We start from the raw sequence: 72089 nt of genomic DNA on the forward strand, positions 1-72089 counted from the left end.
CGAGTTCGAAAATCAGCTTGATTCGACGAACTTGTGAATACAATAACTTGAATAAATATGCACTCAGCTTCAAAAAACTTATTGTATATAGACTTAAATCGGAAAGATCTCGGAAAATTTGAAAAAACGACCCGATTAGATTGTAACTTCCTTAGTTATTGCCCATTGCAGTTATAATAATTGAATCTTGTGAACACGATAAATTAAATAAAATATGCAGTCAGCTTCATTGGAAATTGGAAAGATTATCTCGGACAAGTTCGAAAATCGACCTGATTAGATCATAACTTACGAAGTCAATGCCCTTTGCAATTATAAATTGAATTTTGTGTACATGGTAACTTGAGTTATTATGATCCGAGCTTAATGAAACTTTGCATATAGACTAATAATGGAAATATCGCGAACAAGTTTGGAAAAAAAAGTTTGATTCAACTCCAACTTATTCAATAATTATTGAACCTTGTGAACACGGTAATGTGAGTAAATATGCAGCAAGCTTAACGAAACTTTGTGTGTAGACCTATTTTAATTGCATATTTCTATTACGTAACAAAAGACATTAGTTGCCAAGTAAATTACAAAGCTACATGTAATTTGTAACAGATATCAGGTGACCGTTAAGGCGCATAGGTCTCTTGTTATATATATATATATATATCTGACATTCTTGTCTCTAGCCTAAAGGTCTTGAATTTTAATGTGTTGGGCAGCTGAAGAAATGAAGATAGAACCATTGATGAATCGTATCCGGTAATTTCGGCCTTTCTTCAAATCACCAAATCTAACCTGATTAATCAGGTCCAAAGATGCCTATTTTACAAATATGGACATTAAAAAACGTGCATTCTTGTTTAGTGTGATTGCAACACTCCCCATTTCGGTTAAATCCATTCTCAGCTTTACCTGCCTTCGATTTAAACTATGGTAAATCATAATCCAGTAATAGAGTAAAAATAAAGAAACCATATTTACAATTACATTGCAGTCGTTTAATTAGGGATACTCTGATGGTAAGGTTCTAACCAAACGTATTGGTTTTTTTTATTTGAACGCAAAGATGTATCCATAATTTGTTAGGAAGGTGGGTATCCCAGTGATTCCCTTTCAGGTCTTCAAATGAATGCATTTTCTTCAGTAACGGCGAAATACAAAGGAAGTGTCTAGACGGCACATCAAAGGAAATCCGCTTCTGCAGATCAGTAGAGGAAACATATCAGGATACAACAATACGTTCTTTCATTCACAGACGGAACACCCTACACAATGGATATAATATTAATACCTTTCTATACCACAGGGAAATATTCAGTTTAAACGTCATATCCAGGTTGTCATCCTATGGCAGATTTGTATGGTACTTACATGGTGAGGACGATCTAAGGGATTGGGGAACAAAACGTTATATAGATGATGATTTCTGTATTAGAGCCAAGCGTTGCAGACATGTTTGTTGTCAACATAATGCTGTATAGATGTAACTGATTCGTAACTTTTCTTTAATTTATATTAGGTTATTTAAATAGGTGATACATGCCTCTTAATTACAAATTTCACTGAAAATGTTATCATTAGATTTCAATGAAATATTTTGAAATTACTTATCTTTGTCTATCACCTAGATAGACAAAGATAATTCATTTCAGAATATTTTATTGTTGGATTTTAAAGACAATTGAAATTGGGCAACAGTCAACATGTCTATAGACGCCCTAATATGTTCTCATATATCATATATTTTTCTCAGTTACTTAATCGCATTTTAAGCGCAAACTGTTTAATAATACATATAGGTAGTAATATTACTTCATGCATTTTGAAGAGACACTAGTACTGTCGATATATATCTAGTGGGTCTAAATACATGTGAATATTGTAAAGCAACACAAATAACTACACGACTAAACAATGATTGAAACTCAAATGAAAGAATGACATGATGTGTTTCGGAATACTCAATATTAAATGCGAGCCGGTGGAGAAGATATATCGTCACATGAACAATCCGATATTACTTTACTTACTTGGTCATCCCACGAACATCAAAGGTGGAAGACACTTTCCTTAAGTAACTTCCGCCTTTTCATTGTCTGATTATTGCAATGTTTAATACTATTTATTACACGGAAGTAGTAGTAATTATGAGAATTCATTGATGTAGCATACCGACGCTTTATTTAACTGACAATTCGATGACACATTGTGACTGTCTGTATGGTTTTATGGAAAAAATAAGAATGCAAATGCATAATAGACGGAATCAGATAAACAAGTGTATTTCATTCTGCAATTGGCATTTATCAAATACATTGTACAGATTATAAGCAAAATTCACTCTTAAGATTTATGTTGTCACGCGTCTATAATATATATGTGTTTTATGTTCTTGTACGAGAAACATATATAAACGCAGTACACTTTATCTGCAAAACACGAATCTTGTGACGTCACTCAATCTTCATTAATTTTGCACTTACGTGAGCCTGTCATGCACGGTCAATGTCTTGTCTATGGTGACCCATTTGTTTGGACCAGCCATTCATTCGAAGTGAAATGAAGTGTTCGGTAAACGGAAAGCACTCTTACCGGAAACTGTGGTATTCACTGCGCCATCATTGCTAATGGATGACCCGGTAAATTTGTTAACCTTCTATCGTAGGGACATTCTAGAATGAGAGAGCGTATAGAATGAGAATGAGAATTGCATGTTTGTTCAAGTAAAATGTGAAGAGAAAACGTGACGCAAATTACAGTTATGCTTTAAGAGCCTAAATATTATTAAAAGTTTTCACTTCATAAGATTTAATAATTGATTCTTTTCGTTACAGTCAATAATTGATTTCATATGTTACAGTGAATATAAATCATTTTAACATGTAATTTCAAATGTTGATTATTAGTGTAAATTATATAGCAAGTCGTAATACGCATTTAAACGTGCCCGTTTACAAAAGTCCATGCATTACTGCAGATAACATGCAACTGTTAATTGAAATTGAGAAAAAAGAGTGTGATATAGTTTAGATAATTTCGATATTACTTAACATGATTTCTATTTTTAAGTATTTTTGCCACTTTAATCATTGAAAATATTTCCATATGTGTATGGTTAATGTATTTTCTTCCATTCCGTTCTAGATTTCCAAAAAATATATCTTAGCTGCTTTAAGAGCACCACTTATCTTGATGATATAATAGACACCATTCCAATGATGACTGTTATTTTGTTTTAAAACGCCATTATAATTGACTTTTCAAATCTACTAGGGAACATTCTATGAACGAAGCAATCATGAAACGTTAATGTAAATCACTGCTTACATCGAAAATATGTTCCGAAAAATATTGCTTCTTATACAAACTGGTATTTTCTTCTTTCCGGTTTAATTTACACTGTACATCATATTCTATAGCTGTTGATAGGACGTTAATTAATCAAACAAACAAACAAACATATTCTATATTGTTTCTGTTCCTGCTTAATATTCAGCAAAAATGGAATTGAACGATGAGATTATGGTAGCAATTTCAAATATAATGTGACCGGGTGGGTATGCTGTGTCTTTGGTAATATACATGAGTGAATTTCTCTGCCGCACTATTATATTTACAAATTGAATTTTATTGATTATAAGAAGACACAACAGCGATATACCGCAGTAGCCCAAAACATACCAGCTCCACCACCATCTATTAATTGTGTAAGGGAGGCCGTCTTTAGATGACGTTTTATTAATAGGACGTTACAAAAGCAACCATCCAAACATTTGCCTCATTTTCGTTGTTCTCATGTAGAATCTCTCGTCCGCATATATATCCTGCGGATCAAAAGGTGACACAATAACGTAGAACTGCTACCCCGCATTAAAATGCCTGGTTGTCGTCAGTACCAGTGCACTTATGTTCACGACCACTATGGAATCCTAAGAGGAATGAACCCCAAACTATAAACCAATTAATTGCCCTTGTGTGACTTCAATCATGGTTAGCTAAATGTGTCTTAAATAGAACAAAAGTTAGATATTGTCTTTTGTTCGTTTAATCTTGGAAACAAACAACCAAGACATGCAGCCATATATATTTCAGAAGTATAGGAGACAGTGCTGGAGTTAAGTCTATGTTAGCTTCAAATCGAGAATATAAAACACAGATACAAAAAAAAACGTATCATGTCTTTGTTTCGAACCAACATAAGTTTTTTACAAAATGAATTGCTTAATATACAATTTGTTAAAAAATTATTAGATCTGAAATTGAATGATAAACAAGTTAAAATTACATATCATTAAAAGGACACAACAAGTATTTAAAGCAAAACCACTCTTTCTTTGATTCAAAGACTTAAACTTCAATTATTAAGATTTGATAAAATTCTTAAAAGATGCTAATATATTTGATACACGTGATTTAGTCCATTTATGTTGTCAGTTGGCAAGAATTTATCAACAATGAATGTTTGTTTTCTTTTTGTAGAGGTAGCCATTACTAATCGCCATCCGCCTTAGGTTAACTTCTACTCTTTGCTGATAATCATTTTCGCATCTTTTCGATTACTGTAAGGAATGTTTTCAAAACTTCATACGTAATGTGGTTTTTTCTGAGACTAATTAATGCAGAGAGTCCACTTATTATAATACGGTACGGTTTAATCTGTTGCCTTAGAGTGATTATTAAATGACTATCAGAAGAATTCTGAGTGTCGTTAGAAGATTGAATTAAAAATGAAATTGTTGTCGTCAACAATAATTAGAAACTAAATTTGAAGATACCACTTAAGGTATAAAATGACTCAGCATCCTCTTAAATTAGATTTTGGTTTTTACACACGGCAATTATATCACATTAGATCAATACTAATTATTGCTTTGGATTCCAAATGTGCAAATGATTCACACGTATGCCTCCGATGTTGATAATAAAGCTGTCATTAGTATTCAATCTGATTAAAATACAGATCCTTATTATCACTACGTTTGATAAGAGGATCTGAGAAAATCCCATTAGGGGTCATGTCCAGGTGACCTTTGGAAATGGCCAATCAAATTGCTACATGCAAAATTTTGACAGTGAATTTCAGGGACGAAATAGTTTAAAAAAAACGGTCAGCATTATTTTGGTTTACGTAGTCATCTCGCCCAAAGGGAACAATAAAGCTAATTGTATAAGTATACTGGGACGAAATATCGTTTTCAATGGATGTGACAAGCTGTAGAAATGTATCTTATTTGAAGACCACGTGGTATAAAGGTTATTTGGGCGTGACCCCATATGTGATTTTGTCAGATCCTTTATAAAACGGCGTGGTTATAAGGATATGTATTTTAATCAGATTGATTAGTATTTGGTTTAGAATTTTATTCTTTAATATTAATGAAGTTATTGTTTAATGTAACGTTTACAACACGTTGTTTGATACAATACACAGATACCCAACCATAGTTGTAAATCAGATTTGATGTCAATTTACTTCTAACATTCATTGTCCCTAGCCAAGACACATCACAGTCTATAAAGATGTTCTTCTGCTAGCATAAAGGGAATGGGACGACTGGTTTGCCCGTTGTTAGTGTAATGTGACAGGATGGGGTGCGATTCACTAAGATAGGACTATATAAAGGGAAAGAGCTGCACTTCATAACAGTCTAGCAAAAAACATAGTAATTAATATAAACATTCACACAATGCATACAGGAGAGGTTGTCCTTAAATAACCTTTGCCGTTTATATAATGTCAACCAACCAAATGCGATAAATCGAAGTTTATATTCCCCATAGCATTTATACCTAATCATTTTAACATTTTGCATACACTCTTTAGCCGTTTTCCAACTCAATAAAGCTGTATAAAGAATAAGAAACACAAATTATGCGATATCGTATAGTGTGTATAGCTTGATTTGTGAATTAGCGAAAGCTTTATTTTACAAAAACACCAAAAGATTCATATTTCATAATCTTTTCTGATTTCTATTTTTGCGACACTAACTTCATCATATGTGTTGATCTTCTAAAGGAAAACGTAATGGTTAGTTTGAACTGGCATACCGGTATTGACGAAAGTGAAGTACAAATCCGCTTATTATGGTTTCTCTCCAGTAAATTTTATTCAAGCATGATACAACATCATGTACTGTTGTGTAATGAAGCCTCGGGTAACTCACCCTAATAACCTGGCCACTCGTTGGTTTCATTTAAAGAACACCGTACATGGCAAAATTGTATGTGATTTGTGATTCCAACGGAAAAAAAAGTATAAAGATGTTTGTTTGCAAACGATAATTTGCTATTGGACTTCCCCGGTAGAGTTGTAATCAAATCTGCAATTATCTTGCTTAAAATCAAATTAAATCCATCTGTTATTTTAAACTAGTTTTCTGTTCCCGCACCAAAATGACTCCTATTGTATTCTTACTTGTAGCAAAGTATTTTATCAGTACTGTGATTTTCTAGAAAACTAGTGTTTCGTGTAAAGTGCAATTAAAGCATTTCAAAAAAGAAATCATAGTTTGCATTCTACACTTTGATTATCTATCACATTTCTTTGCCAAAGGGCAAAGTCTCGACATGATAAATTTTTAAATGATTCGATCGATTGCCATACGTTGACCATACACACTCATAATGTCAATGAGGAAGTAAAAATGTCCCTTGTTACGGAAGGAGACATGAAAACGCCACAGGACAATTCTTAGACTTTTCGACACAACGGCAGATGGTACTGACACCGCACAGAATGCGTTATGGCAGCGTCCGTACATAAATGTGATGAATCGACTTCTAAGTAGCAGAAATAATAAATTAGTTCTGGATGTATCAATAAAACGGTAAGATTGAATATCATTGTATGAGGACTACGTAGTGTACGCATGCGTATATTATTTTGGTAGAATGTTGTGTTTGTTTGTTTGATTAATTAACGTCCTATTAACAGCTATGGTCATGTAAGGACGGCCTCCCATGTATGCGGTGTGTTGCGTGTATGTTGTGCGAGGTGAGTGTACTGGGAGACTGCGGTATGTTCGTGTTGTGTCTTCTTGTATAGTGGAACTGTTGCCCTTTTTATGACCCTGGCTGTCAATAGGACGTTAATTTTATCAAACAAACAAAGAAATAATTATACGACGTATTCAGTGAATGGTTTTGGTGAGTTTTCTCTATGACTGGTTTTGTGGAGTTTCTACAGTGATTAAGATTTGTTTGTTTGATTTATTAACGTCCTATTAACAGCTATGGTCATGTAAGGACGGCCTCCCATGTATGCGTAGTATTGCGTGTATGTTGTGCGAGGTGCGTGTTTTGGGAGACTGCGGTATATTCGTGTTGTGTCTTCTTGTATAGTGGAACTATTGCCCTTTTTATAGTGCTATAACACTGAAGCATGCCGCCGAAGACACCAAGCAACACACCCCACCCGGTCACATTATACTGACAACGGGCCAACCAGTCGTCCAACTCCCTGTATGCTGAGCGCTAAGCAGGAGCAGAAACTACCACTTTCATAGACTTTGGTGTGTCTCGGCCAGGGGACAGAACCCAGAGCCTTCCTCACAGGGGCGAACGCTCAACTCAAGGCCAAAAGTGAGGCGATGCCAAGGGAGGCATTAGGAAAGATAAAGTCAGTTAGGAAGAAGAGAAAAGATAAGATCCTAAATTTAGTCGCCTTTTACGATCATGCAATAGGGGCAGCAGGTACAATTCTAACGCCCTACCTGCAGGGCCAGAGTGATTAAGATAAGAGTAATTTAGTCAACAAAAAATACTTTTACATATCACTATGCAGGGGTTCGCCGATGCTCTACGGCATCCGATAACACCTGTCTCGCAACAGCCCTTAGCCGGACATAAGATATTATGACTTATTTGTTCTATTTGGGATAAATAAAATGGTTGTAAAGTTTATGAGATGGAGGCATATCATATTCTTACTGTTCTTAATTTGATAGTTTGATTTACTGCAGTCTCCCAAAACACGCACTGCACACTACTTGCACGCTACTCAACTCATACATGACCCTAGCTGTTGATAGGACGTCAATTAGTCAACCAAACAAAAACATTAAATTTCAAATCCACATCCTCCTTTGTAATGCCCTACGGTGTTATGACAAAGTTTTAATGAAAAAGCTTTGTAATATTTGAAAATGGAAACATGGTTCATTTCCGTGATTGCTCTTGAAATAAACAATAAACAGTATGCATAAGCTGTTTTTTTTACAACATGTCTTTCCTGTAGGGCAATCTTGTTTGGATTAAGTGTGTTCATAATCGAACTACAATATACAAACTAAAGCATTTCCTAGAATAGTTTTGAATAATTTCATCTTATGTACGTGACTGATACGATTTATATTACTGCTACACAAGACAGCTGCAAACCTTCACGCGTATTTTTTTACAATTCTTAATTATTTTCATGTATGTAGTTTTTTCAATTAGGATTTAAAATTTGTATCGTTTCATAGTTTGATGCGAATAGAATGCGTCACTGGCAATATCATCCCCAGAGGCTAATACTGATGGACGACACATTGTCAATAATGTTTTCCCGATGGACAAATATGAAACATGCAGATTTAGAAATGTTGGTGAAACTAGTAGTTTAAATACAGGCTTGCATGCATGCATTTTTATGGACAATGGAACATCAATGCCATTGGGAATCAACGGTCGTGCTGAGCAGGAAAAGGTCATGCTGTTTTATACGCTCGTTTGCTCTTTCTTTGATGTTACCGTTTATGGAACACACAAATGTTAACTGTCTTTCGTATTCATGTACCAACATGCATAAATCGCATGTATAAATGTCCAGATTTGTCGGAAGCCATACCATTGACTTTATTGACCTTTAATTATCACTTCTAAGAAAAACATATGTCATATAAATTAAATAAACGATTTATACGAAAATGTAATTTTTGTTCCTTTAAATTTGCAAGCAAAACATTGCGTATTTTTACTAAGTCTTAATCTACAATGAACGTTATCACAATGTAGTAGAGGAAGACGTTATGTTGGAGCGAAAATTCGTCATTTGAATACGGGTTAACATGACTAATTCAATGAATACACAACATTCGAGTATTTGAATGCCCTTTTCGATTCAGTTTATTTAACAGCTATAATGATAGCAATTTTTAATATATCACTAGAAAACGCATCAACAAATGCTCGGCTCAAATATAAGTGAACGGAAGATACATAACAATTCGTCATGTTAAGAATATGACAATCAAAACACTTGATGAACAACATCGGACATTACTTCGAGTCATATTCAAATCTAGTTCAATTAATGAAGTCAATGACATTGGTGACAAGTGAAATATTGCTTGTTCTTAATATAGAAACAATTTATTTGATGTATATTGAACGTTTGACGTATAAAATTTGATTAAAATAAAGTTTGATCTCATGTTAATCTAAGGCTTAAATGAGAAAATCTGCTTTCTTAAATTTTATGCCACAGATGTTTGAAAGAGAAGAGAAGGTACGGTTAGGTATATAAATACGACTGGTTCACCCGTTGTCAGTATAATGTGACCGGGTGAGGTGTGTTGCTTGGTGTCTTCGGCGGCATGCCTCAGTGATATATCACTATAAAAAGGGCAACAGTTCCACTATACAAGAAGACACAACACGAACGTACCGCAGTCTCCCAGTACACTCACCTCTCACAACATACACGCAACACACCGCATACATGGGAGGCCGTCCTTACATGACCATAGCTGTTAATAGGACGTTAATAAATCAAACAAACAAACAAACATCATTCATGTCTTTTTTTCCCCTATGATTATTTCAGCTACACATACTATTATAACATGTATTGGCGTGTCCTTCTTCAATCCGTCTGTTAATCTGTCTGTACACATGTCCTTACGGACAGAAAATGCATATGACGCGCATACTTTCAGATGGATTTCATGAAGTGAGAAAGAGAAACAAAACAAACACACGAAGAAAGGAATGGACAGGCAGACGCGTATGGTATAATGGCCACAATTTACACACAAGGATGAACGAACAGTGCTGAAAAAGGTGAAGTTTAGAATTACGATGAAATTAATACACTTTAATAATACATTTATAAAATACATAGCGTATTTTATTTTGTGTCCGGTGTAAAGGTATCATCTTATGGCTTCACCTCAGTGACTCTTTTTGTTCTTATGCAGCCTTGTAAAGGCAATCAATATATTTGGCTTAAGTAATTATATATAATTAGTCGGAAAAATTCGGAAGATGCAAAACGAAACATGGTTAAAGGGACGTTATATACAGGCAGTCGTTATGAACAGTCGTTCTTAGATATTGTTTTCCTTTAACTATTACTGCGTACACGAATCAGTTGATTTGACCTTTGTGTTTGTTTGTTTGATTAATTAACGTTCTATTAAAAGCTAGGGTCATGTAAGGACGCCCTCCCATGTATGCGGTGTGCTGCGTGTATGTTGTGCGAGGTACGTGTTTTGGAAGACTGGTATATTCATGTTGTGTCTTCTTGTATAGTGGAACTGTTGCCCTTTTTATAGTGACCTTGCCTTACTGTGACCTTAAATGAAGGTCAAGGCCAGTGAAAAGTTAACTTCTGTAGACATCTCAATTCATATTATGTCTGCAAAAATTGACCCTAACGACTTGTCATAAAATATTTATAAGAGCATGCTCTTTCATATCCAACTTTTACAATTACAACCTGAATAATTAAACGGAAACGATTTACAGCGTACGGTTATAACGTTATGAACGTTTAAAATTCGTACGAAAAAAAGTGTTTTTTTTTTACGTCTGTGACATTTGACGTTGAACGTTACCGTACAAAATCGAACGTACGTTTAAAGAACTTATGTACGTATATAACGTGTCCAAAGTCGAAAAAATATGCTAAGAAGGATTTGTAGAAATATGAATAATAATAATAATAATTGGAAATCCTTAATGATAAGAAAAAAAATATGAATTTCCTTCCGAAGTGGAACTCCCTAATAGATACATGACGCAACAATATGAATGATGAAATATCATTTTCCCTTAAATTGCATGTTTGGAACGGGGTGTTTAATTAATATCTGTCATGATACAATTATATTGCCCACGGTTCCAACTTATCTACACACGAGAAATCGAAATTAACTGTGCGCCATTTACGTATAGAATGTCAAAACTAGGAGAGTGGATTAAAGTTTAATTCGGATTATTTTACACAACTAATATCTGTGGATACAAATGACGCAGTAACTTAGTAGTATATTTGATTAAAGAGAATATCACATATGCATTAGTTTAGATATTTCATAACACTTCCTGATGAAGTCTTCGTATTTAGGAATCTAATATATTGTTTTTTAGGTTTAGTATGGCTGTTTAGTTCACACGACTCGTGCTTAAACGTGATGGTAACATGAAACTGCAATATGAAAATGAAGGTCTAATAATTTAAAAGGGAAAGCCCAAATCGATATTGAATTCAGATTTAATTGCGCTTTCGGATACTAAACTTGAGAAATGTTGTATCATATTACCAGATATTGACAGGTGATTGTTGTGATGAACACTAGAAATCTGTATCGTTAAACTATAAACGACAAACAAATCATTTGTCATTGTTTCTCGACCAGCTTAAATTGTGGACTTCTGTGGGCTTGCTGATTGATACGTTGACATTTCGCTGAGGCTAGCGGACGCGGTAAGCATCAGTGTTCGTCAGACTCAAAGCAGAAGCCAATGTACGAGGCAGCTTGCTTCACTCGCTGATCAGTCAGCCACACGAACAAGCTGACGCTCGGACAGCGCCGGTCATTTATACAACTGTCACATGCGTTTACGACAAGCCCATAGATAACGTCAAATGTTTGCCAATACTGTACTATCAGTATACAAAAGACGCTATATAAATTTGGCTTCGATATCAGTCAACAATGCATGTTGAAAAAGTTTATAGAAAGCTGTGCTAATTTTTTTTCAAAATTGCTTAACCTAAAACTGTGTGCGGTTCTGATATAAATATTAATGATAGAACAGAAAAAAATAATACTCGATACATGATTGCATTATCAATAATGACTGATCCGATAAACAAATTTCCGGAATTACATTTTTATTGCATCCGTGCTCCGCTTAACAATACCGATGTGATTGCGACCATCTGATTCTATTTTATGAATATTTGCAATGTTTGCTGATGACTGCGAACTTTAGTGGACGGAATATGTGTATATGACAGAACTGGTGCTAGTATAATTCCGATATTCCGGCCATAGAATTCTGGATTCCCAACGGATAATTAGAGTTTACGCCTGTTTGTTCAATAACTAATTTGAGGTGCTGAAATGGAAATTTGCATCCTATCCGTGACTCAGTACTGCAGAAGGAATTAAATTTTCTGCTCTCGAGTGGAATAAAAGGTTGACATTCTGGTTGCGACATTAACATACTGAAGCAGCAAAGCAGGGGTATTACTTTCGAATTCTACCTCAAATACTTTTTAAAATATGTTTGCTTATTTTTGCAATGATCTGTGGTTGTGAGAAGTGACATAGACGCTAGCCACTATGGAGTTGAAGAATGTTGGAGTTTCGGTCTCATATAACGTTGTTGATACAGTCGAACCATGTGTCAACGCATGTTTATCATTATCCGGATGTGTCTCTGAAGAAATTTGTCGGAAACATATCGAGGGTTACATTTTCCCGCGTCCATTGGAATGGGCTTTCATTGCTGTATATGGAATTTTGTTTCTTTTTGGTCTGATAGGGAATGCCCTAGTGTGTTATGTTATATGGCATAGCCATCACATGCAAACTGTCGTCAACATTTTCATCTTCAACCTCGCCGTTGCGGACTTCCTTGTAATTTTTTTCTGCCTGCCAACTACCATGCTAGCAGATGTTACGGAAACATGGTATTTTGGAGAAATAATGTGTAAAATTATACCTTTCCTTCAGGTAGGTAAAAGCGATTGTTTCATATCATTAATAAATAACCAATTAAGCTGTGTGGAGGGCAAACATAAAGTATTATGAGCAAAAATGGCCATATGTATGTTAATTATTTCAAAAGGTGTTTGACCATAATAAAAACACTAATAGCCTTATTATTCGGAATTTAACTCCAATAAAAAGAGAATCGTACACTCGTGTGATATGAAATTTATCAAACGAGTTAAATAATTAGATATGCCACGAGCATTAAGGCTCGTGGCATATCAAAATATTTAACGACTTTGACAAATTTTATATCGCATTGTCGCGACTGTAAGGTTCTATTTATCGCATAACTTTAATTAATAGCGATATGAGTAAAACTTTTAATTTTATCTCTATATAAACAGGTAGAACCCGGCTCGGTTGTGACGTTTTTTGTCTACAGAGACAATCCTGCGACGTCATATAAATTATGACGTCAAACGCCATATATATTATGACGTCAAAACTACCCGTGAGGCCAAATAGTGTCTTACGATATTTATGAAATGGCCGTATGATATGGCTGAATGAGTCAGTTATGTAATAAATAACTTTTAAAACTCACAATTATATATATTTCTAAGTGTGGCATGTCTACTGTATTCTCTTAACTATTTGTGTGGTTTTTTTTTAAAGTTTTAAGTGCATTATCATTGTTAAGATATACATGTATTTAAGAAATTCTTGTATTTGCTAGTTAAGTATGTTAAATACATATAGAAATAAAGCCATCAGGAAGAACGTCCTTAATTGACTTTAAGCTATTAATATGTTCAATATTTGTTTTTGTTTCAAATTCACTAATTTTCTTCTTATAACCAATATGGTTTTTTTCATCAAATTGAGCTTTTCTTAAAATGAAGCTATAGAAAAAGCGAAGTTGCTACCACAAGAAAATAGCAGTCTTTTTAGAGCATGATCAAGGTTCAAAGAAACAGCAAATCTGGTTTTTTTTTTTTTTTTTTTTTTTAATTTTCGAACACATGATTCAAAATGTCTTTCAACGAAGCATGTATTGACTTCGTCGACCAACATGATATTCAATGATAAAATACAATGATAAAATTTGCTAGTTAAGTATGTTAAATACATATAGAAATAAAGCCATCAGGAAGAACGTCCTTAATTGACTTTAAGCTATTAATATGTTCAATATTTGTTTTTGTTTCAAATTCACTAATTTTCTTCTTATAACCAATATGGTTTTTTTCATCAAATTGAGCTTTTCTTAAAATGAAGCTATAGAAAAAGCGAAGTTGCTACCACAAGAAAATAGCAGTCTTTTTAGAGCATGATCAAGGTTCAAAGAAACAGCAAATCTGGTGGTTTTTTTTTGTTTTTTGTTTTAAATTTTCAAACACATGATTCAAAATGTCTTTCAACGCAGCATGTATTGACTTCGTCGACCAACAGGATATTCAATGATAAAATACAGTGTAATAGAAAATTAAAGCATTACCAATATTTAGCAATACCATTTAGCGATTGAGTCAGGTTTGGATGTTTTTTAATATTGAAACTGGTGTATATCAATTTTACACAAGCCACGGATGTATCGATCTTACATTACTATGTAAATATTGCCAGTTAAATCTCCCTCGAGCTATTATAAAGTCAAAGTATCACTATTATTCAAGTACGTTTAATCACACCAAAACAGAACCTCAATTCGGGAGTGTTGAATTTACACCCGTAGCTTTGATCATTGTTGCTTAAATGCAACATATTTATTGACAAACGTATGTTAATCAAATCAATATGTAAATTTAGTAATTACATCTGCATAACAAATATTGAAAACCTACAGAAGCCTTAGTTGAAATCTCTGATATATATATGCTATTTTAGAAAGGCTAATTACTTGTACTCTGTAGTCATACCTTTATACTATTTATATCTAGAGTGGGATTTGTATATAACACAATTGTCTAACATGGTTATGTTCATATAGCCCCAAGTCAATTGTGCCAGCTGGACCGAATGTAAAAATGTAGTCAATTTAAGTAATATTATATACCATTCTTCAATTGAATATTTTTTTCTTTAAGTAACGTAAGATATTACGTTAATTTGGCCTTAAGTGAAATGTTTGACCAATGAGGTAATCTGTGTCCCTTGGTTTGTTACACCATATTCTGTAAAAGCGGTAGATTATTCTTAAGGGAATGGAGCGACTGATGTGCTTGTTATTATTTCAATATGACCGAGTTTGGTGTGTTTTATTAGTTTAACGTCCTATGAACAACCAGAGTCATTTAAGGACGTGCCAGCTTTATTGGTGGAGGAAAGGCACAGAACCCAGAGAAAAACCACCATCTAATGGTCAGTACCTGACAACTGCCGTACATAGGATTCGAACTCGCGACCCAGAGGTGGAGGGCTTGTGGTAATATGTTGGGACATTTTAAATACTCGGCTACCGCGGCTCCAGGGGGTTTAGAGTGCTGTTTAGGATTATTGAATGCATAGTTCAGCTGCATAATCCTTTTTTTCTTTGTTCTCATACCAAATCTGATTATCCGATAAGCCGCAGTTTCCTTCCATATCTCTAAGAAATGGCTGTGACGCAATGGGGACAATAATCTCATGGTAAATCAATGAAATCAAACATGAAACTATTATTATGCTGTCAAGAATTCTGAGAAATAAATCATAAGCATCGAATTTCCGTAGCTGTTGATAAGGCGTTTAGTTTGTTTGTTTTCCGGTCACATTATACTGACAACGGGAGAACCAGTCGTCCAACTCCCGGTATGCTGAGCGCTAAGCAGGAGCAGAAACTACAACTTTTATAGACTTTGGTGTGTCTCGGCCAGGGGACAAAACCCAGAGCCTTCCTCACAGGGGTGAACGCTCAACTCAAGGCCAAAAGTGAGGCGGTGCCAAAGGGAGGCATTAGGAAAGATAAAGTCAGTTAGGAAGAAGAGAAAAGATAAGATCCTAAATTCAGTTGCCTCTTACGATCATGCAATAGGGGCAGCGGGTACAATGCTAACGCCCTACATGCAGGATAAGGCGTTTAGCAACATTAAACTAAACAGACAACAAACTGAGAGGACATTGCACTTTACAATATCATTTATTTTAAATAATGCTGTCGTACCATGTTGTCAAGTGGAGTGTGTTGCTTGGTGTCTTTGGTGGCATTCTTCAGTGATATAGCACTATACAAGAGCAAGAGTTCCAGTATACAAGAAAACACAACACGAATTTACCGAAATCTTCCAAAATACGCACCGCACACTTTATACACGCAACATACAGTTGTACCGCATATATGGGAGGCCGTCCTTAGATGATGATTAAATCAATCAAACAAAAAAATTATGCTATGATTTCTATAAGTTATTTCCAGCTTGTACGCGACTTATCCGTAGATATTAAACTCGCGATCGGAATATCAAGCGCAGTATGCACTCAGGGTGACATGCGAGTCCAAACGGTTATAGGTATATTCATAGAGACATACAGTTAACCATTACATATTACTGTATTTGTTTGCTTCAGATGCAAGAACATCTTATAGGAAATCTATGACAAGGGGATGGTGTTCCTTAGCTATTCGAAATAGACTACAACGTATATGTCACATACTTTACATACTTGGTTTTAGTTTCCACATGTAGCCCGCTGACTATACGTGAGGAATTACAGGGCATTTGCTATCATTTGGCTTGGCAAACTCATACATATCGGCTGAATTATCTGTTCTATAAACATTGGATTATTTTCCTACATCCTTTCTGACCCGTCATTCACCTCTCCATGCGGGACAGATTTACCTTTTCCCATAGCAACCCGAGAATTACCCAATGAATCACGCGAGAAGTATCAGATATAACATTTGACAAATGCTTTTTAAATTTTTATATCGATATAGAAAATATAGTATAATGTGTGAAAGTGTCAAGTTGTCTGCAATTTTGAAAAGCTTTACAGGTGAGTGATGAAACATTATATAAAGCATGTAATGATGTAAGTACAGCTAAACTCTACATTCTTGATTTCTCCACGTACATGTATCTCATAGGAAGACTAGTCATTCGTATGTCGATATTAAAAAATATAACCAGTGCAATTATATCACCGAGCTTACTAAGACAATAGATTGTGCCTGGCACCTGTGTTCACGGCTGTAATTAACTATCCTGACAAATCAGTCTCCACAATAATATGCTAGTGTGTAAGTTTACTTGTAAAATGCCGGAAGCACATTTAATAAAACTTGCTTCAATACCACTTTTAATGGAAAAAAGCCTGACATTGGTAAATGTACTAAATGATTCATTTCATAAACGTTAATTTTCTAGGAACACGTCATTTTGACATGGAATTATATTCAGTCTAAACAAACTAAGCGGAATGATTATTCACCTGACGTTTTGGTCACAATCTCATATTTGTTACATATTAATTGTTCTAAAACATGTCTATCATCCATTTTGAATAACATATGACAAATATGAACCGTTAGACACTTCATAGTAAGCTGTAGTGATTTTAACGTATGGAATAAATAATTTGAATGTTTAATAATATAAGCTTAATGTTGTTTTATTTTCTTGTTGTTTATTTTCATTTTTTTCTAGGGATGGGGTATATTTGTATTGAAATAAAGTGATCGGAGTTATTTTTAAGCAGCAACGACTTGATTTTGATATGTTTAACACCTGGTATGCATTTCATCATCATACATAGCATGGTCTCACCTTCATCAACGTCTCTTAAATTAAAAAAAAAATAATAAGGAATTTCGTCTCACTTCTTCACTTCTGTATTGCATTCCTATCAGGAATCTTAAGTTAAGAATCGTCGATGAAACATCAGCGATGTATGCAATCACATTAAAATATTTTGACATGATACAATACGACATAACGAATAAAGTAACATCTAAGTGCTACAACAAATAAGATTGATGGCGCAACATCAGAGCGGTTTCCGATCGTTAACTCAAGTTCCCTTGAACCAATCAAATGCACGTTGTATGCATACCCCTCTTTTAGATTGTCTTTTAGGCCCGAAGGTCAATGTCATTTAGGACAAAATGTATTGATGAAATTCCATATAATTGTGAAAGTATAAGATGTATGTAATGCTTTTAACAGTGCTATCATAGGTTTGCCTTTCAGGAAATAAGGTCAAAGGTCAGTATTACTAAGAAGGCAATGGGTCTGAATTAATATCGCGCATGTTTTCTGAGCTATTCAGCCGGTGCCATTTACGGCAGGAAACCGAGACCTCACCTCCCGATGACCCTCGACATCCGGGTATTTTATTAAAAAAAACTGCGATTGATGCTATTTAGTATTCATAAAGGCACGTGTTGGTGTCGTTTTCTTTGAGGGAGAGCGGCCCAATTGATGATCGTATGGTCTATTGACGATCTTTTTCAGTTAACACGCAGTATGACATGCTGTTCTATCTACCATTTACTAATTAACTACGAAATAGGATAATGTATATGCAAACTCAGGACAAACAATGGCAATCTCTTTGTGATTCCCGCTGCTGAAGTCATTAGTTTTCTAAGAAACCGCATGGAATAGTTAACATAAAGCTATATCAACTTCATCCATGCTCTGCCATATAGAGACCAAAATGGGTTTAATTGCGGCTACCATCCTGTGTTGCCGTTACACCACACAGGTAAAAGAGAAATAAGAATTCCTAAAGGGGCAATAATTTGTTGTGATTATCTTTATTTGGATATTTAAGTAAGAATACAGAACAATCAAAATGTTTGTCATCCTGGATGTGACGTGAAATTTTCGATACTGATATAATTAAGTTTCAGATATGAAAAAAACCGACAGAAAATGCTCTTGTATACAGATATTAATTGAAAAGATAATAATATTATATACAGATACTAATTTAAAAGAGAATATCATTAAAAATCATTTATCTTTTATCTCCTCTGCAAATCATTTAATTCTTGATATTCAACGTGTTCAATACAACAATACGTAGTTGACATGTCATATGTCACTGATCTTATTTTTAGAAGGTGACACTGTTAGTTAATTATTCAATTTCTGATTTTTTATTGTGTTAGATAATAAACCGTAGGTCACAAAAATGTTGATGGGCCGAGTGGTTGAGATGTCTCGACATATAACCACAAACTATACACCTCTGAGATGCGGGTTCGAATCCCGTTTGGAGCAGGTGCCAGGTACTGACCGCTGGCCGGTGGTTTTTCTTCGGGTACTCCGGTCTCCTCCACCAACAAATCTGGCACGTCCTAATATGGCCCTGGCTGTTAATAGCACGTTAAACTAATAAACGAAACCAAACGTTAATCATTGTTAGAAATATTCTTGGCTAAAAGTATATGTTTGGAGTCTTTTTGGTTGTTTCTTTACTGGTTCGATTTGATTAAGTCATAGTAACAGTCAGGGTCATTTCCTTTGTATTAAGTGTGTTGGGTATGTTTAAGAGACTTGGGGATGTTTGTGTTGTTACGCTAATATTCGATTAGTTAGTGCTGAAGATCAAACCAACGTTTAGGCCAAAATAATTAATTTGTACTGAATATAAGCGCTTTAGAAGAAGCAAACTAGTATTTAAATTCGAAGTTTCAAAGAGAAGAACAAAACGCTAACCCGCCTTTCATGTTAGTACTGTCAGTCTGTTATGAATATCATGGATCAAAATATGTACAAAGTTGTAAATTATGATCACATGTCCTCAAAAGGAAGACAATTTGTTGTTATCTGTGATATTCGGTATGCTTCTTTGGATTTGGTACAAACGTTTCAATAGGCAAAAAATAATCTCAAGCAGTGTCAAAAGTCCAATGTTGCATATGAAGCTTTATCTGTGACAGCTCTTTGTTGGACACCAATACAGAATAGAAAAGCATAGGTTTCGTTTGTGAATAAGGTTGATGGGTTGAGCTCGTTTGTTTTCTTTTGTCCGTCTATCTACCCATCCCCACTCACGCCTTACGTTTGATTCTGCTTCTTTTGCTAACTATAATTAAATATCCCACTCACCCACTCCTTTATTTTAGTGACGGAGACTGAATAAAGAAACTTATTTAATCGTATTAGCCCCGCAGCTCTCTCGATTAACCATGCCGACGAGGAAATGGGTTAGTAATGCCTTCCTCAGAACTATTTTCACTGATGAGAGTCAAGTAGGGAAATTGACGTCTCATAAGTACATCAGGATCTGTGACATTTCCTTTATACCAAATAATACCAAATATCTTCGTAGCTGATGATGGCGTGAGCGATCAGTAATTTTGTGTCAAGATGTTTTATATTTTTTTTTTATTTATCTTTCATGTACAATAAACCAAGTTGCTACAAATAGCTAAATACTTTTAATGATTATTCACATTCAATATCACTATTACACTCTTTTTCAAACATCTTCATCATCATCACATCCACCATCTCTTTATCATTATCATTTTTGTAGTTTAAATCTAGATTGTAAAATATAGAATAACAAATCATGAAGAATACTTTTTAATTAATTTTGAATTTTCACTTTTTACAGATTTGTTTTGGTATATCCTTGGTATATCATTGTGATCTTTTAAGGCAACCGGTTATTTCACAAGTGTTTATAGAGTTTAGTTTTAAAACGAATACTGAACAATCATACAAAATTACATCTAGAATGATATCAGTATTCTATATCGTTGCCATTAAAAACTTACTGATTACTGTTAAGTTAAAGATGCTCCACCGCCGACAGAGCATAAATTATATTCATCATTTGAACAATAATTGGTGTTTTATCGTGTATATATATGTCTAATTAACACAAAAAATAATTATGAATAATTTAATTTTCCTTTGGTGCATGCGCAATCAGTACATCATTCCATATAGAATATAGTGCCACGGAATTTTTTCGGGATGCAATTAATTATTTTTCATATTTTTAACTTGAAGTAAAATTAGAAGCTCAAACTTTTCAACGGTGGTAATGGTGTAAAGTAAGTAACTTTTGTAACTGAAGAAAAATGCTTAATCGTCTGCTCCTGTTTTTGATAGCGAAAAAATACCATTTGTCAGCGGTGGAGCATCTTTAATGAATCCTACTAAGTTCCTCCGACATAGCTCGAGTGTGCTTGTTCGAGGTTATCAACGGCATTGTTTAGAGAAATTGCACTACAAACAGGGTCTATCACAAGAATACACAAGGCGAATATACCACAGCCTCCCAAAACATTGACAACGCATCGATCATATGGGTGTTTCTTTGTTTGTTTGTTTGATTAATTAACGTCCTATTAACAGCTATGGTCATGTAAGGACGGCCTCCTATGTATGCGGTGTGTTGCGTGTATGTTGTGCGAGGTGCGTGTTTCAGGAGACTTCGGTATATTCATGTTGTGTCTTCTTGTATAGTGGAACTTTTGCCCTTTTTATAGTGCTATATCACTGAAGCATGCCGCCGAAGACACCAAGCAACACACCCCACCCGGTCACATTATACTGACAACGGGCGAACCAGTCGTCCCACTCCCTTTTTGCTGAGCGCTAAGCAGGAGCAGAAACTACCACTTTTACAGACTTTGGTGTGTCTCGGCCAGGGGACTGACAACGGGCGAACCAGTCGTCCCACTCCCTTTTTGCTGAGCGCTAAGCAGGAGCAGAAACTACCACTTTTACAGACTTTGGTGTTTGGTGTGTCTCGGCCAGGGGACAGAACCTAGAGCCTTCCTCACAGGGGCGAACGCTCAACTCGAGGCCAAAAGTGAGGCGGTGCCAAGGGAGGCATTAGGAAGGATAAAGTCAGTTAGGAAGAATAGAAAAGATAAGATCCTAAATTTAGTCGCCTTTTACGATCATGCAATAGGGGCAGCAGGTACAATTCTAACGCCCTACCTGCAGGGCCATCATATGGGTGACCGTCCTTAATTGGCCATGATGGTTAATAGGAATCAAATAAATCAAACCAAACAGACATAGTAGCGGTATATCTATATGGTTGTATATAATAGGCTTTGGACAGAGCAATATATCTGTATATATATATATATATATATATAATGCATTTGCGAACCCAACTTGATTGAACAATACATTAGGGGTTTACGTTTGTAATTTTCCAGACGTATGATCTACTCTAATGATGTTTTGAGTAGGTGTCTGCTTACGGTTCACAATATATAAGAGTATGATATGACAGTTTATGCCATCAATGTGTCTTTTAAAAAGAGTTATAGTCTGTAAGAGGACATCAATCTTGTTCCATGTCTGACGTTCTGACATTTCAGGTCGAGAATAATCACTGTAATAAATGCATGTTCAACATCTGCGAGACGGTAATCTATTAGTTTACGTAAAATATTTTCTATAAAGTGAACATCGAACAGTTGCATCGAATATCTTTTCAGGAAAACCATTATATTCTTAACTGTGCAACATAAAGTTACTTCACTGCAATTCCGTGCCTAAACAAACTTTCAAAGTAATTGTCTCAAGTTTGAAAGCTTTTCCCGATATTTAAATTCAGCAGTGTTTCTCAATGATGGCGAGAGGCGTCTCGATTTTTGAATAAAAATATGACGCACATTGAATCAGAACCATGAATGATATGGGGGAGGGAGCGTGCTTAGTAAAGAGTTCAAACGATAAAGAATCGGATTTAAAAAATGTTGGGTTTGAAATAAGTAAGTTAAAAGAGATCGATTACATACTTATTGAGAAAAGGTCATCTATGTCCCTTCTGTTTGAAACACGTTTGTGTTCACAGTCTATCGTAATTTATAGGAGCTCCTTGACTATCTCTTCCCATACTTATTTGAGAAGTGCTTTCATACACTTAAGACTTATACAAGGCGTTGTCTATATATTGCTGTCTATGTGTTGAATTCAATTAGGAAGGCTGTAGACATAAAGACAGAAATCTCGCTACGTTTACCACTTAGCAAAGGCACTTGTTTGGTTTAGGCCTAGGGCCACTGTCTGTCTGAAGTTGAATTTCAACATCTTCGTCCCCACGGGGAAAAGGTCACTAGCTAACAAAAATCTGACAAAGAAAATATTTAACAGCTACTTCTAAACCACTGTCAATTGGTGTATACGTCTCTCTTATTACTTCCGGTATCATACCCAAAGTACATCCTGAACCATATCCAAAATGGTCTTCAGGAACTTTATTCTAGGCAAATCAAATTATCGTTTAAATAAAAAATCGTTGATTAACGTATTGAAATCACTTCTTGACACTTACTTTAGTATTTCCGGAACATACTTGATGTACATACAGGAACTAAGCCCTTACTATTTTCCAACGCCAGTTTCTTTTTTAAAACTTAAATGTTGATACATTTCTACTTATCGTATACACATCAAACAATCTCCTGACAGACTATATAAAACATGAATTGTGATTAAATTCCAGACGGAAAAATAATCTTTGACTGATTGATCCGTGTACGAGCACATTGAAATTCATATCTCGTAGACCTATTCCAGCCTAAAGCGACATTAAGGCATGTATTGTATATGCAAGTCTTATCAATGTATTTCATTTATTGTTCGTAAAGATATGGGTTGAGATAATGAAAACGTGACTCAGGATATTTTAAATTCAAAGGACAAGATTAAAATATTTCCTATTGCAGATTACATGCTTACATTCATAATGCTTCAGTAACATACAAATTCTTCATTCATTTGAATTGCCACGCGAGCTTTCTGCATATTGATTCGCATTGTTGAATGAATAGAATCATATCAATGATAATATAAATATATACATATAGCAAAATCTGTACACAATGGACTCAAACCCACAGAGCATAACTCTTCTTTAAATCTCTTAATATATACCTTATTGTACTAATGGGAGTGACGATATACAAGTGTCCAAAATATATTGTTCGAGCACAATATACATGTAATGAGGTGGTGCAATGTAGCAGTTATATTTCATTGGGATTGTTAATTTCATTCTCGGAGTTAAAAATACCATTTAAATCGTGGGCTTTCTGCTTACTAATTTTCTCATCTTCATTGATTTGATTCCAATCTAAATATACTGTTACACAATATGATGGGCTTTGATAAGTACAAATATGTCAAGGATGAATACTTAATGTAAATGTGTATGTGTCGAAAGCAAGTAATTCGTTTAATAGTAATTCAAATTCGTGTTCCGCACGACACCCTCACCAAACCTTGATCTTTATTAAAAATCAGACTCACAATCTTAATAAGAGCTATATCTAAAATGGTGCCGTTCAATTAACGTGCATAGATGGTGTGATGCACTTCGACCATTAAGCAAAATGGAATCCGTGTGAAAAAGTTACATTTAATATATATCGTCACGTTCAATTTTTGTTCCCTTATTATAACTTTTGTTAGATTCACTATCTCGACCTTGACCATATCTGCCACTCAAATGACAAAACCATTCATTCGTTGCAAATATTCACTGATTTTTTTCAGTTTATACCGACTATCTTAGGAATCGACATGTGCGAGTTAGCCTCAAGGTTTTTGTTTATCGATTATATTCTAAGTAAATGACCTACATATCCAACAAACATACAGCTAACTGAAATTCATTACCAGGCAACCTGACCAGAAATATGAAATATAACTCGCAAACCGTAATTATGTATCAGTAATTGGAGTGAACATTTGCTTTAATATGCGATCAATTTGATCAAAGTTAACTAACTATCGGTGACATTTCGATGTAAAATATTATAATTATATACAATCTTTGTACGCTATTTAAAATTCCATACAATCTTGTATTTGTTAAGTCTTTCTAAAATGCCATAACAAGGAAACCAACCAAAATTAACCACAAACGAATGTAGCGGCATTATCTTGAAAGCTACTGCCGTGTATTTATAGTATAGTTCAAATATAGTTTCCACCTTGGTAATCAAGTGGTCTTGTGGATAATCCACTATCTTTCACCCAACCGGCCGTGGTTCGATTGCATCATCTCCGTTCTCAGAGCACTCCAATATCCTTTCACTCTGATGCCTCTCGCACAATATATTTCATACGGGCCAACACAAGTAATTTGTTTAAGTTGTATAATTTTTTTAATCAATGTAGAATACATATAAAAAAATTATATTGTACTAGTATTTCATTACTTACACTTTCCTTTACTTATCACTTCACAAAAAATTACTAACAAAATCAAAGAATAATAAAGTCAATTGTTTGTTAATACTTTATCAAATGCATAAATTAAAACTAATTTTTATTACACAAAATATCCGTTGGTTCTTCTTTCGTGAAATAGAGCGATAAAGTACTTTTCTTGATTAAACCTTTCGCGGTTAGTAAATTTAACAACGGTAACAATGATATATTAACAACATTCGTTTTTTTTTAATTTTCATGATCCCGTACATGCATTAACCAAAGAAACAAACAAACTTTTTCTAAAATACCAAATTGCAGTGTTATACAATATTTCATTTAAGAATATGTCATTTGCTGATTATTTCTTTTCCAGACCACTTCTGTAGCGGTGTCAGTCCTGACGTTGAGTGCTATATCTGTGGAGCGGTACTTCGCCATTTGCCAGCCTCTAAAGGTCAGACTTACCAACAGGACAATCATTAAAATCATAGTGGTTATATGGATCGCAGGAATGACAGCATCCATCCCAGAATTAATTTACAACCAACTCTGGCAAATAGTTCCGGGTCAGGTCACGCAGTATCTGGTTCATTGTGCGAAGGAGTGGTCGGTAACCTATGACAATAATTACCAGTTATTCATCTTAGTCGTTCTCTACTCCATTCCGATATGTCTCATGGCCTTCACGTATTCCGTGATTTCCCGCCAATTATGGAGGAACGATATTCCCGGAACAGCTGAAACCAGTAAGTAGATTCTATTGCCTTCTGCCAATCCTTTTCCCTCTATTTTACAAGCGCTGCAGGCGCAATCGAATTTCTTCTCTGCCTGTGGATACTGCGTAGACATGGTATATTTTGAAATATTTTGAAACTGTTAATGAGAAATTATATCTGACGCCTCAAATAATAATTAGGTCGATGACACCGTCGAGACATATGTTAATATAGTCAATAACTTAATTAAAGTTTTTTGTGTTTTCTCCGTAAGTTATTATTCAATCTCTCGAAACATTAGAAGCTATTGTTATACCCCTATAAAATAGTTTCTATATAAACTCTATTGACAAAAATTCTTATAAATGAACTGTTCCATCGAGCGGTCCAAAGAACTGTTAAAATGTGCTGTTGGACTGGATTTTTTTGTTTTTTGATTTATTAACGTCCTATTAACAGCTATGGTCACTATGGTCATGTAAGGACGGCCTCCCATGTATGCGGTGTGTTGCGTGTATGTAGTGCGAGACTGTGGTATATTCATGTTGTGTCTTCTGGTATAGTGGAACTATTGCCCTTTTTATAGTGCTATATCACTGGAGTGACGTCGCGATGGGTATAACAAAACAGTTGTCGACTGGGTTTTTGGGCCACAGATGATTTGTTGGACCCTCACACAAACTACGGCATCGGGCAACAGTTTGTCTTCGGGTCCAACAAATCATCTATTGCCCTCACCCCAATTCAACAAGTTTATAATACAGGCTAGAGTTGCAGAGGAGAGATAGAAAGTGAAATTGAGAAAATAATATAACATTTGGTCGCTTTTTTACGATGATGCTGCTGCCCTGCAGGAAGGGCGTTAGAATTGTACCTGCTGTCCCTATTGAATGATCGTAAAAGGCGACTAATTTTGGATTTTATCTTTTCTCTTCTTTCTAACTGACTTTTGGCCTTTTCTTGAGTGCTCGCCCCTGTGAGGTAGGCTTTGGATTCTGTTCCCTGGCCGAGACACACCAAAGTCTATAAAAGTGGTAGTGTCTACTCCTGATTAGCACTTGGCATACAGGAAGTAGGACGACTGGTTCGCCGTTGTAAGTATAATGTAACCGGGTAGGGTGTGTTGCTAGGTGTCTTCGGCAGCATGCTTCAGTGATATAGCACTATAAAAAGGGCAAAAGCTCAATATACAAGAAGACACAACACAAACATACCGCAATCTCCCAAACGCACTACACACACTACACAACGCATACATGGGAGGCCGTCCTTACATGACCCTGGCTATTAATAGGACGTTAATCAAACAAACAAACGATTCCTTACATGCGCGGTACAAGTTTGAACTACTTTTTGTATTTCAATATATTGAAAAATTAATAAGCGTATCATCTATGACATTTTGATTTACATTCCATATTACTGTTTGTTTATGGCCTATGCACAAAGCACATTAAAATTGAAAAATATCAAAAGTTAATTTCCTTTTCTAGTCTAGTGACGAGGGTAATGTCCCATTTCATTTATATTCTTGGCATACTAAAACCCGTGTAAGTCCGCCTTCAGTCTCCACTCACCGAAGAGTTTATTGCGCACAGCTGTAGTTCAGAGACTGAATCTTGTTTTGTAGCATTAATAAACAAGAATGGTATGGTGTTAAAAGACATTTATTAATGACATTAAAATCCCACGAATTTAATTGGAAAACCTAAATACTTTTTGCCAAAATGAATTTATTGTAGCAACAAAGGCGGGGTACAAATAATACAGGGTTTTTTTTCTTCTAGTATTTTCTATTGTTAATTTTCTAAATCATGATCATCAGAATTCGACAATATTTTTGTGTACATGATTTATTAGAATTTCTAGCTTGAACTATATTGAAAATCTTCAGTGGTGAAACGGTTTGAAATTATTCCAACTTCGCACTTCAAGGCGACTTCGCCTAACACATGCTGTCGTCATACAAATAAAATATCATTTCAACTTGTTAACTCGAAAGCATATACCTCGAATTCCCGTTACTCAAAAGGATCGAACTCAAATACCTAATTTGATTATCATGACCTCGAGTAATCGTTTCATTCCATGTCCAAGAAAACATATTCAAAGTCCTTTTATGTTTTTGTGACTGTTCTACAAACGAAACTACCGGGGCTAATCGTACAAACCGGGCTACGCTATTTACGCTCGTGGAAACGCTTCTTGACAGACACATAGAAAAAATGTTTTCTAGGGATGCGTACGAGAAAAAGTTTTTACTCGATGTTCAACTCATGGCCAAAAAGCCAAATATACATGTAATCCACGGAACAGTAGAATGTTTCACCAATGCATAGAAGCACAATGTTTTATTTTATTATACCCTGTCCTGTATTTCGTGCACAGTATAGCGGGTATGTCATGTCATCGTTGAAAAGTGTGAATTTTGTAATACATTCAAAGAAATGTATATTGATGATATGTGCATTGATGAAACACAATACTGTTAAGTGGGCAACCTTTATGTTTGAATTCTTGGCCGTAAGTTGAAAACCGAGCAAATATTTATCACGACGTTCCTCTAGACGACATTTTTCTATGTAAAAGAAGCGTTTCTACGAGCGTGAATAGCGAAGCCCTGTTGCTACAATTAGCCCGTACGATCTTTTGAATTTATCGTTACTTAATTTTGTTCAAAAATGCATATTAAAAATATATATAAATAGAACACGTAAATTTGTATGTCTGAAAAAAAGCCTATGTGCATGTACGTATCCGAATGATCACCAAGTGAATCCCAGCGACACCATGGGGAAATTTAGAACATGTTTAGATTTATTCGACGTTTTACAATGTTTATCCTTATTAAACTGGTTTTCTTTCCAAGATAAAAACACACTATATCAGTAGAACAATATACTCCATTCTGACGACTTTTTAACACACATTTGTACCGAAAAACTACAAAAACAGATAAGTATTACTAGGTAGAGAATACCCCTCGGTAACTATTTCTTAATAGAATGCGTATACTCGCTTCGCTCTTACCTTTGTAGAGTCAATTGAATGATTTTGCACAAATCTGATTGTTCGCTTAAAGATGCTCCACCGCCGACAGAGCTTAAATGGTATTAATCATTTGAACAATAATTGGTGTTTAATCGTGTATATATATGTCTAATTAACACAAAAAATAAAATGAAAAAGATTATGTTGCCTTTGGTGCAGGCGCAATCAGTACTTAATTCCATATAGGATATAGTGTCATGGAATTTTTTCGGGATGCAATTAATTATTTTTCATATCTTTAACTTGAAGTAGAATTAGAAGCTGAAACTTCTCAATGGTGGTAATGGTGTAAAGTAAGTAACTTTTGTAACTGAAGAAAAATACTAAATCATCTGCTCCTGTTTTTGATAGTGAAAAAATACTATTTGTCAGCGGTGTAGCATCTTTAATTCTAACTTTTAAGGAATATACTTTCCGTGGTTAATTCCATTACTGTTTTCATATGACCAATTTCTGATAATAGTTTTTAAAGGATTTGAAAATTTTGTAGGATTTTAGAGATTCATTTATAAAAACGACGAAAATAAGATGACCATGCGTTAGCGTCGTCTATCAACATCTGGTATTTTATCACGATTTAAAATATAACGAAAACATAATGGGAATTTGAAGGCACCATAAACGTAGCTTATCAGTTGTTTTTGTAATCACTAACATTTACAAGAAAATTACCAGATGCACTCTGCATTAAAGGCTGACTAAAGCCAGATGAGATGTCAAAAATCTAAAATCGTTAATTTGGTCGACAATAAGTACAAACCGAAACGATACGAGGTAGTACACGGAAGCTCTCGATTTCCAGAAAATATAACGTTACCCGATCGAAAGAGACCTATAAAAACGCTTCGGTAAGTGTCGTGACCCGATCGACTTCACATGGGAAAAACAGAAACAAACATGTTAGCAGCTGAAGAAAATGCATAGGTCTATAAACAGGGACCTGGCACGAATTTCTAAACAACAGTATCTATATAGGTATTGTATCGCTTCTCTTTGAAGTAAGATATGCGTCACCGTTAAATGTACATGAGTGTAGAGTACATTTATAACAAATACTCGTATTAAAAAATATGTCCTTTTTTCCTACTGTAGAGTTCATATGCTTGATACTATAATTAATATCATATATAAACTGTTAGTTAGAAGTTTGTGCCAGGTCCCTGTGTGCCGATATACGAATCGCTTCGTTAATTGTCGGTTTTAAAATTGCGACTGTTTCAAGATAACAGGTATGTTTACAAGACGATTGTTGACCGTTCGATATCATCTGCAAGGAATAAAGTCATACTACACGTCTTTCATCTTTAAAAAAAAACCCATTTATATAGGTGTTTTTAACGATGTTATCATTTCTAGACGAGCTATTAGCTATGTTATAGTACCAAACTAGCTTATTTTACGTCTCTGATAATAAGATACAATGTAAAAAGCATCTTGACTACTGACAAAGAAATCAATCATTAACTATGGATAGATTTCATCATTGACCATATATGTCAGGAATCAATATGGGACAAAGCGGAAGCAATATTGATTAGTTTGGGAATGCATTTCAAATCATTGCCGTGCCTGTTTCAATCATCGCACAAACAAAATAATCATTGATTGAAATCTTAGCTCGTTTCCACAAATGTTTTAATTTCGCTTCATACGCATATAATAAACAAATAAGCTGAAATGTAATGCATTTTTAAGCTCCATCACATCCGTTAATGGTCATGAATGGAAAGAAATTTCCGGCAAATTCTAAAAATAGTTGTATTTAACTATTAAGTCTGAGTAAATCACGCAAGAAAATGGAAAATGTCAAAGTTGCCAGGTTTCTGATTCAACAAAATTAATCTTAGATTGTGTAATGATTATGAAAAATGTTTTAAAAGATATATTTTTACTCCTTGAATGAATGCTTCAAATATTTTGTCAAAACGATTGACAATACAATTTTTTTCACATTGTTATTTATTCGCTGGCAAGCATATAAAGGAAAACGGCTTCTGTAGTTTCTAAAAACATATTGTAAAATAAACCATATTATCTTCCCATACTTACATATGTATTGTTTTATGATCAATTTTAGGCTTTATGTTTATTTGATAGCTTAAATCATTTAAGGACTTCACATATGTGCAATAAAATTAATATGTTTTGGGAGGCTGCCGTATATTCACATTATGTCTCCTTATTTAGAAATTTTGCCAATTTTAAAGACATGCTATCTGAATTCAGCACTCTACATAACACACCTCATCCAGTCATATACTGACAAATCAATTACATTTATGCCAACCCTTGAAGTACGTTTAGAAATTTCAAAAGGTCCAAGGGGCCTGTACAATGGCCAAATTGTTCTGTGTAAGACAGGGTTCCCTTTTTATCAAAACGGTATCAAAATCATGTTTTCTGTTGTTTGTTTGTTTGTTTGATTAATTAACGTCCTATTAACAGCTATGGTCATGTAAGGACGGCCTCCCATGTATGCGGTGTGTTGCGTGTATGTTGTGCGAGGTGCGTGTTTCGGGAGACTGCGATATATTCATGTTGTGTCTTCTTGTATAGTGGAACTTTTGCCCTTTTTATAGTGCTATATCACTGAAGCATGCCGCCGAAAACACCAAGCAACATACCCCACCCGGTCACATTATACTGACAACGGGCGAACCAGTCGTCCCACTCCCTTTTTGCTGAGCGCTAAGCAGGAGCAGAAACTACCACTTTTACAGACTTTGGTGTGTCTCGGCCAGGGGACAGAACCCAGAGCCTTCCTCACAGGGGCGAACGCTCAACTCAAGGCGAAAAAAGTGAGGCGGTGCCAAGGGAGGCATTAGGAAGGATAAAGTCAGTTAGGAAGAATAGAAAAGATAAGATCCTAAATTTAGTCGCCTTTTACGATCATGCAATAGGGGCAGCAGGTACAATTCTAACGCCCTACCTGCAGGGCCAATCTGATTAATATACAGATCCTTACTATCACCCCGTTGGATAAGAGGGTCTAATAACATCCCATTAGGGGTCACGTTCTGGTGACCTTTGGATTTTTTTGTTTGATTGATTTATTAACGTCCTATTAACAGCTACGGTCATGTAAGGACGGCCTCCCATGATGCGGTATGTTGCGTGTATGTTGTGCGAGGTGCGTGTTTTTGGAGACTGCGGTATTTTCATGTATAGTGGAACTGTTGCCCTTTTTATAGTGCTATGTCACTGAAGCATGTCACCGAAGACACCAAGCAACACACCCCACCAGGTCACATTATACTGACAAAGGCGAACAAGTCGTCCCACTCCCTGTATGCTGAGTGCTAAGCAGGAGCAGTAACTACCACCTTTATACACTTAGGTGTATGTCGGCCAGGGGACAGAACCAAGAGCCTTCCTCACAGGGGCGAACGCTCAACTCAAAGCCAAAAGTTAGGCGGTGCCAAGGGAGGCATTAGGAAAGATAAAGTCAGTTAGGAAGAAGAGAAAAGATAAATTTAAATAATAAATTTAGTCGCCTTTTACGATCATGCAATAGGGGCAGCAGGTACAATTCTAACGCCAGGGCAGGTGACCTTTGGAAATAGCCAATCAAATTGCTGCTGTCAGAATCTTGACTGGGGACGAAACTGTTTAAAAAAGCTGTCGATCTATTTGCGAGTAATAAGTCATGTCTTCCAAAGAGCACAGCAAAACTAAATGTATAAATACAATGGGATGAAATGACATTACCAATTGACGAAGCAAGGTGTAGCAATGCATATAATCTGAAGCACAGGTAATGTTAAGGTCATTCGAACATGACCCATTATTGGATGCTGTCAGATCCTCTATTGAACGGAGTGGTTAGAAAGATCTGTATTTTGATCATATTGTATGTCGTCAAACGTATCATTTTTTGAAGAGCATAAATAATTACATATAATGATCACAAACGTATAGACAAATTTACGCAAATAAAATTTTGGCTTCATTTTTTGACGAAAAATGTCGAAATTTAAGGCGTTATTTTCTGCCATGTTAATTACAAACAAAAGAGACTCCCCCACTTCCAGTTTGAGTCGACTTCCATGGTCGCACCACGGCCTTTTTCAATCATAAAATTGAGAAAACAAAGAAAGTGACTACCCATATCTCGTGTACAGGAGAAACACCGAAAACTGTAGATTAATCAAGATAATGGACAATGTGAGGCCCGAAGGGCCGATCATTGTTCATTATCCTGACTAATCTACAGTTTGGGGTGGTTTTTTTTTTACTTCAAACATGGCACTCTGATGTACTGTGCTAAATATGGCTATTGTGTAACTTATCTATGCTACATATAAGGCATTCAACAAACTTTATAGTCTTAGGCATACATACATTGCATGGAATTTTCATGAAATTTAATAGCAATGTTATTACCAGAGAATTTTTGGTAGAGTTTGAATTCTCTTCATTCTGAGTGGAGCAGTGCAGGAGGCAGCATGGCACATAGTGTAGATAAGGTAGGTCTTTATGAAGTCAAACTATCGAAAATGATTATCAAATTTTCATCAAGAGAGTTTATTTTGTGATATGTTAATTTAAATGCCGTTTATGTCAGAAGGAGACTATTTACTAGGATATTACCTGTCTTAAATTCACAATATATGGAGGATTACTATGGAAACGTATTAATTTGGAATATACCGCTCTACGTTATAAAATGAAGTAATTAAAACAGTTAAAGAATATGATTGGTCCTTTAAACAAGAATTCCACGGAAGTGGATGTGTCGCCTGCACAGCATCAAAAATAGTTATTTACAGTTTAAAATTTTGTTGATAATAAGGTTAAGTTATCAAATCCGGTAACTCTTGCAAATAATGATGGATTTTGACCAGTATCGAACCCATTAATATCTCATTGATATAAAGCCATACACCAAATTTGGTTGAAATCGGACAATAAATACTACAGTTATTGAGCGAAAACCATGTTTTGACGATTTTAGAGTACCGTAACTCTTGCAAATATTGACGTATTTTGACAAGTATCGAACTTATCTAAGATCTCATTGATATAAAGTAATATCCCAAATTTGGTTGTAATTGGACAATAAATACTGAAGTTATTGAGCGGAAACCATGGATTTATCTGTTTTGACGATTTTAAAGTCCCATAACTCTTGCAAATATTGACGGATTTTGACACAAAAACCATAATATCAAGATTTAAAGAATTCTAAAGGAAGCTACATTGAGATTCAGTGTAAGCGGCAAAGTAATGAAAGAAACTTAAGCTTATTTTTCAAATTAGTTCATTAGGCTTTATATGATTCTTGGATAAGGAATTATACCGAAAGATTTCAATTAGGAAACATGATTTATGTGTAACGTGTATATATTCAAGAAATGAAGCAATTTAAAAACATTGAAGTTATTGGGACAAGAACCATAATGAAAGCATTCAATATTCAAAGAAAGAAAGTGCATGTTTCTATTTCAAATAAAACCATCATTGTAAGGAATTCCTGGGCTGTCAAAATAATGTACTCAAGAGTTTGGATTTTCAACACAAGGAGTAATTTTTAGCGTTGTGGTTGATATTATTGGATTTATGCCGATGTCAACGAATCAATATATAAAACAGAAATATGTATTGAAGTTTTTTTTTATTACATTTATGTTGAATTTAATTTGATTTACTTGTTATATTTATCTGTCCAATTTTCACAATGCTGCACGTAGTGTTGCTCTCTACCTTTCACAGTACATTACTTTACCTGGACCTGTAAATTAGTTGAAACTAATCTACAGCTACAGGTAAACTAATGTACAGTACCAGGTGTATTTATCTACAGACAGAACAAGTACTCAGACAATAGTCTTCCATAAACGTTAATTTAGAAAACAAAATTTAAAAACCAACAGCACCTTTTATGGTTAATGAAATACAAAATATAGTCTAGTTATCGGAGGCCACAGTTTTATTTTTCATAATTATCTTTGTGTATCGTAAACACATTATACTATCAATCAAAATGGCTTAAGGTTTGTTTCATGTATTTCTTTAATACATGACACAGAGCTGGGATAACATACAGTAGATGTGTTACATTGCATCTAAATGATTTCCAGTTTGATCGGACACTCTCATTTTCTGTTTGACTAATCTCGATTATCTCTGTATGATTAATACTGTATCCCTAATTGGCATTTATAGAGGCTCAGTGTTTGTTCATAAGGATTACTTTCAGAACCACAAATAAAACTCATATAATTTCTTATATATAATAGAATGAATTAATAAAACGTTTCATCGCCACACACTTTATCACTGGAATATACACCATGTACTGTATCTAATATAATACATAAATATAAAAGTTAAATCTTAAATAATAATATCATAGATACATGTGAAAGTGATGAGTTTTGCAATTATTTGCATTAAATCAACATCAATGTCAATCTAACAGGAGTGTGAAGTGTTGTATAAAATATTAGTATAGTCCTAGAAAAAAGTGAATAATGTTTGTAACAAATGACCCCTATAACCTGGTAACTCTCAAACCACACAATTATAGAATGCCATTTTAATCACTCTTTTCAATTTAAATACGGTCTATAATGACAAATAAGTTTAGATGTTAAAACAGGACGTGTTAGTGAAGCTACATCAAATACTAAAAAGTTTGTAATGGTTTTAAAACACCCAAATGTTTTGAATTTTTGATTGTGTAAAATTGTGTAAAACTTAATTTTTCTACAAAATGTCACTAAATAAATCATTTTAAATCACATCAAGATTTACAAATGATTACTGGATTAGATATAGATTTGTGATTAATGGTCTGAAATAAGCATATTCATATAATTTTGTAACACTACTAAAAAAGCCCTTGCCTTACTAGGACCTTTAAATGAAAAAAATACCGGTCCACAATTTTTTTCAAATTTTCACTACATTTACTTCAGGTAATGAGCCAACTTTTTAGAAAATATATTCGCTGCACTCAAACTGAAAGTGAGTGAATTCCCCTTGTTAATAATTGACATCACCGAAAATAACGCCCGAAATTTCGACATTTTCTGTTAAAATTTTTTATTTTTTTTGCTATTTTTTGTCTACATATTTGTAGTCAAAATATGTAATGTTTTATACTCTTCAGTTAATAATACAGTGTGACGACGTAAAATATGATAAATTTGGCCATAGTACACATGCCCCTTAGCCCTTTGGAATTTTTAAACGTATTTCAAGGGTTTGCATTAATGTTGCTACATATAATATATAGGTTTAATAAAATTGGTTCGTGGGCAAATTTCCATTGTTTGTGAAAGCGGCCCTCTGCTGTTGATAACGGTTCTCTATAAAGATGGTACGAACATATTTCGTAATTCTTCTACTACACGACAAAACATTGTAATCTAATGACAAAGGGAATGTTTAGTGTGTTTATTTTAAGTCTCATTTCATCAATGCGTTATTACCCATTGTATCCTGTCAGGTTGAGGTCCTTCATATATGTCTGATCGCATATATGGCCATTAGGTTGAAACTTGTTTGTCTCGTCATATAGCCACGACAAAACCTCGAAGGTTTGGTAATAGCCACTCAACCTAAATTAAATCTTAAAGACAGACTACGTACCATGCATAATCAGCGTATAGTTTACGGGGTATAATTTTTGAAAATTGACTTTAACCCAATTCTAGGCTAACTAAATCAGAAGTATAAGTTTGCCAGACTGTATAAGCAACGCAATAGAAGATAAACAAATAGTTTCAATTTCCATTTTTGATTTTTTATAGATGTACTATCCCTGCTTTAGTGCTATTGATCATCGAATTGTTGGCTATGTCAAAGCATTAATTTCAATAAAGAGGAACTTAATGTATCAGAATAACTTGATTTGACAACCACCCGTCACGGCTGGAGACGCTTGTGGCGTAAGCTACACCGTGAAGGAGTAGAAAGAAATGAAAAGCCATAACAGATCATATTAGAGATGTGCTGAACAACTATCTCTCAATCACTATGATGGGCATGATGGATTAGCGAGAAATATTTCACGAAATGGAACATTTCGTATTCAACTGATTTCCTTTAAGGCTAAATACCTGATTGTTATTATTCGGTAAAATGCTTTTTCGTTAATTAGTGTAGTATTCAAGAGGGTAAGATTTTATAAAAGACTGCGGTGTTATTATTCGGTAAAATACTTTTTAGTTCATTAGTGTAGTATTCAATAGAATAAGATTTCATAAAAAAACTGCGGAAGTCGGCATTCACGCAGTTCACTTGGAATTGACGTATAAATCGATAAGAAGAAGCAATAGATATTACATACAGAGTGGATAGAAAATACATAAATATTGTTAGCAATGTCAGTACAACAAGATAAGTCTATAGCAGGAATACTATAATGTAAATTGTTATTGAAAATTAAAAAAGTAGATATGATAGCGCGATATATCTGTAAAAAAACTAAAATGATCGGGATTAATAGCTGTAAAGGGGATGTGTTTGGCTTCTACGTTACTTTTAGCATCAACTGAATTGTCCTTTAATTGTCATTTGTGGTGCGACCAGTTAATTGGACGATTTTGATATGTTCCAGTGAGATAGCACTGTAAAATTAATGAGAGTTTCCAGTATTACAATCCGACAAAAGATAATACCGCATTCTCCAACACTACAGAGGTTTGTTCCTTTTACTGTTACAATATCCTATCCGGAATACCAACCTAATACAACTGTAGGGAAAAAAAACCCAAAAAACCCACAATTACCGGCCTATTGAAATTAGCGTCCCCTCACTGGACGGTTTTAGGGTATGTTCACAGGGCAAAACATGCAACTATCTTTAACTATGTTGATGTCTGCTATAACATTATGTTTGGTGCTAAATATCTTGGGAAGCCTACCTTCAGTGAAATCTTACTAAGAGACAAGGAGAAATTTACCCAAGTCTCATAAAATGTTGTTAGATTAATGTTTGCTACCTTTTTTAAACCGTGGTCGTCATCGTCGTACATGTGTAATAATAATTTTATATATCACTATTACATTGCACACTCAGTATGGTTTAATACGTGTTTATTTTCACCAATTGTGCGTACATAAAGCAATCATATTTAATAGAAACAATATAAAACATTAAAGTCACAACAGGTTATACTTGTTGATCAAAGGCGGGTTCCTCTTCGCCTGAAACGTCGATAACTCCAGACAATTTTCAATACTTTCAATTGGAAAGTCCATGTCAAGGGCCAGCGGAACATTCCTTTCTGATTTGCTTTGAGAGTGAGCTCTGTAGAGAGAAACGTATCGCTTGTCATAATAGCTGCACCCCAGACATCCGCATTAAGGACTTTATATTGATGAAAAAATGTATCTTCGTCATGTCAAATATCCAGTTCTTAACACAAGCTATCAATCAAGTAGGTTCCTAAAGTCCTTTTCTTTACAAATGATGAAATCAAGTAGAATAAAAATATAAAAATATGTAAAAAGTTCAGTCTTGCACATTGTTAGAAAATGTCACTGGCCTAGTTGCTATTCATGTACCTGCTATTCTTCCAGCGTAATTAATCAGTTTTAATGATAAATACTATGAAACATCTGAGTCTTTCATTTTCAGTTAAAAATATTGTTTGAATTAGCCCGTAGCTTTATTACAAAATTACGCGAAATCGATTGTGTCCAGTTTACCTTCTTTGAGGAATATTAAATGCCAATGACAGCTTATACATAGTAAAATAAACAAAGAACGCGCTCAGTGTGTCCTCGTGCTTTGAGGTTATTTCGCGTAAATCTTTACATGTAATCTGAGTGCATATGCATATTTTCTATATAACATACAAGTACGGAATTTTATTGATGAAACTGCGAAATATGTGATATTTTATCTCTGCTGTTAATAAGAAACTATGGGAATATACAGTTTTTATGCGACACGAAACTTCGAGATATGCTCAGGTTTAATGTTAGTAGGGATGCTGTTTATATCCGCTAATGTTGATGGCCTAGTCACGTACAGAAATTAACATCCGACTCATTTAATGATTTCAAAGGAAAAGAGTTTATGTTGTCGGTATTGTGGTTATAATTAATTATTGGTTTATGTCATAAATTTTTGTTCTTTATACAAAGATATGCTGTCAGATTCAATTAACTCTCAAAAACATCAACAGTGTTTAAATTATTTTTATCTTGCAAGAACAGCTGATTTACGGGGTAAAGAAATTAGGATAATCTTTTACCTTTTATATCCGTAAATTGTTTCTACAGATCATGTGTGTTCACGTTCCGGTTCAGCTATTTCCGGTCCTGAGAGCCAGCTCCAATCCCGGCGTCGTGCTGCTAAGATGTTGATGACAATCGTGGTGATATTCGCCGTCTGTTATTTACCTGTACACATCCTTAATCTTATAAGGTACACAATTACTTAAAAAAACTTTAATAAGTCTCTATCATCTACAGAAGATCTCCTGTTAAATATTTTTCCGCTGATAAACATTCACGTTAAAGATGCTCCACCGCAGACAGAGCATAAATGATATTAATCATTGGAACAATGATTGGTGTTTAATCGTGTATATGTATGCCTAATTAACACAAAAAATAATATAAAATAATTTATTTCGCCTTTGGTGCATGTACAATCAGTACTTCATTCCATATAGGATATAGTGTCACGGATTTTTTTCGGGATGCAATTAATTATCTTTCATATTTTTAACTTGAAGTAAAATTAGAAGCTCAAACTTTTCAATGGTGGTAATGGTGTAAAGTAAGTAACTTTGTTACTGAAGAAAAATACTAAATCGTCTGCTCCTGTTTTTATAGTGAAAAAATACCATTTGCCAGCGGTGGAGCATCTTTAACTACAATATAAGTCGGTAGTGTATTTTTGTACAATTTTTAATGTAATTTGCATAGTTTGTCGGTATATCTTTTTACCTGATTTTCATCTGTATCTTAGGTTCACGGATTCATTTCTTCGTGTGGATGAGAATATAATCATTAATGTGGCACTCATCGCCCACATCCTCTGTTACGTCAACAGCGCCATCAATCCTGTCATCTACAACTTTATGTCAGGTAAGTAAGGCTACATGTGAAACTTCTCAATTAACAGACATAAATACTGTTTACGTGTCCGACATAATTCTTTCTTTTTCATGTCGTGAGATTTGATGTTATTTTTATATATGTAATAGGGTTGTACATTTTGTACCAAAAGGTTTGAATCTTAGTATTAAATGATTGTGAAATTATCGGTTTTTATCGCTTTTCAATATTTTTTCTTTTAACCATTTTTTCCAATTTTCATGTTATTGTTATGTTTTATTTAATAAAAAAAACAACATTTAATCATTCAAAACCTTAACAATGCCCATACGCCAAAACACAGAAGATTTATAAGAACGCACTTGCCTATTTTACCTTGTGTTTTAAAAACTGTCATGGTTGGTGTTAGTTTGTTCCTAAATGACACAGGCTGTCGAGGAGATGATACACAAAAACAAAAAAGTATTCTGTATGTCCATAACATCCACATCGGTCATGAATGCCCGTTTCATTGTCCCAATCTGTGTAGATATATTCATGGTGTTGAGCGATATTACCCTATTTCAGATAAATAGTTATGGATATTAAACTCTTACTTTTATCATTTAAATGGGTATAACATGAATACGCTTTTACAGAAATTCTACCATATATTATTCCCTAGTACCTTAGAAGTTTGCCTTGGTACAATGGCATTCCATTTCATATAGAAAGAACCCCGTTTGAATTGCCGTTTCTAATCTTCATGAAGGACAGGCGACTTCCTGACATCCCCAATCAAATTGCTTTGCCTGGTGAAAACTTAACTGAATTTGAAATCTTATTTGTTTTCCTTCCAAAATGATTTTACTTTTCTTTACAGCACCTACCTTTTGATTTTGCTTGCGTTTTCTCCGTAATGAAGATTAAGTTGTTATGAACCTTTGCTGAAACTCTTTATAACGTTCAGAATAAATGAAGTGGGACGACTGTTTAAACTGTTGTTCGTTTATTTTGGCCGGTTGGAATGTCCTTATTGGAATCATTTGCTGATTACTGTATTAATCTTTCATTATAAAAAAGTTTCTTCTATGAAAAGGCGACAAATAAGAAACCAAACAGCACACGTAATTGACCCCATACACAGATGGTTCTCCTCAAAATAACCCTGGCGGTTAACAGGACGTTTAGCATAGTCACCTACCATCCATCAACAGAAACGAAGATGTAAAATCTTTAAACACACATAGTTGGCCTAATCAAACAAAGTTTTTAAAAGTTGATCTAAAGGTTATCGTATTTTGTGCTGCTGGAGTAAACTGGATTTCAGTGATATTCCCGATAGAGAGTAATTAAATAATGTCATGACAAGACGGCAAGGGATGGGTTCGGGTTAATTACGTAAAAACCCCAAAAAAACTGAGTAATGTTTGCAAATCACGTATTGCCTTTTGCACAAAATCAATGCAACCGCGAATACTACAAATAACTCTAGTGAAAGAAGAATCTCAGTTGATAGATTTATACGTATTATTGCCGATTATTTATTCTGGTGTTTGCTTTGTATATAAATCAAATCGGAATTATACCAAGCTTTGCTTGTCTTTATACCCCCGAGTGTTAAGTTATGCGTCTGTCGCAGAGGAAGTGTTTACTCTTTATAATAGGTTAGGCAATCTGATTATCCTCCTCCACCCGCCTGCATGTCAACCAGTCATCAACCTGCTGGCACTCCGAGACAGAACGCGATATACCTTATATAGGCAATAACGTAAAAACATACCACATGTATATTGTTGTAAAAAGTATATTTTAATGAGAAAGTGAAGGACAAAGAAAATGCCTTTGACATTTCCATTTCTCTTGATGAGACATACACATGGGTTACAAGATTCTATCAAAGGTTAACTGACTGAAAGGCAGGTGGTCTATTTTATACAGTAAAATATGTTATGTTGGATAGTTTCTACCTGATATTTCATAAAAAACATCAGTTGCAAATACGAAAGAAACATATTAAGTAAAATAAGCAGCTGCTTTATATCGTGTTCCAGAGTCGCATTTTCTTAGAAATATATTACTTTATTTCTTTATACTGTATAGTTCCGTTTATTCGTGAGATATTCAATTTTGCTGTGTTCTCGGACAAAGTTATTTTCCGCGAATTTGAATATTCGCGAATAAAATGATAAAAAGAATAGTGAGAAATGAAAACAGATATAATGACATTGATTAAGAACCTTCCTGGAAGTTTGTTAACGTTCAATTAAGGTGAGGTCAGTTAGTGCAACGCTCATTAACTTGTCGACTATAAAAATGAATGCCTTAATTTGCATTTCATCTGAAATACCGTGGTTTGCTTTGGATGTTATTCAAATTAGCTATGGCATTCAAGACATTTGTATCACTCGACGTCATATACATGCGTTTCTAATTTTAAAATCAAGCACACGGGCTGACTGTATGAATGTCATTTGAACGTTGGCGAATATATGACAGCAGTGTAATCCAAAACAAATGGATTACCAAGGATCAATATGGAAGAAACATATACTATTAATTAGTAGTCGTATGTAGAGCTACACTGAAAATGACGGCACAACACGGCATTGTCACAGTCTCCGAAAACATACAGGCACGTATTACACGACCAATAATCAATGCTTTTAAAAGATCGTTAAGCATAATCAAGTTGCTAATCAACAAATCGCAATTAAAAATAATGCCTAGAATTCCTCCTGGTAACAAATTGCTTTTTTGGGAGTATATCAAAGATTAACGGGGATTTACGATTTTTAACCTCTTATTATACACGGCCTACCGTCTTCCTTACAAACCCAACAATTCCTCTTGTGTTGAATTCGACATTGTTTCTATCAAGAACACCTAATTATCTTTACACTAGGTTACTTGATCACTTTGGACTTTATCTCAAGTTCCAAATATTGTGTAGATATGTTCAATTATTCTGACAGAGTAATTTGTCGTATGTGTATCTATTAATAAAACATGTTTCTGCCTGATCAGTTTTAGCTGTAACATGTGAGCCAATTACTTCGCATGTTCGGTTACTTAGGCCTCTGTCTCACGTAAATTGGACTATCGATTCTGATGATCTCCTTAGTGCCCTTATTCAGCATCATTATCACTTTTCACGACGTATTAGAAATGACCCTCCTCATTTTTGCATACCATCACATACTCCGTTAGCGCATATAACTGTGTCATTATGATAATATTACATGTAAAATAACTAAGCATAGCTTAACGAACTCCCATAAAGGCTCATTTGTGTTTCTGGTTTAGTCCTGGAACTAAATTAGGCCAGCTCTCACTAAAGTGAGTAGTTATTTTTCTTATCTCTAAGCTAATATATATTATTAGAACTTTATCTTAGTAAATAATGTATCGTTTATTGATAATTATGTAAAGGTATTGATATATATGTCAAATATTTTTACAAATGTAACTTTGTAATTCATATATACTAAACTTATCACTTATTGAAGCTTAATAAACAAATTAATCGGTAGATAAATTGGAAAATAATTTTAGCAGAGAACTGAAGGATATCTTTTTTGTAATATTGGAGGAATGTGACCATAAATAAACTTAAAGTGAGTATAAAACACTGACTCAGGGCGCAAGTAAAATCTTAAAATCAAAACACGCGAACAACCTGTACCAATTAACAGAAAGACAGCCTACACAGTCAAAAGTTGAAAAGAAGACAAACGGTGGGTCGATATTTTAATTTTTTAATTTTGCTTGTAGGAGGTTTTCGTTTAATCGGCAGTAGCGGCAGCATTTCCGGTGATAATTTTGTCGCTTCCTGATAGTGTTCTCCTAGATAAAATCAGTTTCGCGCCAATCACTAAAATTCCACGAGCGTAGGAAGTCAAACACTTTAACAAACGTCAAAATCAAGCCCGTATTATCTGGTGTGACAGTTTTCATAATACCACAGGCGTCACTGCATGTTTGAATGTTGATTTATAATACTGTTGGGATTGGATTTGTGTTTTAAACCAGTACACGGCCAAGATTCAAGCATTCATTGTGTCTGGATTGACTGCAGCTAGACACGTGATTTGTAATGAACTATAACAAAGCAATAATAGGACATGGTAGTCATTCTCACAAATATATACGCTAACTTCTTCCTACACGAAAGGATGTTTATTCCTGTTAAGTACAGAATGTCAAACAAAAATGAATTTTCAGATTTGCAAATGCAGTGTCGATATTTGTTCCTTAAGTCACACATACCTTTGCATTATCTTTTAATTCTTTAGGGCCACTCCACAACAATTATCTTACATAGAAATAAAGGAAAGACGTATATTTATATTATATACGATAGTCTCTCAAACGAAATTTTGGGACAAAGTTGCATATCTCCACGTCTTCTTTTAATGAAAAACTATATCATAGATCTGAAAAAATTGTTCATTATTGTCATGAAATGTGCACGTGACCTTAACAGTCATTCAACAAGGCTGCCATTTGCGGCACAGATTGAACGAAATTTTAATATTGTCCGATTTCAGTTAACTTTGAATGGTATGATTAAAAAGGAATAATGAATGCAATGGTACCATATGTATTGCCATGGTAATGGATTGCAGAGGTTGGGGCCGCGGTGGCCGGGTGGGTATGATGTCCCAACATATCACTACAAGCACTCCATCTTTGGGATACGGGTTCGAATTCAATGTGGAGCAGTTTCCAGGTACTGACCTTTGGTCGCGGGGAGGGGGGGGGGTCTCCGGGTCCTCCGGTCTTCATCCATCAACACACCTGGCACGTTTTTACGTGATCTTACGTTAAACTACTAAAACCAAACGTAGAGGTTTCATATTGGACGAAATTTCAATACCCACTGATTGTGATGAGAATTGGTAAATAAACCGTATTTTGAGATAAAGCTAATGCAATAGTGATATTAAAATGTATTTAGAGTGAATACAAATACACGAAAGATAAATAGCCGAAATATGTTTCAGGTTTTATTTGTATTGACCCTTAGCCTTACCTTTCTTGGGGTGATAGCGTCTGTATACCAAAACTTTCATAGATACGTTGAGACTATTATAACTCGTATCGTTAACAGGATTTGATTGTTGATGTCATTAATAATGATTTTTAAATTACATTTGGCGACACTAAATAATTTCTCCATCATGTATTGTATCGCATAAATTACGTTTCGGATATCTTTAATTGACAGTACAGGTAGAGGTTTCTTGTATAACTTATGGCAAATACCAGACTTTAATTATTGTTATTTCCATTGAGACTCACAACCAAGTTGATGAAGTTGCGACTTTGAGATTAATTCAAATAACATGTCTTGTACATCGCGGGTTGGTGCGTTTATAATTGACAGACATACTTAAAAGATTTGACGTATGACACAAATGAGTTCCTACATTGTCCCAGAACAATTACATCATTATTTCTAGCGATGTTTTAATTACTGAGCTGACATATAGTGCTTAGAAATATTTGGATCCATAATATTCAATCATATGTTATGTTCGTAACATTCAATTTCTGTTATTAGTACTTAATATAGTAAGGTAAAGGTATTGACATAAGTAATTATAAGTCTGATAACAGTGAATATTTTGTCACACATAACTCTTTGTAGAGAACATTTTTCCTAGCATCTAGCTGTAGCTCTACTTTGAAATGCTATAGCCTCTCTATGCGATTTAATTAGTTGACGTATAATCCCTGTATCACGGTTGTCATAGACCACAAAAAACGCGTATCGGGAAATTAGCCTTGATATATGTTCACTGCACGGAGTTACAAATCAATGACACCGGGAGTGAATCTAATACCCTTGACAAACAGTTTGAAACCAAATGACTCCGGAGGAAAAACATGCATCTGAATATGATATATATTGATTTTCTTGTTGTGACCTTATAGCACTAAAGCGTGGTGTATTGAAGTTGTCACTCTAGTCTATTATGTAAATATGAGATGTTTAGTTGTTTGGGAGTAAGCTTATATACCCGCAGGATCAGCATAATAAATGAGAGTTCCTGGCCCCAGCATCCTATTTTTTTCGCTTAGCCAATCAAAAATGACGTAACATTTTGTAACGTCATCTGTGACTAGCTACGTTTAAACTTAAGGCTATTTTAGACCTATTACAGATCAATGATATTGGGACCAGGTCTTTTATTGACTGTAACATACCATTGCATTATTAATTAATGATACTTTTATATTGTGATATCATAGGTCATAAATTTTTAAATACATATCTGTATCAGCCCTGTAGGTAAGGCGTATGAATTGTACCTGCTGTTCCTATTGCATCATCGTAAAAGGCGACTAAATAGAATCTTATCCTTTCTCTTCTTTCTTACTAACTTTGATCTTCAAGGACAAAGACAAGGACTGTATATAAGATAGTAATTTTTTTATACATATACAATGCAAGGTATAACTATTCTATCTGCCAATTGCCAGGGTCCTGGTGACTTATCAAAACAGAAAGACGTTTTTTGATATCTGAAAAACAAAAAATACAAGGACATAGTCAATCAGATCCCCCGCCAATGGAGATATCAAAGCTGAAGTAAGTTTGATTGTGGAGACTTATGTGTATGGGAAAAAAACAGGAAAAAGGAAGTTGAGCTATAGAAAGATGAAGTATAATTCAAGTAGAGCGGGGCTGCAATTGTTGAATAAGGTATACAGCCTTGACATTTATATTAGACTATGTACACAAAGATTGGTTGAGTTTTGCAAAGTAACATTTACCATTTACCATGATATTTTCAGCAATGTTTCCATGGTAACGGAAAAAGTGCAAAAAATGGAAACCCAAAAATAGCAAAAGGTACTACTAGACCATAAAAAGAATGTGTCTATGAAGTTTCGTGGAAATATCTCTGCTGGTTTTAGAGTTATGCTCCGGAAATGAACCTGCTACAAAAATATGATATTTTCAGCAATGTTTCTATGGTTACAGAAAAAAGCACAAGTGAAAACCTAAAAATAGAAAAAGGCACTACTAGACCATAAGAACAATGTGTCTATGAAGTTTCATGGAGATATCTCTGCTGGTTTTAGAGTTGTGCTCCGGAAACGATTCTTACACAAAAATCTGCCATTTTCAGCAATGTTTCCATGGTTACAGAAAAAAGTACAAAAAGTGAAAACCTTAAAATAGCAAAAGGCACTACTAGATCATAAGACTAATGTGCCTATGGAGTTCCGTGCATATATCTCAACCGGTTTTCCAGTTATGCTGCGGAAACGAACCTGGTACAAAAATATGATATTTTCAGCAATATTTCCATCATGGTTACGGAAAAAGTGCAAAAAATGAAAACCTAAAAATAGCAAAAGACACTACTAGACCATAAGAAAAATGTGTCTATGAAGTTTCATAGAAATATCTCTGCTGGTTTTAGAGTTGTGCTCCGGAAACGATTCTTACACAAAAATCTGCCATTTTCAGCAATGTTTCCATGGTTGCAGAAAAAAGTACAAAAAGTGAAAACCTTAAAATAGCAAAAGGCACTACTAGACTATAAGACCAATGTGTCTATGAAGTTTCGTGGAAATATCTCTTCTGGTTTTAGAGTTATGCTCCGGAAACGAACCTGGTACAAAAATATGATATTTTCAGCAATGTTTCCATGGTTACGGAAAAAATGTAAAAAATGAAAACCTAAAAATAGCAAAAGGCTCTACTAGAATCTATTAAGAAAACAGCATTACACGATAACGATATTGAGATCACGTTAGCAAAAGCTTACTCCCATAATCATTATGCGACTTTGCATTTTACTTTTACAGTGGACGGGACCTAGCCGGGTTTTTATATTTCATATCTACTCGAGTAGAAGTCCGTATTTGCGCAGTTTGTAGTTTGGTTGTATTGGTTGATTACCGTCCTGTTAACAGCCAGATTCATACAAGGACGGCCTACGGTGAATGCAGCATGTTGGGGATTGTTCGTATTGTGTTTCTTTGTAATAGTGGAGCTTTTGTCATTTGTTTTAAATATGTTTAGGTCTTGATGACCTTTAGCCATCATACTTCGTCCGTCGTCATGCATTGTCCGTTAAACATTTAGCATTTTCGGCCTTCACGACCGCCTTTGTGATAATAAAATTTGAATATTTTCTTAAAAAGTTCTATTGGTGCAATTTAGCTAAAACTTAGGTCAAAAGAAGTGCTATCATTTCTCAGGTCGATCCAAATTCAGGATGACCGTCAGCTTAAAAACGTCATGCAATAGAGTAATGCATGTAAAACTGATGATTGGATAGATTATAATTTGAAATATGTCATCTTATGTAGCCCGATATAGTCTTTAACAGGCAATAGAATTTTTACGTTCTCGAGGAATCATTTGATCGTAACGAAGATAGTTCTATAGACAAATCAAACCATGCGGTATATTTAAAATGTCATAGTAATGAGGATAACAAGTATGTGATCAATGCAAAATCACAAACATGTGTTGATTCGGCATTACGTCTGTTAAAACAAAAACAAAAAAATGCACATATTTTCATAACTTCTAGTTAAGTGATAAATCATTATTCGCATTAATGCCAATTCGTTGAGTTTGTTAATTAATTCCATATTGCATAGCCAACAAGTGTAAAGTCAAAATGTCTCTGTTAAAATGATTTTAAAATTTTCTTCTTAGATATACCAATTCCCAATCGTTTGCCTTCACATGTTTTTTACCAAATAAGCGTCGAGCATCAACTTGAATTGTAATTTAGTCGATCATTTTAAAGATAAGATTCTGTCGCAAGATGTCAATGTACTATAACTATTTATTCATTGATGGTATTGCTGCATCAATGCAAGACATCGATTTCACATGATGTGAACCATTAAAGTAAACAAAGTGAAAATGCATTAATGCTTTATCCAAAAATCGACTTTAGATATTGACTTGTATTGCATAGAATCATGCTCTTCCATTACTTACTTCATTTTCTGCATGAAATACAATTTTTTCTAAGAACACGTATCATCGTAATGACAGTTTAGTCGTGTTGCTTAGTAAGGATAATCATTTTTCGATTACAAAAAAACCGTTGATCATTTAAGCACGGAAATAGGACTTTTTTACAATCAGAATTGAATCTAGCTTTACAGATTTAAGAAGATATTTAAAAACGTGTAATTCCTAACAACATTTGTTATAGATTGAATGTAAAACGTATACTCGAAATCCGCTCTATACCCTTAATTATTTAAAATAATGTAAAGTAATTGGAACCACAAGGTTCCGGTATCACAAAAACGGATATTGTTATTGCCTTTTTAATGTAAATATAACAGAAATGCATGGCTTCAAACGATTTGAAAATAATTTCTGACGGTCAATATCCTGATCACTGTTTGACAGCACAAATAGACAAAACATGATGTTGAAATCATTCGATAGCTTAGCTGCAAAATCATTCCACATCACTTCTGTATTCTTAACTAAGGACAGTTCAAGGCTGACATTGTCTCTAAACTAGGACTATATTTTGCTGCTAACATCATGCTGATGGCAGTTCAGGACTCGCATGTATTGTCTATAAATCAGGACTTATTTGGTTGCGAACACCATGCTGAAGTTACTCTATTGATTGTATACCATTTGGCCCAGCCGTTTGAAAGCTTTATCAGATGGACATTGGTAATGTTTTTAAATCTATATCGCAAACATTACTGACATACGTGTCCAAATGGTCTCCCGTAGGACACAACTCGAGAGCAGACGAGAGCATAAATGTGTTGTTTGAATGACAATTATGATAAATTGATCATTTTCACTGATATGATAGCCATGCATCGAATTCAGAAAGTGTATAAAAAGTATCAAACTTTAATTAAAGGATGACGGAGTACACATCATAGTAAGTTGATAAAATGGAGTGGCATTGGTCGGTAGTTCAGGTAGATATTTAGAATCTTTGATTTTCAACACAGCTGTTTCATCCTTATAGGATTTTATAGTTAAATGTCAGGTGATCAAAGTATTATACGGGGTAACAGTTGGCGACCAATGTCGAATCTTAGCATAGTACAAGGGGTGAAATCGCTGTTTAAATAGATTTGGAAGACTGGATATAATATTCAAGTTTCCATTATTCAACTCACGAATACATGTAACCATCAGTACATGTATATTAGATACAATCTTCAAAACCACATTGGCGCTCAACATATGTCACACTAGGGCGGACGTCCTTATTTTGACTTGACTCTGGCGTTGCATATACGTACTCAGCCAAACAAATCATCGGACAAATAATTGGGGTAAAACTTTGAATAGTTTACTTTTGACTATGCATTGTTTCTTTAGCAGAAATTAGTGACCTCTATCAATTAGATAAAATCTATCTTAATGAACTTTTTAAAATTTGATTTTGGTTATGTTGCAGCATTTTTTTTTCAAGATACATGTACTTATATAATTCAGCGGAGTATATCTGTTTATAAGATAAAACAATCATGGGTTGTTTTTTTTACATAATTCCAGCCAAATTTCGGAAGGAGTTTCGAATGACCTTGACCTGTTGTCGATGTCGTCGCCGGCAAAGTTCTTCCCTTGTTCCACCAGGTATGACGTCATCGGCTAGAAATAGAAGTTCAATCCCTCGCACCGAAAGGTTTACCATGAACACCGTCACGATAAAACAAGCCGGATGGATTACGTCACCTAGATACTCCACCGGAAGTGAGAAAGGAAATCACATCAGGATAACTTCAACTCGATAAATCTACAAGGTGCTGCATGGAAAAGCACAAAATATTGTTACCACAATTTATAAAGTGTTTTATTTTCTTTTATCAAGAACCCTACACGTTTTTGTCATGCGAATATATAAAATTTTTCGTCATTTCGTCGTATGTATGAATTTTGTGATGAGAAGAAAGTATCATTCTATAGTTGAATATATTTCACAATGTAAATAAGGTTTTGTGTAATGTATACTCATGTATTGTTTATTTAAATACGTAGTTTAAATTATTTGTAATTGTTATAAACCAAGTGTTGACCAGCTGTCGAAATAAGCGTCTTGTTTAAAAAGGGATCTACGTGTATGGTAATTATGAGAAATAGAAATGTTTGACATTTGGTAATTTAACAAGACGAATGGTCTACTTCCATGGCCCACCACTCAAGAGACCGGAAGTGTGGATATTACTTCACTCTCAACGTATATTTGATTAATGAACCGGACGGAGATGTTCGTGACTGACCAGAGACTGGACACATAAAAGTGACCGACTATCTCTTATGTCAGAGGAGGTTGACCCTTGCTGTCCTAAACAATGACCGGGAATGGTTTAAAACATATCCAATGCCGAATGGATTTCTAAATGAAAAGGGAAATTGCGTGTACATGTATATATTTGCGAGGGTAATTATCAGTTTGGTAATCCTAGAACGCCTACGATTAGAATAATGCCGCAACTAGACAATTTTAGTTATGCATCGATTTTGTTTGAAAATTTAAAGAGGAAATGAAATATGTGTGTGATTCTGTACCATTCTGCTTATGACGTATTTACAGTCAAACCTGCCATAGCAGCGACCTCTTTCTCAGGGTCCCAAATGAACACAATTTGTTCTCTTTATAAAGACGACTTAGCTATAAGATCTATTTTTTTCCTGATTTCTTAGACAGGTTCGACTGTACTTTTGTTTTATGTAAGTGTACCAAACACCACTGTTTGTTAAAGTGTATATACATTGTAAAAAGAGGTCTGTTTGAATTGTGTGTCACAATATTACATGACTTTAGTAGTTTGTTCAAACCATGCTGTTAGGTAACTATTTCGTGAATACTTTCGTTCAATCGAAAGCGAAAAAATAAGATTCAAATTCAATATGACACTAGATTACAGGTTTTAATGTATTTTACAAAATATAAAGGAAGTGTACATTTATTGATGTAGTTTATTTAGAACGCACCTCGCACAACATACACGCAACACACAGCATACATAGGAGGCCGTCCGTGCATGACCATAGCTGATAAAAGGATGTGAATTAATCAAACAAACAAACAAGCAGTTTATCTAGAAGAAGACCTATATGTTGCACTGTAATGAGTTGAGTTGTGTTTAATGGCAAATAAAAAAGGAAAAAATTATATGTCTCAGAAATAAAATAAAGGGGTATCGGAATATAGAGTTAAACTATATACAAGAGCGAAGAAATGTACTGTAAACAGACCTTTCTTTCGCGGTATTTAATTTTTGCGATCTCCATTTCAAGACAAGATCGCTCTTAACATTCGCAGATTAAGGTAAGCAATTAAGAAACTGAACGGAATTTACTTAAATATAAATGATGAAGATCTTAATACGCGGAAATAAACTTTCGTGATTTACTTGTATTGCGAAATTTACGAAAAGAATCATACCCGAAAAAATGGCTTATAGCATCGTATTCGGGAGTATGAATAGATGTTTATAAAACAATTTATTTCTTTCGATTACATAATGTTCGTATTGATTAAAATTCATGACGCTGATAGCACTTATGTTGAATGTGTAGAATGTGCTTTTAATCAACAATTTTGAAAATATGGTAAAGTGAATAAGTTATGGAAAAGTTTTGTGTAAATTTAGCACAGTTCTGAAAATAAATTCGCCTAACTCTTTGAAAGCGAGGCTGCGTGGAAATCTAAGCACGGACATAGCCAGTCGGGAGGATGTTTTAGGATTCCTATAATATAATTTAATTTCTTTGAATGCAGAGGGATTTTGATGGAAAATTTCCTTTTTTAGATTTCATAAGAAAGTATTCTGGATATATTAACACCATTTTTATCGATGTTAGTCTACCTGCGCCCGATTATTCACTTTAATCTGAATTAAGTGGGCTTTACATTCTGTATAACACAGTCTGCAGATATTTGTTTGTTTGTTTGATTAATTAACGTCCTTTTAACAGCTATGGTCATGTAAGGACGGCCTCTCATGTATGTGGTGTGTTGCGTGTATGTTGTGCGAGGTGCGTGTTTTGGGAGACTGCGGTATATTCATGTTGTGTCTTCTTGTATAGTGGAACTGTTGCCCTTTTTATAGTGCTATATCACTGAAGCATGCCGCCGAAGACACCAAGCAACACACCCCACCCGGTCACATTATACTGACAACGGGCGAACCAGTCGTCCCACTCCCTGAATGCAGAGCGCTAAGCAGGAGCAGAAACTACCACTTTTATAGACTTTGGTGTGTCTCGGCCAGGGGACAGAACCCAGAGCCTTCCTCACAGGGGCGGCAGGGAAATGCCTTTTTCTGTTTCGAACGTTTTGCCAGGTATGTCAGTTTCGAACAAATATCATTTGCATTATTGGAGCGTACCGTAGAGGATCATCATGAAGAAGAAGGCAAATGGTTTAAACGCGGAAGGATACGAAGGGACACTCCATTTACATTATTTTGTGAAACATTTTAATGTATACACCATCGTTGCTCATGTTATTATTGTGTTACTGTATAGTTGTTAAATTTCGCGGATATAAAATTTCGTTTATACTTGATGAATCGTGTATTTACCAAATTGAGTCTGTCGATAATCGCTTCAAGTATTTATAATGTTTATCAGGAACTTGTGTTTATCTATTTTCTTACAAAAATAAATAAACAATATTTATGGTAATCTGCTTCTTGAACGTTTTGCACAAAAATAATCACAAAAATGCGGATTTTCGTCGGGAAGATTAGAGTTTGACGCAACATGGTGCAAATGAATGAGTCCAATGATTATGCATGTATTTTCATCATGGTTAATGCTTAGACTAACTGTTGTTATAACAATTTCTATTCATCTAAGGATGAATCAAGATGCATTTAGAAAGTGCAAGTTTACATGCCAGTGAAAAAGTACATGCATGTAGATCATTAAGCGAAACCATAACACATATGATATCAATATACAATATGTAATGATAATAATATAATTGTCATAGAAGAAACGATTAAGGAAATTATGATTCTTACATTTTGACATATTAGGGTATTTTTATCATAAGAAAATATTTTATTTAACATATAGATTTTGACTTGAGTATTATTGTCTGTTATTTACATCTTCTGCTTTCTGTATATTGAAAGTTATGTAAATATATTCATATGTTTTAAAGTGCGTCTTTTGCACAGTGTAATATAACATTTAGAACGTAATATACAACTAAACCCAATATTAAAAGATCATATTGTATATAATATGCTTATAAATATTTTTGTGATTAATCTGAATAAAGGATTTTCTCAAACATTGATTTTTCATTGTTAATACTATCTTTCGACAAAATTCAACACTTACATAACAAATACAAAAGAGATACATTTAAGTTCAACATTGTTATATTATTAGATATCCAAACGTTGAGTTCTTCAGGGATACATCCTTTAACAATCGTTCTTCTTTAAATTAACATATACATCGGATAATTGTTTTGTCCTCTTATGTACAAGGGGTGTTGTAACCCGTGATTATATAAAAAATACCGTTTTACCTTAAGATGGTGTCACAAAAATATCCTATTGGTCTGCCCCCCGAGCCAACTGATGTGAAATTAAAATAAAGAAAATTTTTTTCTCTGTCAAAAATATTCTATAATGAATATGTTTTATATAATTTTTAGGCTGAAAGACAAGTTGGATTGAAAAGATCCCTTTTGCAAAATTCCTTTTTAGTTTGGTCCTTTCCATGTATGGAATGCTATCAGTCATATTTATATGGATTGTATTTTTTCTTTAATATCGTCTTTATTTGTTTCTACTTATGGGAGTGAGAGTGTAGACGTTTAGGACAACTTATGTACATTTGTTTGGGAATCGCCCATGTATCTCCAAAATCGTAAACAGTCGTGACCCTTCAAATCCAAGAAAAACATTTAAATGAAAACATAAATTGGTACCAAATTACTCAAAGATCAGTGATATATGCCACGACCTTGATGTACAAATTCAGTTGTTTAATATTGACTTCAAACATTTACGTCGGGACCAAAATGACAATAAATTAATGCTGCATATCTTCTATCAGTTCATTTATTTAGAACGGTACACTCCAAGCATAATGTATAGTTACATGTTCACTTATTGTAACTGATTAAGCGTTTAAGATATAGGTCATAGTAACAAAATGTCAAAGCACACTAAGTTTTTTGCTGATAAAGAGAGAATTATGTCAAAAAATATTCAACAATTAAGAAGTTTAAGCCCAGACATAATCATATAACAAGATGAATAATATACTATATGATATGCAAATATGGAAACATTTTTGAGCACGGATGGCGTTTGATACGTACTATTCGTATAAGTACATACGTTGCCATTGACAACATGGATTTAGCAATGCATGTATGACTACTAGCGTGGAAATAAAAAAAAGGCTTTTACTTCCGACACAAATACGTATTTTCGAGTCCTACTCCTGTAAACAACATGCAATGAAAAGGAATAAAATCGGACCAGCTGTCAGTTTAAGGATGTGGACCATGCCTAATATGTTCCGAAAGAGTGAGAAATTGTTTTTCGTCTTACATTTGTTTTCATTACGGACAATTTCTGGATTTCTTTCGTGATGGACATCAAAGCAAACTATCTGTCACTGATACATACGAAAAGCTACCTTATTAGAGAAATTTGTTCCTCTCTGGTCTATTCAAATTGACATGTAAGTCTAAATTTTCCAAAATGGTTCCCTTGTGTGATTTAAACGGAATTCATTTTACTTTTAAGCTAATGGAAACTAAAAGCAATCAAAAGCACACGGCTAACTATTGAACCGGGAAATTTAAAAACTAAAATCTTCCAAAGCAATGCATGAAATTGCCTACAATTGTACCTACAATATATTTCGTTTAAGAAGACATTTTGAAATACTCGTTTGTGTAGAAGAGTTCATGTCGGTGACAAGTTATGTTATGGTGGCCCGTTAGTGCCATTTACTAATATCGCAATATCGCCCTGTCAATTTAAGGTCGACAACGCGAGATCGCGACAACTCGACGGCGACAACGCGACAACTCGACGGCGACGCTCGACAACTCGACGGCGACAGAGCGATATTATCGCCGATATTATCGAGCGTCGCCGTCGAGTTGTCGCGTTGTCGAGCGTCGCGTAAAATTCTGGACATGCGTATTAACACACAAACGTTCAGCTGATCTCGTTTCAAACTTCAAATTGAATGAGTTTCTTTATAAAATACACAGTGTAGAGAAATATATTTACAACATTCAACAAATGGATATCATTGAAATTATTGTGATGCATTTTGTGGTAATTAATGCTTCTTATGTCAATGTAAGTGTGTTTTGTTGTTTTTACGGAAAATCGTTATCTTACTCCGCAATACATTGACTTTTTGTACATATTTCACGCAATTTAGTCACACTATTCTAATTAAGCAAATTGGAATATAATGTTAACTACTTTTGACATGCATATAAAACTTTTTTTGTCTATCTTTTTTATTTATGTTTCACTGTCTCTCTTTCTTCCGAATTGTTAAATTTCCTTGGATTCAGTATCCAGATTTAAAATATGACTTTTTCAAGTAGTTAATCGGAAAGCTTAAAACCTGTACCACATTATAATTTATTTATCATAAAACCTCAAGTAGAATCTATAAGCTTTTCCAATTAATGGCCTACATTGTAAGATTTCATTAATTCGGTATCTAAGAACATTGACCACTGTAATCTGATAAACTTCAGGATATAGAAATCTTGACCAAAGCATTAATTCAAATCAGAAGAACCAGATTCAGATACGTATCCTGTATCTAAGAATAACGTTCACATTGTAAATGGAATATCTAATAACCACGCTGACATTATATATCCTGTATGTTGTATATGTAATAATTAAAAACCACCTTTATATTTTACATGCAGCATCTAAGAACCACACCGACACTGTATATGCATTATATAAGAACAACATTGACACTGTACATAGTATTTATGTACCTCATTGACACTGTACATATTATCTAGGAACCACGCCGACACTGTACATAGTATATAAGAACTACACTGACACTATATACAGTATCTAAAAAACACTTATACCGTAAACACACCATTTAAGATTCTTACTGACACTGTATACACACCATCTAAGATTCTTACTGACACTGTATACACACCATCTAAGATTCTTACTGACATTGTATACACACCATCTAAGATTCTTACTGACACTGTATACACACCATTTAAGATTCTTACTGACATTGTATACACACCATCTAAGATTCTTACTGACACTGTATACACACCATTTAAGATTCTTACTGACACTGTATACACACCATTTAAGATTCTTACTGACATTGTATACACACCATCTAAGATTCTTACTGACATTGTATACACACCATCTAAGATTCTTACTGACATTGTATACACACCATCTAAGATTCTTACTGACATTGTATACACACCATCTAAGATTCTTACTGACACTGTATACACACCATTTAAGATTCTTACTGACACTGTATACACACCATTTAAGATTCTTACTGACATTGTATACACACCATCTAAGATTCTTACTGACACTGTATACACACCATCTAAGATTCTTACTGACATTGTATACACACCATCTAAGATTCTTACTGACACTGTATACACACCATTTAAGATTCTTACTGACACTGTATACACACCATTTAAGATTCTTACTGACATTGTATACACACCATCTAAGATTCTTACTGACACTGTATACACACCATCTAAGATTCTTACTGACACCAACAACATCTTATATTCCGTTCTATCCAAGAATAGAGTGTACATCGTGTAAGTAAGGTTCTTAGATTCATGGTGGTACAGAAGCAGTGAGATTCTTAGATACTATATAGTGTCAGTGTGGTTTTAAGATAAAATATACAGTGTTAGTGTGGTTCTTACATACTATATACATGTACAGTATTAGTGTGGTTCTCAGATACTATAAACAGTGTCAATGTGGTTCTTAGATACTATATAAAGTATTAGTGTGGTTCTTAGATATTATATACAGTATCAGTGTGGTACTTAGATACTATATACAGTATCAGTGTGGTTCTTAGATACTATATACAGTCTCAATGTAGTTCTTAGATACTATACACAGTATAAGTGTGGTACTTAGATACTATATACAGTATAAGTGTGGTTCTTAGATACTATATACAGTGTCAGTGTGGTTCTTAGATACTATATACAGTGTCTGTGTGGTTCTTAGATACTATATACAGTATCAGTGTGGTTCTTAGATACTATATACAGTATCAGTGTGGTTCTTAGATACTATATACAGTATCAGTGTGGTACTTAGATACTATATACAGTATCAGTGTGGTACTTAGATACTATATACAGTATCAGTGTGGTACTTAGATACTATATACAGTATCAGTGTGGTTCTTAGATACTATATACAGTATCAGTGTGGTACTTAGATACTATATACAGTATCAGTGTGGTTCTTAGATATTATATACAGTATCAGTGTGGTACTTGGATACTATATACAGTCTCGATGTGGTTCTTAGATAGTATATATACAGTATAAGTGTACCTCGAAATGGAATTTATAGATTCTTTAATTTGAACATATATAATTATATAAAGTTAGTTTCTTAAATTTGTTACATTAAATTACTAAGTGGTAAATTTTCAGAAGAACAAGATGCTTTGTGGTTTGTTTTGTATTTTTTTTCAGTATGTAAATTGTGCTATAAACATACCTACGTGTACAGGAACCACCAATTTGGGAAGAAGCTTACACCGATCATGGATGAAGGTTAAAATTACATCTATTTTGGATGAAGGTTACACCAATTTGGGAAGAAGGTTACACCGATCCTGGATGAAGGTTACACCTATCTTGGATGAAGGTTACACCAGTTTGGGATAAAGGCTACAGCTATCATGTATGAAGGTTACACCTTTTTTGGATGAAGGTTACACCAATTTGGGAAGAAGGTTACACCGATCCTGGATGAAGGTTACACCTATCTTGGATGAAGGTTACACCAATTTGAGATGAAGGTTACATCGATCCTGTATGAAGGTTACACCGATTTGGGATGAAGATTACACCTATCCTGAATTAAATTCACACCAAAAAAAGGTGGCACCACAACTTAACACCAGTGCGCGTGGTGTAACCTAAAAGTTTGATGTAAAGTTGCACCAAAAAGGAGGCAGCTGTGGTGCCACCTTTTTTGTTGTAACTTAACACTCAAATGTTTAAAGTGCACCTACAAAGTTCAGGGTGTTTAGATTCTGCATTGATACATAGTCCTAGGTTCTTAGATCCCTATTTATACAGAGTCCAAGGTTCTTAGATCAATATTAATACAGAGTCCTAGGTTCTTAGATCCCTATTACTAGTAATACACAGTCCAAGGTTCTTAGATCAATATTAATACAGAGTCCTAGGTTCTTAGATTCCTATTACTAGTAATACACAGTCCAAGGTTCTTAGGTCCATATAAATACACAGTCCAAGGTTCTTAGGTCCATATAAATACACAGTCCAAGGTTCTTAGGTCCATATAAATACACAGTCCAAGGTTCTTAGGTCCATATAAATACACAGTCCAAGGTTCTTAGGTCCATATAAATACACAGTCCAAGGTTCTTAGGTCCATATAAATACACAGTCCAAGGTTCTTAGGTCCATATAAATACACAGTCCAAGGTTCTTAGGTCCATATAAATACACAGTCCAAGGTTCTTAGGTCCATATTAATACAGAGTCCTAGGTTCTTAGATCCTTATTACTAGTGATACACAGTCCAAGGTTCCTAGGTCAATATTAATACAGAGTCCTAGGTTCTTAGATTCCTATTACTAGTAATACACAGTCCAAGGTTCTTAGGTCCATATAAATACACAGTCCAAGGTTCTTAGGTCCATATAAATACACAGTCCAAGGTTCTTAGGTCCATATAAATACACAGTCCAAGGTTCTTAGGTCCATATAAATACACAGTCCAAGGTTCTTAGGTCCATATTACTAGTGATACACAGTCCAAGGTTCTTAGATCCATATTAATACAGAGTCCTGGGTTTTTCGATCCCTATTAACGTACAGTTAAAGGTTCTTAGATCCATATTAATACAGAGTCCAAGGTTCTTAGGTCCGTGGTTCTTTCTTAATTTAATCCCGGATTAACACAGAAGACAAGGCTCTTACAATGTAGATATTGATGTATATAAGAGACCAAAAAATTATTTGAACGGATACGTACATTTATGATTATTGGATATCGCATTGGAACATATTGATCTTTATATCTTTATACCAATAGTTGAAGGATGATGTGTTAATATCAACGGCAACACACACTGTGTATGTGAAAAGCTCTAAGATCTTCGTACATTACAGATGCCAACAACAAAAATTAAATGATTATTGGATACTGAATTGAAACATACTTACAATTATTTTTATAATTCTAATCCAATGTTTGAAGAGATGAGGACTTTTGAAAAAGTTCATAATTTACATTAGGCCATAATGGTCGTAGCTATGGAATTCATATGGGCCATGAATTGGAAAAGCTTATACTTGAGGTTTTAGGGTAAATATAAATTATAATGTGGTACAGGTTTTAAGATTAATCGATTTATTTCGATTAACTACTTGAAAAAGTCATATTATAAATCTGGATACTGAATCCAAGGAAATTTAACAATTCAGAAGAAAGAGAGACAGTGAAACATAAATAAAAAATAGACAAAGAAAGTTCTATATGCATGTCAAAAGTAGTTACATGTAACGTTATATTCCAATTCGTTTAATTAGAATATGATTATGACTAAATTGCATGAATTATGTACGAAAGGTCGATGTATTGTGGAGTAAGATAACGATTGTTCATAAAAACCACAAAACACACTTACATTGACGTAAGTAGCATTAATGACCAAAAAATGCATCAAAAGCGACCATCACAATAATTTCAATGACATCCATTTGTTGAATGTTGTAAATATATTTCTCTACACTATGTATTTTATAAAGAAACTCATTCAATTTGAAGTTTGAAACTAGATCAGCTGAACGTTTGTGTGTCAATACGCATGTCCAGAATTTACGCGACGCTCGACAACGCGACAACTCGACGGCGACGCTCGATAATATCGGCGATAATATCGCTCTGTCGCCGTCGAGTTGTCGAGCGTCGCCGTCGAGTTGTCGCGTTGTCGCCGTCGAGTTGTCGCGATCTCGCGTTGTCGACCTAAGTTAACAGGGCGATATTGCGATATTAGTAAATGGCACTGTCGGTGACAAGTTAGACAGTTTTACATTAAGCCAGCCTTTTCGTGGTTGTTGTGGAGAACGTCGATAAAGCATGTGTTTAGCCTTTGTTGACTTATCACCGTCTGGGATGAAGAAAGAATGTTATGTAGGCTATTGTCCCTCATGAATCACTGGCAATGGCTTTCTAGATTATGTCTTGCACTACATAGGGATCGTGCCACGTTTATGTATGCGCCAAATGACATGTTTTGTAATACTGGGAAGATGAAAAGGAAAACGTTCATCAGCACTATGTAAGATGAATTCTTAGCTAAATACACCGCCCGAGTAGTTCTAGCATGCGAAATAAAAGCAAAGCAATATTCTGTTTCCTATAACAAAGAGACACATTATGGAAATACTACAACATCGCAAAACAGAGGTCGTTAAGATGCTCCGCCGCAGACAGAGCATAAATACTCACCATCATCTGGATAATAATTGATGTTTAATCGTGTATACATACACAAAAGGCATATAAAATATTTCTTTTGCCTTTGCTTTTCTTGTCTGCGCAATCAGTACCTAATTCCATAAAAGGATATAGTGCTTGAATGTTTTTCGAGGTGCGAAGTTGTTATAGTGTAAAACAAGAAAGTCAGTTTACTATGATAATGATAATAGAAAGTAAGTAGTTTTTATCAATATAAAAATATTATTTCGGTGCCTGTTTTTTATTGATACATATTAACATTCGTCTGCGGTGTAGTACCTTACATGTAGATGTTGATAGCAGATTTTATAGTATATTGAAACAAACCAAACTAAACCGATTTTAGTTAGTTCTACTGCCGCAGTCGCAAAGTGATTATGTTTCCGACATAATACTTTATTCACATGCCAATTAATTGAGAATAGTTAACATTCCTTGTGGGGATAGACGGCAGTTATATGTCTGATAAATCCCCGACACCACAGCAACTTATGGTATGGACAGTTTCCAATAACCGTAATCAGGTGCGATAACTCCGTCATTATATTTTGTTATCAAAATACGCGTAAAGAATATGGATTACATTGTGTCTGAGATCAGCTTATTATTGAAAGGCATTTTGAACCGACACCTTGCACCAATTTAAATACACTTTTCTCTATGCACCCTTCGTAATTACTGTTGATTTACATATTTACATCCGGCAAGCATCGTGGTAAATTTAAAATCTTCGAAACAATTCCCAAAACTTTTGATTTGCGAGTTTTTGCGAATATAATTCGCTACTTATTTAGATTTTTCGTGAAGTTGACATCCGTTCAACGAATAGAACAAAGTGAAATTTAATGGTTTTTAGGCTTGGGCGACAAATTCCTCGTCATTCTTTAAGTGACATCTTAAAATAGAGCGCCAGAACTGTGGTATAGACGATAGTCACATTTTCGAAAAAAAATCTGTGATTTAAAGACAATTTTCTTAAAAGACCGGGAGATGAAATGCATTTATAATATTTGACAATACTTTCCGTCTACCATGAGAGGTGTTTGTATTTTGTTACGGCGTCTCTGCTTATCTATGTTGCCAGATACACTGTCTGTTAATGGTTTGGCTTTGATATACAAAACGTCTTACAAAAAACTAAGGTACACTGCGGGAGGCATTCGGCGCTGCTAACAATTGCGTCTGATTACGTTACCCTCCCTAAATGAGTAGCATAACTTAATTAGTAGCCTTCGTTACATGTAGCGAAAATGGAAAGCCGTTCGCTACAATTGACGGACATTCGTTTTCATAGACGCTTCATGTCTATGAAGACTGTACATTCGTTTTTTTCTGCGACTCATAAACCTCGAAAATAATGCGTAAGTTATCGAGTTTTCCTTGAAACACCAACGAAATATTCAGAAATACATTTACATACCGGAGAACAATAGTATAGTATTGTTTTTAAATCGTGGGGGGTAGGGTGAACCGCGAAAATGGTACCTAAATAAATTCACGATATATTGTGTTTTTTATTATTTATTAACGTCCTGTTAACAGTCCGGGTCATGTAAATACGGTCTCCTATGTATATGGTGTTGCATGTATAAAGTGCGGGTGTGTGTTTTGGAAGGCAGTGGTAAATTCGTATTGTGTTCTTGCTGGCCCTGTAGGTAGGGCGTTAGAATTGTACCTGCTGCCCCTATCGCATGACCGTAAAAGGTGACTAAATTTAGGAGCTTATCTTTTCTCTTCTTCCTAACTGACTTTCTGTTTCCTAATGCCTCCCTTGGCACCGCCTCACGTTTTGCCTTGAGTTGAACGTTCACCTATGAGAGATAGGCTCGGGGTTCTGCCCCCTGGCCGAGACACACCATCTATAAAAGTGGTAGTTTCCGCTCCTGCTTAGCGCTCAGGAATTAGGGGTTTGGACGGTTCGCCCGTTGTCTGTATAAAGTGACCGGGTATGGTGTGTTTCTCGGTGTCTTCGACGGCATGCTTCAGTGATATAGCACTTTAAAAAAGGACAACAGTTCCACTTTACAAGAAGACACAACACGAACATATCGCAGTCTCCCAAAACACGCACTCGCACTTCACACACGCTACACAATGCATCCATGGAAGGCCGTCCTAACATGACCCTGGCTTTTAAACTAATCAAACAAACAAACAACAAATTGAGTTCTTGTATACTGGAACTCTTTATAATAAATATCAATTTTGTTGTTTGCATGTAAAAACGAGAGTACCCTTAACGACTTAGGGAACATTATGAAACCATATATATTTCGCTTTATTTTGAAACGCTAATTTTTAGGTCATCTGACCATAGGTCATGCTGACCTTTTTTGTCCGGCGTCGTGCGTCGTCCATGCGAACGCGATAACTTGAGTAAATATAAACCGAGCTAAATGAAACATTGTATTTAGATTAACACTTGGAAGATCTTGGACGACTTCGAAAATCAGCGTGACCTGACTGTAATTTACGAAATTGTTGCCCTTTGCGATAATGATAATTATTATACCTTGTGAACGCAATAACTTGAGTAAATATAAACCGAGCTTAATGAAACTTTGTATACAGACTAAAATTGGAAAGAACTCGGACGATTTACGGTGTTATTGACCTTTGCACTAAAATTATTATTGGACATTGTGAACGCGACAATTTGAGTAAATATAAACCGAGCTTAATGAAACTTTGTATGTAGACTAACATTGGAAGTATCTCGGATGAGTATGAAAATCAGCATGATTTGACTTTAATTTACATAGTAATTGCCCTTTGCACTAATAATTATTATTGGACATTGTGAAAGAGTTGACTTGAGTAAATATGAGCCGATCCTGATGAAACTGTGTGTGTAAACTAACATTCCAACTTCAAAAACCAGACTGATTCAACATTAATTTACGGGGTTACTGCCCTTTGCACTAATAGTTACTATTTGATCTTGTGAAGGCGAAAACTTTAGTAAATATGAACCGAGCTAAATGAAACTTAAGACAAACATAGGAAAGATCTCGGACGAGTTTGAAAATCAACTGGATTCAAAGATCATTTACGGAGTGATTACCCTTTGCACTAATAATTATTATTGGACCTTGTGAAGACGAAAAATTGAATAAATATGCTCCAGCTTCATGAAACTTTGTATTGAGACTAAAATTGGATCTCGGACAAGTTAGAAAATTCACCAGATTAGATCGTAACTTACGGAGTCACAGCTTTTTGCAATTATAATTATTGGAACTTGTGAATATGATAAATATGAGTAAATATGCACTGAGCTTAATGAAACTTTGAAAGTAGACTAACATTGCAAAGATCTCCAACGAGTTTGAAAAATCAGCTTGATTCAACAATCATTTACGGAGTTATTGCCCTTTGCAATAATAATTATTGAACCTTGTGAACACGGTAATGTGAGTAGATATGCACGAAGCTTAAAATAAATCTGTATGTAGACCTATTAGATGTATGTTCCTATTTCGTGAACAAAAGACATCATTTTTTTAGTAAATTACGTAACTAATTTGTATTAAGTATCAGGTTACCGTTAAGGCCTATGGGCCTCTTGTTAATTATTTTAACCTCGAAGGTTTAAAAAATAACGAAAAACTAACAAGGCAATTCAATGAACATTTGGTTTGTTGTTACGCCGTTCTTAACTCATGTGTGACATTACATAACGTTTTGATGACGAAAATGATTAAAACTCACACCTTCAAGAATTATTTAGTGTGTGTAAAAGTAGACCCGGAAGTCTGCTAAAATTACATTTATGAAAAATGAGTGTTGTTAAAATACCTGGATAATAAAGAGCTTCTTGTTCTGGGTTTCGCATGTAGCATTATCTGATATAACAAATGGCAGTAGTTATAACCACGTCCCAGTAGCAGGTGTTAATAATTGAACCTGCTGCCCTTTCGTATGCTGACTTGTTTTCTTTTTTCTAACGTCTCCCTTAAAATCGCTTTTGGTTGAACGGAAGGGTCTGGGCTCTGTCACTAACCGAGGCACACCATAGTGGTAGTTTTCACATTATTATGTGACCGGGTGAGGTGTGTTGCTTGAGGTCTCGGGAGCATGCTTTGGTAATATAGAACTATAAAAAGGGCAAGATTTCCACGGTACAAGAGGACACAACACGAATATACCAATCTCCCAGAATTCTTACCTCGCACTCCACGGGAAGTCTTTTTCTGCTATTTCCGTGCAATTATATGAAGAAATGTAAACCGATTTTCTTCAAACATGGTGACCAGGTTAAATGCCTTAAGGGCTCGGCCAAGTTCGATCACGACTTTCCACGAACTTTATTTAGCGGAGTTATGGCACTTTGCTTAAATATACAATAACTGTAATAAATATTTACCGATTTTCTTCAAACTTGGTAATAAGGTTCAATACTTTTAGTGCCTTGCCAGGTTCGATCAACTATTTCAGCGGATGTTATTTATCAGAGTTATGTCCCTTTAATTTACTATAAATGTCATTTTTCTGCAGTTTCGTGAAATAACTAACAAATGTTAAAATGAATATTGTTAAATCTTGGTAAAAAAGTTAAATGCCTTAAGGGCTTAGCCAAGTTCGATCGCCACTTTTGGCAGATCTTAATTAGCAGAGTTATGGCCCTTTGATTTAATAAAAAAAGTCATTTTCTGCCACTTCCGTACAACAACTGTAAAAATATTAACCGATTTTCTTCAAACTTTGTAACAAAGTGAAATGTCTTAATTCCGAATATGACTTCAGTTTATTTTTTTATGTTTCAACCAAGATTAAACCTAACCTCAATAATGTTTACTTACAATATGCCCTGAAAGCGGGGGATGAATATTCCACGAATTTGCTTGTTATGATTAAGTTATAGCATTATACTTTAAGTAATATAACGGAGCTTCACGATTATTATTATGATATAAAAAGGGTGTTCTTCAAGTCATATTAGTTCACTGTCTTCAACTAATGTTCCAAACACGTGAATGAAAGAGCAGTCGTGGTGTCGATATCTATTGTTGGTAACTTATGAAAACAACATTGATATAATATGTTGCGTACATATATATGTAAAATGAGATAGGATTTTATTTACACGTATGATCATAACAGCTTACAGACATTTTATAACACCAAGAATCGTGCTATTCTCCCATAAAATATAGTAAAACACGACAAAGTTTGTAAGTTCGTAGGAAATACATTTAGAATTAAGACAATGAACTGCGAATAAAATGAAGCGATAGGCAATCATTTAAACTCTATCTCGTACATGTATATATATAAGTAACGTCAAGGTATGTTTAGTTGGTTGGCTGGCCTATTAATAGCTAAGGCATTCAACTCTCCATTTACCCCCTGTGTATATATTGCAACTTAATGAATAAAGTTATATTCATTTTTTCATATGTATATACATACATGCATGTTTATAAATACACGGTATTCATGCTGCCCCTATTGCATGATCGTAAAAGGCGACTAAATTTAGGATCTTATCTTTTCTCTTCTTCCTAACTGACTTTATTTTTCCTAATGCCTCCCTTGGCACCGCCTCACTTTTGGCCTTGAGTTGAGCGTTCGCCCCTGTGAGGAAGGCTCTGGGTTCTGTCCCCTGGCCGAGACACACCAAAGTCTATAAAAGTGGTAGTTTCTGCTCCTGCTTAGCGTTCAGCATACAGGGAGTGGGACGACTGGTTCGCCCGTTGTCAGTATAATGTGACCGGGTGGGGTGTGTTGCTTGGTGTCTTCGGCGGCATGCTTCAGTGATATAGCACTATAAAAAGGGCAACAGTTCCACTATACAAGAAGACACAACACGAACATACCGCAGTCTCCCAGTACACTCACCTCGCACAACATACACGCAACACACCGCATACATGGGAGGCCGTCCTTACATGACCATAGCTGTTAATAGGACGTTAATAAATCAAACAAACAAACAAAAAAAATACACGGTATTCATATATAAGAAATTGCTTATCAAGTCCAATAAGGTATAAATGATAAATGCGTATGAATTAATGGGACAAAAACTACTAACAGACGAAGCAGAATATAAGTATAAGACTAGGGAGAAAGTCCTTTTTTAAAACTCACATATATATGCAAGAAGGCATTATTTGTAAGGTCACGTATTTTAAGCGTAACATTATTTTCACCGATGACTTTGTAATGAATATCTTCCCTCAAGGTTAAAGATGGACGAGAGGTTTTCGAAGACCGTATATCTGGTTGTTTTCGCAGGAAGATGTTATAGTGAGTTTGCAGGACGTTGCTATGGTTGCGAACGAGCTTAGAGCTGCGAAAATTTAAATTTCTTCAATGTAATTTTCCTGATTTTAGAACAAATCGCATAAATAATGAGTTAATAGCGATAAACTTCAAATACTTAAATCCAAAATGGCTACCTGTCTGTCATCTTGTTTACTGATCGGTTCCAAAATGCATTATACACAACTAGGGTCCTAAGGGAACATACATTATACAATTTGAGAAAGATCTCTTTAGCACATTCTGAGGAATTGTGATATCACGAAATTGTTAACATACGGAAAAACGGCCGGACGATGGACGAAAGGTGAATTGAATAATACACTATCTGCTGATAGTGGGCTTTAAATGTGATGGTTACAGTAAATGTAGCTATGTTGCCATGTGGAGATCAAAGATGAAGTGTTTGTTTGATTAATTAACGTTCTATAAACCGCCAGGGTTATGTAAGGACCACCTCCCATGTATGCAGTGTAGAGTGTAGGAGGTACGCCATTCGAAGAGCGACAATGCGGCATGCGACAAACTTATTACATTTTGTAATTCATTGTGTCTCTTTACTTAGCTTACTTTCATTCTTGGCATAGCGAGGTAGCAAACGATTGGCCGAAATCAGCCATTATAACACGCCAAAACCATCATTACATTTATCATCAACTGTTATGTAATCATACTAACAGCAGTTGCCATTCAATAGTCTACGAACTGTCGTCAGCTTATCATGAAGTCATAATTGTAGTGCCAGCGATCACGGAAGATGGCTGTGCAAATGTCTGTTACGTCTTTCGCGATAATATTTTTTTTTGCTTTTTACAGATGCAAAATATGTTCGGTTTCAGAATACAGTTCTTATCAAATGTAAACAAAAGCATTTAATGTCTTTCAACTGACATTCAATGTCAACTGGACACAGCCAAATTCAACATGAAGCGCTTGACATTTCTGTGTAATGACAGAACATTCATAGTACAGGTAACCTTTAATCACTTGACTGGCTTTCACATCCTTATTACGGTTATACAGATTACACAAGTAATAAGGCAACAACTACATGTCTAACTACATTAGTTAGGGATTAAAACGATATTTTTGTATGTTTTTATTGTATCTGGAATCGTCAAGGGATACTAACTTTAAACCAAGAAAAGTAATCAACAAATAGAAATTATCGATTTAGCCTCCACTCAAATTTATTATCACAAAATAGCCTTTACATCTTCCTGATTACCGCCGATCCTGCTCTATATTTATGACAAAAGGCAATACCAAACTACGCGCGATTAAAAAAATCACGTCAATGTACTTTTCAGTTCAAATTTTTAAAATGGTTGTGCATCTTCGTCATTTCATTTGGCATTGAACACGTAATATTCAATTATCTTTCTGTACCAAGCATGCATCCATTATTGTCGATTCTAGGAAACTTGCTTTTAGAAGGATACATTGCGTAACAAGATTTCACGAAATGTGATTAATAGTCTTTAGTACATTCACGAATGACAAAACACGCCCACGTTTCTTACCTGTTTTGCACTTCTGTTATCTTACTTCCAACACCACTATTTAGGACTAGAGAAGGCACCACATTTTCATGAACGCACAATTCATTAAGGTTCCGCTATAGTCAAATATAGAGCAGAAGAAGATGAAAAGAAAATGTGTTTTTTTTTTTATAATATACCCTGGTTTTCTAAATTATCCTCTGATATCACTAAAATGTATTGCTCTAGTGTATTTAACCATCTATATCTAAACACTATCTGGTACTGAATTGCTTCATTCAAGTCAATTTTCAATGTACACTGTACCAAAATGTGTGGAATTTCGGCTAGAAATGCCGCACATTTAATAAAGCTTTAAATATGATACTTCAGACACCATATGACGTATATTGATCATATGCAGGCGCTCCGGATTTCCATTTTTTAAGTTTCATATAAAAAAGTTGTGTATTCCGATGTTTTTACTTTGGATCAACGTGTGAATGGGGGCGCCATATTTGATTTGGGCATTTTCAACAGGAGGCATATTTTGTGTTGTTCTGGGAATGATCAAATATCATTATCTCACCAAGACTGACATTTTTCAACTACGTAGTGCCAATATTAAACGCGTATTCCACGTTTCGTGAATGATTTTGCCTTGAAACACCTACAAACATAAATTTGGTACACTGTTATTTTGAAAAAAATCTCGATCGAGCTCCAGGTAAAAACCGGAAGTGGTCGTAATTAATACGCAAATTCGATTTCTTTACTTATCAGCATTTTTTTATTATATACGATATAATTTTTATATTGTGTGTAATTAATATAAATATAAACTAATCGTGTTTAATTTTCAGCATTTCAATTCATCTACATATATTCATAACGGGACTAATCACTGCGAGGACACTTCCGATTGTGCGTTGTTCGAGCACCGAGTACATGACGACAGAATGTTATTTCTGGTCTAAACGAAAATCAAAAGCACATCTGTGGTAAGTTAATGTGTTACACGACATATGGTAAGGTATATAATATTTTGTGTACATCGATTGACTGTCGAAAGCAGCAGATCTGCATAATAGACGGTCTAATCCGGTATTTGACAGGAGGTAACAGAGACCATGAAAATGTCCAGCCTCGCTTTTTTTCCTCATTTATTTTTCACACGCATGTATTTTCCCTTGTAATATGGCCAATATGTTGTGTTTTTAAGTGGAATGAAATTTTATTGACAAAAATACGTAATTATAGACCATATTTGAAGGACCCTGTTCGGTTCAATATCTGTGGAACCCTTGGTGAAGCACATGGTATCGTTCCACGAGAAATAGCTTTAGAACATAATTACATGCATAAAAATGGCTGTATCCAGAAAAAGAAGACAAAAAAGGTTTGGTGTGTCAACTGGTATCAATTTAAGGCAGCGTAAAGGTGTAAGACACGGTCGTCCAAAATATGTTTTCTCTGTAAGTAAGCCTACAACAGTAAATCCCACTGAACATAAAGTGAAATTGAATAGAAAGAGAGTACACCAAATAATTGTTTATTCTGCCAAGAGACAGTAATTAGCACCCAATACTTATAGGAAAACATATACTCTGCGTGCTATATCTGACAACAACAACATTAAACTCAAAGTTACCAAAGTAAATGACATATGTGGCAATGGATACAAGATTGTAAACCTCGACTGTCTCCAAAAACATGTAGCTCTATTTCCCTCATGCCTGCCAGTGTGAAAAGGCATTAGCATTGTCGTTAAAAGGTGAAGCTCCTATAAAACTAGTTTCCGAGGAAATAACATTGGGTTAGCTAGTGTTCTGCTAGTCGAATGCAAAGGATGTCAGAAACTATTCACATTTGAAATTAGCCAAAACTTCCGCATTCCAAGCGATATGATATAAACGTTCGGGCAGTTCGGGGAAGTGTTGTCACTGGGAATGAACCTGCCCATATGAATTAATTTTTGGGAAACCTTTGACTCTCCAGGTTTATCGCAGGTATCATTCTCGGCGATAGAGCAAGAAATAGGGTAGTGGTGGAAAAATGTCCTGGAAACTGAATTGTTAAAGGCAGGTGCAGAGGAGCGAGAAATTGCGATTGAAAATGGCAGTTACCATGGTGATGCTCCCAGCATTACAGTCATAACAGATGGTGGGTCGTCAAAGAGGACGCACAAACATTCGTACGATGCACTTGGTGGGGTTGCAATCAATTTATTATCGGACAAGAGACAAAAAAGCTTCTGCATATTGGTGTGCGAAATAAATATTTTTATGTATGTAATATTGCCCAGCAAAAAAACCAGCAGCCAAACCCCACAACTGCTTCAAAAACTGGACTGAAAGTAGCCAGTCCATGGAAGCCGACATCATCGTCCAGGGCTTTTGTGAAGCGGAAACGAAGCATGGATTAAGGTATATACGAGTGATAGGGGATGGGGATTGTCAGTATTTGCCAGAATAAGAGAGGAAGTGCCACTGTGGGGAAGATATGTTCGAAAAGATTAAATGTGCCAATCACGCATGCAAATGCGTCAGATCAAAATGGAAAAATTTGTGGCAGAAAATCCAGCCTACAAAGGAAAGCACCATCTCAGCAAACCCCAAAGGATCCGTATAGTAAGTACTTTAAGATGTCCTATCCGAATGAGGACTGCTCAAACCAATTCAATAGGGGATCGACATCTAGCATCTCAACAGCTCAAACATGACATTATTCAGTCTGTTCACCATGTG

At 34.8% G+C, this 72089-nt stretch overlaps 1 protein-coding gene across 1 annotated transcript; it reads left to right on the forward strand.

The window, feature by feature from the left end:
- The first annotated feature begins 12416 nt into the window (after positions 1-12416).
- Positions 12417-54022, forward strand: LOC138325187 (orexin receptor type 2-like). The gene is made up of 5 exons (XM_069270672.1): positions 12417-12947; positions 25431-25803; positions 39064-39208; positions 39758-39876; positions 50354-54022. Exons 1-5 carry the CDS (start codon positions 12555-12557, stop codon positions 50590-50592), a joined length of 1269 nt encoding a protein of 422 aa, XP_069126773.1. The 5' UTR covers positions 12417-12554; the 3' UTR covers positions 50593-54022.
- The last annotated feature ends 18067 nt before the right edge of the window (positions 54023-72089 follow it).

This window comes from Argopecten irradians, chromosome 6, assembly GCF_041381155.1.
Source record: "Argopecten irradians isolate NY chromosome 6, Ai_NY, whole genome shotgun sequence".
NCBI classification, from domain to species: Eukaryota; Metazoa; Mollusca; class Bivalvia; order Pectinida; family Pectinidae; genus Argopecten; species Argopecten irradians.

Bases quoted from the DNA above. Each gene is read 5' to 3' on its own strand.
- LOC138325187 (XM_069270672.1), top strand. From the start codon at position 12,555: ATGGAGTTGAAGAATGTTGGAGTTTCGGTCTCATATAACGTTGTTGAT. The intron at 39,209-39,757 runs GTACACAATTAC...TCTGTATCTTAG, and splicing joins CACATCCTTAATCTTATAAG to GTTCACGGATTCATTTCTTC. The intron at 39,877-50,353 runs GTAAGTAAGGCT...ACATAATTCCAG, and splicing joins CATCTACAACTTTATGTCAG to CCAAATTTCGGAAGGAGTTT.